This window comes from Podarcis liolepis (genome assembly GCF_965112155.1).
Source record: "Podarcis liolepis genome assembly, chromosome: 3".
In the NCBI taxonomy this organism is placed as follows: Eukaryota; Metazoa; Chordata; class Lepidosauria; order Squamata; family Lacertidae; genus Podarcis; species Podarcis liolepis.
The window spans coordinates 77,789,346-77,861,434 of NC_139557.1; the positions used below are offsets into that span (position 1 = coordinate 77,789,346).

The 72,089-nt window shown below is 43.8% G+C and overlaps 1 protein-coding gene and 2 long non-coding RNA genes across 3 annotated transcripts; 1 reads left to right on the forward strand and 2 right to left on the reverse strand.

Annotated features, from left to right (window-relative positions):
• Nucleotides 1-1,202: 1,202 nt before the first annotated feature.
• On the reverse strand, nt 1,203-3,917 carry LOC310703600. The gene is made up of 2 exons (XR_014524273.1): nt 3,441-3,917; nt 1,203-1,517 (listed from the first exon to the last, which is right to left on the reverse strand). It is a non-coding gene; the product is annotated as an uncharacterized lncRNA (long non-coding RNA).
• Nucleotides 3,918-8,770: 4,853 nt separating this feature from the next.
• IRF2BP2 (interferon regulatory factor 2 binding protein 2) lies at nt 8,771-17,133 on the reverse strand. The gene is made up of 2 exons (XM_083495986.1): nt 14,466-17,133; nt 8,771-13,631 (listed from the first exon to the last, which is right to left on the reverse strand). Exons 1-2 carry the CDS (start codon nt 15,499-15,501, stop codon nt 12,925-12,927), a joined length of 1,743 nt encoding a protein of 580 aa, XP_083352112.1. The 5' UTR covers nt 15,502-17,133; the 3' UTR covers nt 8,771-12,924.
• A 524-nt stretch (nt 17,134-17,657) lies between these two features.
• LOC310704171 lies at nt 17,658-38,900 on the forward strand. The gene is made up of 3 exons (XR_014524622.1): nt 17,658-18,048; nt 38,173-38,255; nt 38,721-38,900. It is a non-coding gene; the product is annotated as an uncharacterized lncRNA (long non-coding RNA).
• Nucleotides 38,901-72,089: the final 33,189 nt, after the last annotated feature.

Genomic DNA, 72,089 nt, shown 5'->3' on the forward strand with positions numbered 1-72,089 from the left:
AAGAAAAATATTTTCCCATGCGCAAACTATTGGTTTGTGCATGTCACATCACTTCAAGGTCATTAGACTGGTGGGATTTTGATTATTATGTTTAATTTGATTTTTGATATTATAAACTTCTCCTCCCTTTTCCACCCCCAGAAACTGTGCACTCATCTTTTCCAACATCAAGCATGGCTTCTTAACACAGCAACACTTTCTGCTAGCAGATGTATCCCAGCCCCCTTCCTTGCATGGCTAGCAGTGCACTAGTAAGACGCTAAGGGAAAAAGTCTTCCATTTTCTGCTTGGCCCTGCCAATGACTTGCTCTTTGACCTCAGTCAATTTACAAAACCTTTCTGTGTTTCTGTTTCCGCATCTGGAAAAAGGCCCTAATGACATATGCCTGCTTTATGTGGGTGGTATGAGGATTAATTAAATGCTTGTGAATCACAAGAAGATTCTGTGCTTAAAAAATGGCACACATGTGCACAGTATTATTTTACTGAAAGCATGCATAGTCATTAAGTACAAAATAGTATCTTGTGCTTACACAGCTTTCGCATACCTTTTTGGCTCCATTGGTTACAAACTTTCCATGGCAACTCTGGGTCTGATGCAGATGGAATGTTGTCCTGTAATGGTGCTCACAACAGTTAGCAAGAGACACTTTGTAATGACTGTTTTGTATCAGCAAATGATACTCCATGATTATTTGGAGACAAGGTTTCAAGATGAGGCTTTGGTTATGATCACTAGCAGCATTGTCAGATTAGACAGAAACTGTAGGAAATCCCCAGATTTGGGAGGGGAGGGCATCAGGATGACTTGTTTACAGAGACTTAAGGATCAGTTGGGTTCTGGAATGTTCTGAGGAAGATTGCCCAACAGCGACGGGGAACCTGTGGATCTCCCATGTGTTGCTGGACCACAACTCCCATCAGCCCAAGTCAAAATGGTAGATGGCAGAGATGATGGGAATTATAATCCAACAACATCTGGAGGGCCACAAGTTCCCCATCCCTTCAGGACAAGAGGCAATTATGGCAAGGATCTTGTGGATGAGCAGGATGGATAGCTGACAAAATAAGATCATTTATTTATTAAAGTATTTATATCCTGCCTTTCTGTAGTATGGCCATGGTGTTTTAAAGTAACATAATGTAAAGCAATATTGTCAATTTTCAAAACATTCTAATAGAAAAAGAAGAAACGACAGAAATTGAAGGAGCTGCACTTTATTACTCCCTCTCCTGGCTCAAAGTCTCTTGGTATACAGAACTCATGGTGATAATTTTCATGGTTGATGAAACTGCTCAGCTCTGATCCATCTCAGAGGAGTATCAGAAGCATCCACAATCTCCAGTGCTTGGATGATTTCAGCCTGCTTACCTTGAAGGGAATTACCGGTACTTGTGAGCTAAATTGCTTGTGAGCTAAGTACTTGTGGACTAGTGAAAGTCTAGGGCCCAGAACCCCTTTCAGTTAGGCTTCTTTCCTGGGTATGGTAATGAGACAGCTTTAGTAGGCATTGGTTCTGTAAAAGAAAGAAAGAAAGAAAGAAAGAAAGAAAGAAAGAAAGAAAGAAAGAAAGAAAGAAAGAAAGAAAGCAAGCCAAGGTAACCATGTTATCCCATAAGAAACATTCCAATATCCACATTGGGGCAATACCTTTATTAGGTCAGCCAAAATATTACAAAAGTGTGTGAGCTTTTGAGTTCTCCGGAACTCTTCATCAGTCTAGACAGTAACCCAAACCATCTAAACTGACAGGTTATAAAAAGTTGGCCGATGCTGATGCCACAGATGGAGTCAGAAGTTAAACTTAAAGTGGAATGTGGGAGGAGACAGCAGACATTCAAAAGAGTCCTATTAGGTGTATTTCTTGAGATCCATAAAAGGAATAATTCTCTGATGGCACTTCTAGACCTCCTAAGTTGCATCCAACATGGTGGACTTCTTGTTTGCAATGGCTAGAACAGGGGTCAGCAAACTTTTTCAGCAGGAGGCCAGTCCACTGTCCCTCAGACCTTGGGGGGGGGGCTGGACTATATTTTGAAGAAAAAATATGAACAAATTCCTATGCCCCACATATAACCCAGAGATGCATTTTAAATAAAAGCACATATTCTACTTAGGTAAAAACATGCTGATTCCCGGACCGTCGAAGGTGACTGGGCTGGATCCAGCCCCCGGGCCTTTGCTTGCCTACCCATGGGCTAGAATTTACTGGAGGGTTATTAGAATAACTTTATTTAGAGAGACTCAAAGAGGGATTCTTATTAATAATTACCTGCCTAAGGTCCTAGGACTGGTTACAATATTTAAACACAACAATTGAAAACTGTTCAAAACAACATATAATTCCCCCCCCCCCAAGAAAAATAAGGTGGGTCCTAAAAATAGACACCGCAAGCCAGGGTAAAGAGGTGTGTTTTCAGCATATGCTGGAGGCTGCATAATGAAAGATGCCTGACAGGATGATGAGAGGAAGATCAGCCCCTCAAGGTCTGTTATTTAGGGGTCAGTATTGGCAACAGCACTAATATCTCTACGAAGCTGCTGGACGAGATCCTCCAGAGCTTTGCAGTTGCATGCCATCCATATGCCTATGACACACAGCTCTCTGTTTTGGTAACTAAGCAGCTGGGAGCTGCTGCCTCAGTGCTGATTCAAGTGTCTGGAGGCTGTAGCTGAGTTAAAACATGTTGAAGTTGAGCTCAGATAAGAAAAGGGTGATGGCAGTAGGAAGACTGGGTGCCCTGGCACAGCATATCTTCCTTTGATCAATAAGGTAATTGTTGGAAACGGGAAATTGCCCCATAGGCTTCATTTGATGAAATTAAAGAGCGACATTTATTAAACAGTTTCTTATCATATGCTTGCAAAATGTCTAGAACTCCCTGCTAAAACAGACCCTCATTTGAATTCCATTTTTTAAAAAAGCTGCAGTCGAACCTTTCATATAATCTTGTATGTAAACATTCTATTTGATGGGTAAGCTGGAAGTTTATTAAGCTGAACATTTGTTAATTGCTTTGCAGAGCCAGTGGTGAAAAGTAGGTAACCAACAGTGCCAACAAGAAATATTAGCATTGTATAAGTTTTAATTCTACTTCTTTTAAGCAGAGAGGATATTTTAACACCCGCTTTCAAAAAGTTAATAGCTACAGTAGGAACTGCCACTGAACCTTTAAAAGGAAATTCTACAGTTAGGTTGGCAACACCAGTCTATGACACCCAGGATTATTCTCTGCTCTAGAGACCAGGACGCGCAAAAGCATGTGAGAATATCAGTTTACAGTCCTGCTCCTAAATGAATAACTATAAATAAATATAGGGCAGGTGTTCCCAAACTCTGGTCCGGGAGCTTCATTCAAGTGCTTTGCCTGTAAAAATAGAATCCAAAAGCAGGCAGCGTCTAGCACAGCACTTTACGATTGCTACAAGGGGCACAAACATTACTAAGTGATCCTGGGAGTTTGGGAACCAGGCAGTTTCCCGGACTCTCCGAAGAGTGCAGTCACTTGCATGCTTCTTCCCAGGCCAGGCTTGCTGGTGTAGCAATCTCCAAACCAGTCCTTCCCGGGTAACCCTGGCTGACGCCTGCGGCTCTCTTACTGCGATGAGTCAGGCAGGCAAAAGCGCGCGGGGGGGGAGAGACACCCCAAAGCCCCAAATCCCCCCCTTGGCCCTTTGCAGGCCTAGCCTGTGGCGGCGCGCCACGTCACGCCTTTGCCCTTTCCCCCGGGTTGCGCAAGGCCGCGCCACTCTCGCTTTTGCAAAGCGGCTGCTTGCCAGGAGCTGCTTGGGCCGCTTGGCTATATTTGGTTCACCACCAGGTGACCCGTCCAGATCAAGAGCGGAGCCGGTCGGCACGATTCCTTTCTTGGTCCTTCTCCGGCAGGCCCGAGGGGCCGAGCGAGGGAGCTGCTCTCCCGCCCGGGCCTCGGAGGAGGAGGGGCCGCCGCCACGCCTGCGCCGCTCGCTCGCTCGCTCGCTCGCTCTAATTATAGCGGGCGCAGCTGGTGCAGTTTCCCGGCCCGGGAGGGGCTGGCACCACGCTCGTCTCACCCAACTGAGAGTGGGAAGGGATCACGGGGGTCATCTGATCCAACCCTCTGTTGTTGTGACATAAGTACAAAAAGTTGCTTGGAGTGGGTGTGTACCTGGGCCTCTTCTGAAGGTTATGTGCTTTGGCTCTCCCCCCCCCCCATGTATTCCCAGAACTACCTTTTAAAAATGAAATGGAGAAAAAACATTTTATTTTGAAACAAAAAGGTCAGTATGTGATGTAAAGAAGAAAGTTGCACAACTCAAAAAACGAATAGGCTTAGGCATACACTTACAAGTACAGCGGTACCTCGGGGTAAGTACTTAATTCGTTCCGGAGGTCCGTTCTCAACCTGAAACTATTCTTAACCTGAAGCACCACTTTAGCTAATGGGGCCTCCCGCTGCTGCCGCGCCGCCGGAGCACGATTTCTGTTCTCATCCTGAAGCAAAGTTCTTAACCCAAGGTAATATTTATGGGTTAGCTGAGTCTGTAACCTGAAGCATCTGTAACCCGAGGTACCCCTGTAACTACAACAGGGCTTACAAAATCAGAAGGCCTTATGTGTGGATCTATACGGCATATGGCACATAATTGCAGCAAATCCCAGGCATGTTACTCAGAAGTAAGTCCTACTGTATTCACTGGACTGGCTTCCTAGTAGTTGGCATCTCTCTGTCTCGGGGAAACAATGGATGAGTGTGCCTTTGGGGGTGAGGTCAAGCTGTTGGAAGTCAAGCTTCCTCATCATTGTGTTCAGAATTGCAGTCTCACTTGGGCATTGCTGCAGGCACCTCACACAGAAGCATATCGATCAGCTCACGTAAGCTGACTGGTAGCTTTCCAGTGATTTGAGCTACTATTTTTTTTTTTCTGGTTACTGTTTATCAGGCAGAAATCTAATAAAATTCGGCTTTCCCTGACATGGATATTCACTGCCTTTTTACCTGTAATGCAACACTTGCATTCTGAAGTTATTAGTTAGCTGAGTTATTATTATTATTATCTAGCAAATTTGTAAAGCACTTGGCAGAAAGTATCAAAATGGTGAATTAAAACCACAAGTTCTGATCTCTGTGCATGCTGAAACAGTTGCAAGTGATCAGAGGCACAGCTGGATAGCTCTGTCGGTAGAGCATAAGACTCTCAGGGTTGTGGGTTTCAGCTCCACATTGGGCATTGCAGGGGGTTGGACTAGATGACCCTTGATCTCTTCCAACTCAGCAATTCTATGATTCTATGATGACTCAGCAGACGTCACTGTGGCACATAAAGTATAAAACATGCTAGATGAGTCCTACACAATCTGAGTTCGCAGCCTGTTTTCAGAATTTTGATCAGATACAGTCATCTGGACTATTTGGCCTGGTTTGTCCCAATAGAATCTGTATGTTTTTTTCACCTCGCAATTGGACAGGTTGTTCTTCGTAGAGGCAGATTTAACTACCCCATTGTGGAGTACTGTGGTTGCAGGGCAGAGAGGGAAACCAGCAGCTGTGTGGAATAACGCTTGGGATGGCAGATTTGTAAGGAGAAGGTGAACTTGGTTGTGTAAACATTACTGTTTGAACTTAGGACTTTGTCTGGCACAGTGAGCACCTTGAACAAACCTTAATCACAGAGAACACATGGCTAGATTACAGCTCAGGTGCTTGCTAAGGAAATTAATCATTTACTAACCTACACAATCTCTTTATTTTCAAAGTAAGGGTTTAAAAACCTTTAAAAATCACAAGACTGCAGTTCGGTAAAGCACCTCTGATGCTGGGAGTTGGTTCTAGGAACGCTAATGCAATGTTAGCATGTTTTCCAGTGACTGGAGCTCTGGCTTTTGGAACTGCCAAGATTTTAACATCTATTTTTCATTAACTAAGAGCTTCACACATTAAAAGGGATAGGTTTTTAAGATGTGTAAAAGTGTGAGGAATGGCAGCCAATCATGGCTCCCCAATTGTGCCCCTGTATGGCACACCCATTTTTCAAACACGAAGTCTTCCCCACACAAGTAATAGGCAGAGTAGCCCTTGCACCTCAGTCTACAACCCATTTAAACTGAAGTACTTGTATTTACACTAGATCATACCCCAGTCCTACTCATGTCAGATGTAAGTAAATCCCATTCATTTTCAGCGTGGCTTGTAAGATTGTGGCATCAAGCCCATTGTCTTCACTTAGAACAGAAATCCAAGTATTTTTGTTTTAGATCAGCCTGTTGACTCATACATGTGTAATTTTTCAGCCTCAGATCTTAATCCATGTAATGGGACTAATAGTAATCATAGATCCTTTTAAAAATTTCCAGTACATAGCCATAACTGTTTGGGGAGGTGTGTTTGTTTATTTGTTTTGGGAAATGTGGCAGAAACCTCAGATGGGTAAGAGACCGTAGCTTAGTGGTAAAAGTGCAATTTACCCCTATAAAATGGGGATGGAGAACCTGAGGTCTCTCCCCAGGCCACACTCTTACTGGCCCTACTCTGCATCCTCCTTATATGCTTTTGCCCAGCCGGAATACATCTTTGGTATCTGATAATTCTTCTTTGCTTGTCATGATGAAGGATACAGTGTGGAAAGTGTGTAGAATCTAGCCTGCTGTACAAAGGTGAAATTGGTTGCCCCATCAGCTTTGGCCTATGGCTCTCCTTGCCACAGGGATGCTGCCCTTGAGATTAAAAGGATTCCCCATCCCTGCTATAAAAAGTTCCAGATTCAATGTCTTGCGGCTCCAGTTAAATGGTCAAGTAGCAGACAATGGCTTCCCCATCTCCTGCCTGAGACCCTGGAGAGCTGCAGCCAGCAGAGAGTAAATAATGCTGAGTTAGATGTACTAATGATCTGACTCACTCTAAGGCGGATTCATCTGAGTTGCTTATTTTTTAAACAAAAAACATAGCTGGTTGTTGTTGAATTACTAGGCAGAGTCCCTACACCCTGTTATTCCCACTACCTCCCAACCTGCGAAATTCATAACTGCTGATTGTCAACAGCACTGTGGGATCAGGAAAACTTCCCTCTTGTTTCTTGTCTTTATTTCAGATGCATCTCCTTAAAGGAGGATGGCTTCCCCCACCACTGTGCTTAAGGAAGAGACAAGACAAATCTTCAGTTTTATGCCACACTCTTAACTTTCCATGGCACAAGCAGATTGCAGTCCTTGAAGTATTTTTAATTGAAAGCATTTGAACTTCAGGCTGCATAAATGTGTCTAGGACTGGGTGGTTGGGGAAGCCCAGATTCTCTTTGTGTTGACAATCTTACCCTAAATGTACACAAGTAAATTCCAGTTTTCAAAAGGATGTATTTCTATGTCTAATTTGCAGCCCAGGCATTCTAAGATAAATTGGATTTGCAGTCAGAAGGTGCGTAACTGAAATTGTTAAGCCAAGAATATGCTTAGCATACACTTTGCTTTACACTCCAATTAGCATATCACCACATGGGTGGGAGAGGTAGGAATATGCCTTTCTGAAGTGATCTGCACCACTATCAAATCTGCCATATGAGCTTGTAAATTCAATTGGACAGAGGACTTTTTTTCTGACAAATTGTTTTCAGGATTGGGGTGCCATGCTGCAGGTCCCAAACCAGTTCCAGTTTCTGTAGTAATAGCTGCACTGAATCCAGCAAGACTTGCTTCTACAGAAATGTGCATAAGATAGAACTTTAAGTGGGTGAAGGACTGGATTTTAAATTGTGTGAAAGCCTTAGAAAAGTATTTATAAATATGTGACACTGATTATTTATGGTCCCCCCCCAAGTGCAGTAAAACTGTATAAGCATTGTGGTAATTTAAAACGAGGAGAAATATATATATATTAAAACATATTACTCGTTCAACTTGTTGCATGATATTAAAGTGTCACTTATAGGTTAGGAATTTGTTCAAGATAAAAAATATCATGATAAAAACAAATGCTTTCTCAGGATCTCTGATGACAACAGCTTAACCAAAGGCAGTCAATGAGTTAATAGTCCAAGTGTCCCAGCTCCAGTCTGGAATGATGAAACGGATAAATATGTATTCCATTCATCTGCTAGAATAGCCTGACCTTGGTCTATGACTGAGGAAAGGCGTGTCCTCTCAATCTGCAGTTCTTGAACAAAGGCAAGCAAATGAGGGTGACTCAGGATTTCGTGTGGCCTAGATGCAGCGAACGTTTTCTGAATGATTACACATCTACACTCAAGAATTAGGAAGAGAAACCTATTACCCTTTAGCAAGTAAAACTATTTTATAAGCTGTCTGCAGGATTTTTTCCTCTATCTCTAAATAACCTTGTCCATTAGCAAGAGGAGTTTGAAAAACATCTGACTTGCCTGGTCAGTAACCTGTAACAGTAGATTTGATAAAAATCAAGGGCACTTTTATATGTAACGGTAAGAAGAGTTTCTTTTACAGCCACCTTTATTTTGTAATCTCAGATACAGGTAGGTCTACTAAGAGTGGGTAATAATGGGCCATTCAGTTCTCCCCATTGCTTTCATGCACCTCCTAGCTGTTTATTAGAACTCTCATCTGCTAATGTCTTTTTAAAAAACAAAACAAAACAAAAAAACCCTAGAGTTGCAGTCTTTGGCAGGAGCAAGCTTTAAATAAACTACTTTTCAAATCTTTCCATGCAGGCAGTCCTAAATAGTCGCACCACAGAAGCAATCCCATTGAAATTAATGGGCCAACCTTTCCACATAAATGCAATTAGTTAAAGTTTTAAAAAAAATCATCGGCTTATACCTGTATCACTTTTTACCATTTAATTATTTATAGCATTGCATATACACCATCAGCCAAAGAATACCATGTAACTGGAACTTTTCAGTTCAGCCTGAAGTGCAGGAGCCCTTGAATTTTTAAAACAAATTTAGTCCCACTGAAGTCATTGGCTTAAAAACACATTTTGACTGGGCTATTTGTGTAAACTATCTTTAGCTGAACTCATTTCCCCACTTTAACAGTGCAACTTTTAGTGTTAAGCAACTTGCAACCCCTTATACCTCTGTAGAGTATTGTATTTGGTGCTCATGCAGAACTCCTATTTAAATAATTAAATTATATATTAAAATATCCAGTTCTTATAAAACTAAGAATAATATATCATAATCATACCTTAGCCTTTCCAAATATAGTGCAAAACCAGTAACGTTTTAAATAAGTTTTTCTACTTGGTACTTGTTTTGATTGGGAGCATCTAGGCTGCATCTGTGCATAGTAGTTCATGTTTCTCCACACCACATTATTGCAAGGAGAAAGTCAAGTACCCCAATGCTATATATATTTAGCCAGCATTTCAGTGCTAAACTTATTTATTTGGACTGAATTCAAGGATTCTTCCACTTGCATATACTTAGGATAGTTGTTTGCCACCAGCCTTGTTTGTTATTTATATTAGGGTTTAACACCTCCAGCTAAAAGAACCTTTTGCAGAGCTGCAAGGTAGACAGTGAAATCACCTGCCCTCAATGACTCTCTCATGTCAGCAGAACACTGTGTCTGTTCTTCTTGGTAGTAAGGTGAGAAGGCTTTGGCCCTAGTACAGAGAAAATTTCCCAGGATCCTGTTACCATAAAAAGCCATTGGGAGAACCCTTCCAAATAAACCTCTTCCTAAATGTGATTTCGCAAGATACATAGCTCAAGGCTTCATAGACCACCATACAATTGCTGAGCTTCTTTCTACTTTTATGTCAGAAGGATGGTCAGCCCTCCTGAGAAAAAAAATAGTACACTTACAGTTACGCTGCTGTTCTGCTCTTAGCCTAGGTTCTGTTTTTATTTCTAGCAAAAGGCAGCAATCTCTTAAAAATCCAGTTGATTTGGCTACTATGCACCTCAGTAGCTGCAGTATTTTTTAAAAAATGAAAAGGGTAACAAAAACTCGCAGAAAGTGTTTAAAGCTCCTAGTTTCATTTTATTCAATGCAAAAGATAAAAAATAATAGGAAAAAATAGTAATGTGTTAGTTTAGTAACTATAAACAATGAAAGCATAGTGCAGGTGATATTTCAATAAAAGTAACTTAAAAGTGTAAATGAAGGTGAGATTTTGACAATCACACTCTCCATTAAAACAACATTTTGCTTTATTGCTATACAAATTATCACCATTAAAAACTTCAAAAAAGTAAGGGTGCAAAGCCTGACTCCATTGAAATTAATGACTCGGTTCACATTAGCTGCAATGGAATCAAGGTTTGCATTATTATCAGAGATTAATGGTAGTACTGTTGCAGCTAAAGCACTTAAAAAAAAACGTTGTAGCCAAGAAAACATATAGTAAATATAATGTGTTCCACTGTGGTGATGTCATAAACTTGTCAGGAAACAAACTGAAATTACAACAGGCCCAATTGATCCAAAAATCATGTACTAGTTTATGACGTTTCTGTATTATGAATTTATAATGCATGTTAGAACCGGTCACCTTAACAGGTTTGGAAGGAGTTGACTGAACAGGTGGAGAGCTTTGAAATGTGTTCCAGCTGTCATCATGTGGTATGACGAGGCCTAAACTTTCCCACTATTTAAACTACTTTAAAGAACATACAGTGATATTACTGGGCTACAATATATGAAGACACTTATTCAGGATATAAGTGTAGTAAAAGAGCTTTTGTTGGAGATCTAGATCATATGCCTTTCAATACCTTGACATGCCTGAATAGTCTTAGCAAGAAAAAAGTTACTATCATCCCCACTTCAAGTTAAGAAGCTCAAATCTGAACTACATGCCAAGACATCACAATGAACTTTCCAGGAAAATTTTGGTATGGATATTCTCTTACCTAGAATGCAGTTTCTCCATACAAATTGGTATAATACATGAGGTATCATGTCAAAGAGATTCTTAAGAACTTGTTACCATCTATCAATTCAAAATCCAATTTTTAATAAAGTGCCTAAATACATATTTCCACAGACTATAGTGGTTCCAAAGAATCCTTTACAGTTTTATATATGTGCGTTTTTTTCCTCTCGAACTGTCTAAACATGTGTTTACATAAGACACCAGTCTGCACTATATGTATTTCTATCATTTTAAAGAGCATTGAATTGGTTTATCATGCAAATCTTGTTATTTAATTTACACTGACCTGTAATATGGAACACAATGCTAGTGGGTGTACTTAAAACACTTCAAAAAAGAAAGGTTACTGTGCATGTGCAGTTTGGATTTCCAAATGTCATGACCATTAAAAAAAAGAAGCCTACCAAAATCTATTCTGCATTCAAAAGCAGTCTGAACATTAACACATAAGAACAGTCTGACCCAACAGCATCAAAAACTGTTAAACCTAGTTGAACAGATTCTCTCAACATCAAAATGTATAGTGTTATTTGCCACAGAGATGGGGACCGTATAACCATCTTTCTGCTTCAAACAAGTCTATGTGACATATTATAAACACTTAGCACAAGGGCTTGCACAGCAGTGTTGCTAACACAACTGTAAACAGCACAGAATCACTACAGTAAGGCTTAACTATTTCTAGTAACTGATGATTTATTGATTAAAAATGTTGCTGTCTGATGCAAAAAAAAAAGTGTGATCAAAATAATAATTTTACAAAAGAATTCTTGAAAGTAGTCTAAAAGGCAAGAAACTGGAGTTGATTTAAATCCCAAGCTGTTCCATTTAGATGAGAATTAGTTCTCTCCAACACAAGTATTATGAAATTTCAGGTAGAATTTTCCACTAATCTCTATGCTGCCGTAATAGGCAAGCCAGGTAAAAGCCTCATATGCTGCTGTTATTACCATACTGTTATCTGCCACAACCTGGCAACATGTCAGCAATAGTAACAATCACAACATTATCATACTTGATAAGCAAGATCAAAGCCCACCTGCACTATATTAAGTAAATAAAAAATAAAGAAATCTGCTTCAGAGTTTTCCACATGAACATGGAGGAAGTGGTGATGTCAAATGGTGCTGAAAAGGTATGGATTTGTTTTTTTTAAAAAAATGGCAGTGCTATTCTGTCTGCACCAATGCACAGTTAGACAATAAACTAACTTATCACAAAAATTCTGCAGGAACATTACGTAATTGAATAAATGCAGTTTTGCAATCTTACAACCAACCTCTTGAACTGTGGTCAACTCTGCCTTTAAGAAAAAAACAAACTCCCCAATTCCTAATGCAACAGCGCCTCACTTAGCATAATGCTCTGAAGGCAACTTCCTTATGGAAACAAAACTACTTGAAGAATCTGGCCATTTTTGCAGCAGCAGCAGCAGCAGCAGCAGCAGCAAGGGAATGATGTTTCCAAATGAAACCCCTTGTGCTTTCTCACCTGTCTTTGGACTGGACTGAGTGGCATTCCCACTTTAATCCTATGAACACCTTTAATGCCATGTTATCTCTAAAACCTGCATGCCTCCAGCATGTATTAGTGAGGGCAAAAAATAAGGAACCACCAACAGTAAGGCGTTCTTTACAATGTCAGATGTATTTGGCATTTTAAAAAAGAACAAAAAAAAAAGGAGAGGAAGAAGAAGAAAAAACAAGTGCATACAAACACAGCTAGAAGCATTTCTGGTTTGCCAAGTGCTCTCTAAAAAAAGCAGCGCAAGTCACAGCCTACACTGAAAACAGTAACTCACCAAGGAAGCACAACAAATAATTGCTATAACAAAAAAAAAAAAGAAGGGGAAAAAAGTACATTAAGTACATACCTTTCGTCTTCAAAAAAATATAGAAACACAATGTATTCAAAAAAAGAAATCAAAATTATACAGCCATGTTTTATGAAGTCTACATTTCCCTTGTCTTGGAGATATATATATATATATATATATATAATATATATATAGATATTTATAGGTATTTATAGATATATACAATTCAAGCAGTTTTATGTTAAGGTTGACGTTGCATTGAGAAACTGGGAAAGTCAAGAGTCCCTCTCTTTTTTCACTTTCACATCTCCTGCAAGAATGGTTGCAATCTCGCCCTGCATAAAGGCCCAAGGGACATTGGAGCCCACCAGAGGGCACTTCTCCCCACTGGGACAATAGACCTCCCCACTAGCTCCTTGCTGTTTGATGCTCTGTCTGGAGCAAGGGAAGCAAAATTTGTGGGATGGGACGGAGGGGCACTGCACAAAGTGGGTGTCTTCCAGGCGCTCGTGACACAGGGTGCAGCACAGGGGGACGCTAGCTGCCAGCGAAGAGTCTGGGAGGCTGGCGGGGTGCACAGGCTCCATCCCTCCGGCATTTGCCCCTTGGCTCTGCACCTCACGGGTTGGCCTTCTTTGGTTCATAGGGGATGGCGAGGGCGGGCTACTGCTATTCCTCCTGGTGGTGGAGTGGACCTGGTTGGCATCTTTGGAGGCATGGTTCCCCCCAGCATTGTCTGCAACTAAGATGAGTGCCGCCATCGGGGACTGGCCGTTCTGGACTGCCTCGGGTGGCGTGGTCCGGTTGGAATGAGGCGAAGCGGTTGGCGGCGGCGGGGACATGAAGGACGCAGCTGCCATGGAGATCTTCATCCCTTCTGACGAGGTTGGTAGCCATGACTGCGCCTCACCATTGATTTTGGGAGGTCCGGCTTCACCTTCAGGCTCTGGAGAAGGCTTTCTCTTCCTCGCAGCCCGGGCCCCTATGGAGCAAATCAGGAGAGGAGATATAGTGTCGCAGAAGCACAGCCACAGAAAACGTGTGCAAAGCGGCAGGGTCAGGATGCCACAAAGCCCGGTCAAGCCAAGCACTTGGGATTCGGGCCAAGTTGCTCGCTGAATTCTAACGGATCAAACCAGCTTAAACCCCCAGTAAATTCAGCTTATCTGGGGCTGTGGATCGGCATGTGAACACGGCGCGCCAGCGCTTACACTACAGTACATGCTGCATGCATTCAAATGTGCCCACACTGTACCACCCTCCCACGCTGGCTGCCGGCCAGAAGAGCCGCTCGCAAGCTTGGTAATCTTCCACTCGCTCCGAGCCCATTCAGGCTCAAGGCAAATCTATGCCCCAGCCGAGCTGCAGCCGTGAGGGGCGCGCGGGATCTGCCGAGCCCAGATAACTCCTGCATCCTCCTTATTTGCACGCCCAAAGCGAGCGCCTCGGAGCATATGCGGAACATATGGCGCCTGGCTCAGGAAAATGTCTGCTGTTGCTCGCAGAAGCCCTGCGCGCCTCAGCTCCCTTCGCGAAAGAATGCGGCCAGGGCAAGGGAGGGGAAACCCTCTGTCAGTGTCTGTCAGCAAAGAGCCCTGACTCATCCATGTTACACCAAGCACGCCGCTGGGGTTTCAGCACCAGGAAGTTGGGCCGAAATGGCGACCCTGGCTCGTCTTTTCCATGAGGGAACGGGGAGGGGGGGGGAGAGTGCTTCCCTTCCTTCTCCCTCAGAAACCCACCGCCAGCCCCCCCTCCCCCTGCTCAGGCCAAGAGCGCGCCCCCGCCCGCCCAGTTCCCCCTCAGCGCAGCTCACCTGACTTCGCCACCGCGCCGTTGCTGTCGTAGCCCAGCAGCCTCCCGCCCGCCATGCCGGGCTCCTTCTTGAACTTGCTCTCGTAGGGCACCGCGTGGCCGCCGTGCTGCAAGGCCAGCAAGGTGTCTCGCACGGTCTTGGGCTTGCCCATCCACTCCTGCTCGGCGCTCGCTGCTGCCGCCGCCGCGCGGCTTTTGCTCTCCGCGCCGAGCTGCTCCAAGTTGTCCGCCGAGCCCCGCGCCTGCTGCTGCTGCTGCTGGCCCTTGTCCTTGCCCTCCAAGTCGCTGGCACCGCTGCCGCCGCCGCCGCCGCCGCTACTGGACGACGACGAGGACACCGAGCCGGGCCGCTTGTGCCCCCCCACTTCCCCGGGCTGCTGCTGGCTCTGCTGCGCTTGCGAGACCGACACCTGCAGCGGGGTGGGCGCTCCGGAGATGGCAGCCAACGAGGCTGCTGCGGCCGCCGCAGCGCGGCTGTTAATGTTGATGGCGGCGGGCAGGGAAGCTCCGTTCATGAGGGGCACCAGGGTGGGCGCCACGGCGTGCGTCCGCCGCGGGTTGGGGCTCTGGCGGTTGAGCTCCGGCGGCTCCTCGGGCTTGGAGAAGCCGTTGGGCACCAGGATGCCGTTGACCTGCCGGCTGCCCGCTCCGTACTCGGGTCCCAGGCGCGGCGGCCGCTCGGAAGGCGCGGCGGCCGCCAGAGAGTAGCGCTCGTGGGGCTGCGGCGGAGCGCGGGCGGCCGCCTCGGCTGCAGCCACGGCGGCCGAGTGCATCTCCTTGGCGCTGAGCGGCGGCGGCTGCTGCTTGGCGTGCGGCGGCGGCGCAGCCCGGCCTTCCTGGAAGCTGTGCGCCCGCTTGAGCTGCCGAGCCGTGTCGATGACGAACTCCACCCGGTCGGCGCCTTCGTAGTTGACGCAGCCCCTGCAGACGGGCTCGGTGAAATCCCAGATCATGGCCCAGGGCATGCGGGGCAGGTCGCACAAGTAGCACGACTGCCTGCGCGAGGCAGCCGCCACCGCCACCGCCGCCGACGACATGGCCGAGTCCAGGGGCAGCGAGCGCCCCGCGTCTCCTCCCCTGCCTCCTCTTCCCACCGCTGCTCTGCGAGCCACCGGGGAGGCTCTGCGCTCTGCAGCCGCTGCAGCCTCTGCCACCGACGGCCGCCTCCTGCCGCCGACAAGTGCCGCTCCAAGACGGGGCGAGGGCGAAAAGCTTCTTCCCGGGCCCCGCTCTCCTAGTCCCGCAGGCTGCAGTCGCTCACCGGGACGCGGCGAGACGCATCGCCCAAACCAGGCGCTCTCCGACCCCCCCAGTACAGCGCGCAGCTCGCTCTGCCCGCGCCGCGCTCTCGCTACTACAGCGCTGCCCGCCGGCTGCCGGCCGCCCAGACACTCGCATTGGGGCGGGGACTCCAGAAGCCGCCGCCGCCGCCGCCGCCGCCGCTGGTGCGCTCTGCTCCAGTGACTCGATTCTTCGACAGTGCCCAGGAGCGCCTGCGTGCTCGGCTCTCCCCCTTCCTCCTCCTGCTGCTCATTGAACTTCTGCCAAGACAACAAGAGCTGCAAGAATAACCAGCTCTCTTCTAGTCAGCACACGGGAGGAAGGGAGGGAGGGGGGAGGAGGAGGGAGCGGCAAGGCTTTCGCATGTGAATGGATGCAAAATGGGGAGCTGGGGGCCTTCCTCTTCTCCTGCCTTCTTCTAGGCAAGGCTTCCATGATAGTAATGTTGGCTGGACTCCCCCCTCCCCCAATGCACATTTTGCTTCGCATTATTATGGCACTACTTGTTGTTTCAAACAGGGGTTTTTTGCATAGTGCAATGGCCGCGTTTGGGAATCTAGGTTACCATTTGATCCTTTGGTCTAATTCGAGCTTCGACGTTGACTCTCATCGTGTGACCTTCGGCAAATCGCTCGGGGTCTGATTCTCTAGATTGGAAAGCTCTCCCTTTAGCTCAAACCCCTGATCTTCTCTTGCCACCTCCCGCCCCCTGTAAAAAGGCTTAATTATAGTACACGAGCTACAGGAAGGGATATTGTGAGAGGATTATGAGTGAATCTTTCGGAGAGCAGCCACTCCCTTCAGTTGCATCAGGATTTATTTATTTTTTAAAAGCCTTGTGCAGATTTACTGGGAAGTAAATCCGAGGGGATTTTTTCCCCAACACCACTCAGATCGCAAACAATATTTACACTGCAATCCTAGAAATGTCTACTCAGAAGTAAGCGCCACTGCATTCACCATCTCTGGCAATTGTGAATAAGATGGTAGCCTTACCTGGGAGTAAGTCCTACTAAATTCCAAGAAGGGTAGGCTCCAGCATACCTACAGAGTACCACTAAGAACGCATAGAATCAGACAACCTGAGGCTACGATCCCAAGTATACTAACTTGACAGTGAGAACCATTGAAATAATTTGATTCACTTGCCATATAAATGTTATTTCAATTAAGACGTATGAATGCTTTTCCAAAGTCGCTTCTTTACGGTAAAGACTGCAACCTGACCTAGTCGTCCATGTACAATTTGCCAGCGCAACCCTATGTGTTTACTCGGAAGTAAAGCCCCACTGATTTCAACGAGTCTTGTTCCCAAGTAAGTGCAGAGGATCGGTGCATGTGTTCTATTTGGAATTAGCAGCAAGTGGAATATTTATATTTCGTAACAAAACGAGGCATAGGAACAAATCCCTTGCGCCAGAGAAACCCCACGGGAGGGGGGGAGGCACGAGAAACCTGCGAGGGGGCGACAGTTTCTAGTATTGCAACGCAGGCAATATTCTCAAAGCTCATAAATCTATTATGCTTCATCACTGCTTTGGCTACGCTTGCTGGTAGCAAAGTTCATTATGAATTCATCTGTTAAAAAAATAAAAAAGCAATTTCTTTCCGAAATGGGGACATCCCGTTTTCTTTCCTGGTATTTTTAACCATGAAACAGGAGCAGTGTGTGCTGTGCAGATGGTAGAGGTAGAGCGCGTGCACCCGCACATCTCCGTGTAACATTTTCCAAACAATTGCTTCCTTCCCTCCCCGCGCAACCTTCAGATATTCTTCCTTCTTCCACGGACAGCTCATCCGGTATTTGCATACGAATAATAACCAAAAATTAAAAACCCCAAACGAAACCCCGTTTCCCCTGCAGGAAAGGCGTGATCCTACTGTGTGTGTATATGTGTATATGTGTGTATATGTTAGTGCCACTGTGTGCGCGCACAATCCGTGCCGAGTAAACAAAGTGGAAGCGTTTCCCTAAAACTCTTGCGTCTAGGTCACCATTCCCACAGTATTGCTGTTGCTGAGTTATGTAGGTTACAAAGGGGAAGGGAGGGAGAAGGGAGCTCTGACGTTCGCATTTTGTTCAAGGGCTTCTGCTACACTCGGCGTGCGCAGCCGCAGTCGGGAGACGTGACTCTATGCCATTGGCACTCGATGCCTTGTTAACGAAATGCACATTCCAGGGACGGAGAAAGACTTACAGGCAGCACCGCCGCTGCGCCGTCACAGCGCTAAGCGCCGCCCTCTCTGCTGCTATTTCTGGGCGATGAGCGCTCCCTTCCTCCCAGGCTTAACTTTTACTTAAGGTAGTATGAAAACCTCCTTGTAGGCTACTGTGGAGGACGGGTGCAAAATGGCGAAATGTGCTGCGCCTTTCTCCCCTAGGTCTTGCACGCCTTTGCTGCTGCCGCCGCTTTTTAATCGAGGCGTAGCGCTCGTCTTCCATTCAGACTTTGCTGAATGTGAGAACGATTTGGCATTGCAAATCCAAGTGCTACAACCTGGCCAGCTTGCACATTTTTGTTGCTGTTGCTGCCACCGCCGCCATAAGACCGATTTCTCCCTGCTGCTGCAGTAGCAGCAGCAACAGCAACAGCAGCAGTTCTTCGTACCCTAAGCCTGCTTTACAGTTACAGACCCTCCTGGCGCGTGAGCCGATTAGCAACTGCAGTTCAGCCCGCGCTGGCCTTCAGGCTGAATTTGCAGTATTTCGCTATTAACTCTTCCGCCATCCTCAAACTCAGTTACATGAGCTGTCAACTTTCCGACCTCCTTTCTTTTTCTTTTTTTGCAAACGCCCCGGGCAGATTATTTTTTTAAAAAACCAAACTCATTTGAACTGGAATGAGCTGGTTGTGAGTTGGAAGAGCAGAGTGTAGATTATTATCTTTACAACTGGATTGGCAAAGCGAGGGGGAGAGGAATCTTGCTGACGCTTCTGCTGTGTTGCTATTGAAAATGCAGTTACTGTTTGAACAGCTTTTCCTAATGAAGCGGAAGGGTTTGTTTGGCTTCCCCCGACACCCCCACCCGGAGCAAACCACCCTCGGTTTTATTGACCTCGTTAGATCACATTAATAAACTTGTTCCGAAATATCGTGGAAGGCATTTAATCCCGAGTCAACACGTTCCGTGTTGTTTTTCACAATCATTTATATATGGCAGGACTCCCGTGGGGATTTCCAGAGTCGATGCTGTCGATGCGTTTTCAAGGGCTGCCAGCCAATCCCATCAGCACACAAACCAGTGCAGTGGGGTTGCTGAAGGCTACCCGAGCCTTGTGCAAAAGAGATGGTGCAAAGCGCCCCCCCTTCCCACAAGCAATTCCATTCCCCGTTAAACTGGAGGAGACTGCAACCGGTGATACGTTAAGAGAAATTCGATCCCCCGTCCCGCCCGTGCAATGAGGGGTTAATGGTTTCCTGCCCTCTGATGCCTCCCCAGCGAGGCTAGATGAAACGTAAACATTGCCCTTCCTTCTTCGCCTAGTTATGCTTCCCCGCACAGCTCTGAGCCAGTCATCTACGCCCACTCCCGCTCCTTCCCCTCCGTGGCCCCGTCAAACAATGCGATCGTTGTCCAACCTCATAAAACAGCCTTGCAGGATCATTTTGTGTGTGTGTGTGTGTATGTGTGTGTGCACGAAATGAAATCGGCACATCTATATAATATTTACATTTGTGCGGGCGCTGTTTAACCAGGGAAGCCGGGATCTCCCTGAGAAATGTATTTCTTTTCACAATGGACGGCCATCAGTAACGTCTGGAATTTCTCTGAAAAGAAATGGCAACTGCGGCACCGCCTCCCTTCCCACCTCAGCTTCATTTTTTTTGTTCGGACAGGCAAGAGTTAACGCGGCTTGTTTTCAGTTCCAAAGCCGCCATGCCTTTTATGTTCTGTTCTGCCGAATTCTTTGTCAGCTGCGTTCTCTGCCTTCCTCCTCCTCCCCCCTCCCGAAGAAGCTGTATACTTTTAGTAAACAGATCTTTGTTTTTGTCTTCCACCCTCTGCCCTCGTTCTTTCTCCTGAGTGAAATTGGATCCTTTCCAAGCCGGCTGCAGCAACTGCTGCCTACACATAAAGAGGAGGGGAGAGGGAGGCAGAGGGGAGAGGGAGACGGGTTTCTAGGGTGAGGCAATGCGTCTGCAATTCACAGAGACAAGGCTGGAATTGTAATTGCTTCCATCATGTGATGGGCTTATGAAAGAGGAAGTTCGGATGTTTTAGTCACGTACCTCTGTGCCCTCTTGCTCAGCCTCCAGGTTCTGTAAAAGGAAAATTGCATGTGTAGTTTGCCTATACTGGCGAGGAGCCAAGAACTAGCGTGTTTGAGCACGGAGAGAAAATTGTGACGGTTCTGAATGCTAGCGAAAACAGGGAGGGAGAGGCACCTTTTTCAGATGTGTACGGGGAGGCACGCATCGGGTTCCTTTAATATAGTGTATTGACAAACATCAGACACAACGCTTGTAGGCTTTGACGGAAAAGGTAGAAAAATATATAGTCCACATCAGCAAAAATGCTTCCACACTTCTTGTCCTCCTCTTCACCTCAAAGCCTGACTATTGTTGTTCTTTTTAAGGCGTCGAATGCATTCCTAGAATCAAACAAAGGTCCTTTTTTGTTTGGGGAGTTTGCTCTGTAAAACTGAGCTGAATCAAAGTCCTTTGAGCTTAACCCGTGCAGGGCTTCCATTGTTACATGGGAGTTCTATACAGTACAGTCATACCTCGGGCTACAGACTCTTCAGGTTGTGTGTTTTTGGGTTGCGCACTGCGCTGAACCCGGAAGTACTGGAACGGGTTACTTCCAGGTTTTGGCGCTCATGCATGCGCAGAAGCACTAAATCTCTCTTTGCGCATGCGCAGAAGCACCAAATCGCGATCCGCTTGTGCGCAGACGCGGCGCTGCAGATTGCGAACACTGCAGGTTGCGAACGTGCCTCCCGCACAGATCTGTTCGCAACCCGAGCATCCACTGTCTTTAGGAATTGTTATTGCTAGAGGACACCTAATGGTAGTTGGCTGTAATACCATCCGCCTGTTAAAAATGAAAAAAGAAAGACCTTGCACAACTGCTTGAAAAAGACAAACATACTAAACAACTCAGATTTTGCTTTTGGCTGAAATATAAAATGGCAGGATGATTTCTGTAGGGGACTATGGAATCGCTTAATGATGTTCTACAGAAATGAAACAACCCTTTTAATAAAATAACAAGATAGCCCCTGAAATAATGGATATAATTTGCTCAAGCAGTTGGATCAGTTAGCAAAGCAGTTGATCAAGATTTGGCTGTAATACAGAGGATTCTGTAGCTTCAAGCTGGAATGGGAAAAATAATCTCTCCCTCTCCCTCTTCATTTTGCAGAGGGGCAATCTATACCTGACTTCTTCCTTTATTGTAACTGGATCCAACATGTTGGGGTTTGGGACGGGCTTTTAAAATTAGGCCCAGTGGAACAGCTGCTTCTTGCTGAAAGGCATTCACCATCCCCACTACCTGCTCAGCCAGTTCCCCTTGATGGCTTTTATATACCATGAAGGGCAAGGGCATACACATCATGGGATCTGTCTCACTTCTCCAACAGTTCTGTGCACGTCCTCAAGATCCACAAACTGAAAAGTATCCATAACAACTGGATAAGGTAAGAGCAAGCTGCAAAACCTAGCTCTGCAATAACCGTGGTTTGTGTTCTTATGGCATCCAAGTCAGAATGGCTATGATCATTTTGGCTGAAAGGCTTCTTGCACATTGGTCACAGCATGTGGTTACCAGATGTCCCCGTTTCCCGGGGACAGTCCCCGGATTTACAAATCTGTCCCCGGACTAAATCTGTCCCCGGACAAAATCTGTCCCCGGAATGTCCCCGGGTTTCATTTAATGTTCCTGGATTTGTATTTTGAGTGTTGTAGATTTATTAGTAGGGAATGAATGTTGCGTGATTGGTTCAACGGCATAAGACACATCATATGGGGACTTCCAGCAAGGCAAAATGTTGGGCGCCATGGCAGTGAGCAGCTCCGGAAGCCAGCCAGAGCCAACCGCGCTACCAGGCTGGCTCCGGGCTGCTGAAACTGCCGCTGCCACTGCCGAGAGGGAACCGGGGACGCCCGGTGCGTCAACTGGAGGAACTGCTGGCACCCCCCATGACCCAAATCGAGCCAGGAGCAAGAGCACCTGGCCAATTGCCCAGCGGTGCTCCGGGGCCAGTAAAAACCCGGGAGCCGACTCAGGGAGAAGGAGGAGAGGAGAAGGAGAAGGAAGAGAGAGAAAGAGGAAGGAGAAAAAAGGGGGAAGCCCTGACCTTGCTGTGCCGCTGCTGCTGAGGAGGAGAGGTAGGAGAGCACTGGGTGGGCAAGGACACGTGGCCAAGGCCAGGCCCAACCCGAGCGGCTAGAGCTCCAGACCAGAGCCCAGAGGAAGGCTGCGCGACAGAGGAGACCACAGAAGAGAAGATATTACTTCTTTCTTTTTTAAAAAATAACTTTTTTTCTTTTTCTTTTTAAAAAGTTTGATGTTGCTTCCAGATAGGTGGCTCCTAGCACTAATAATATGTGGTCTTCAGTGACCTCTTCAGTGAGGTCATCGTCTTCAACCGAAGCATCAAGAAGTATACATTGATCTTTTTATTAACACCAAAACACTTTTGCCACTTCGCGCGCGCTCTCTCTCTCTCTCTCTCTCTCTCTCACACACACACACACACACACACGGACAGATAGATAGATTGGTAGGTAGTATGGAAGCATATACATGTGTGTGTGAAATGATATTTTAAAAAAGCATTTTCTAAATTAGCACTTTACTGTTATACTGCTATAACACTCATTTAAGTGGTGTTCCACTAATATTAGAGAGAGAGAGAGAGCAAGAAAAGTGTTTTACTGCTAATTAAAAGACCGATTAAAAATAAACAGGGTGATAACATGGTGCCTAGCACAAAGGGATGGTGCAAGGGTGCTCAGCTGTGATAGGTTCACTTGCCTGATAGGTCATTGTCCACATCACACTGGCCCTATAAAAGGATGAAAGTGTAGTGTTAAGGGCATCTTCTTGGGATAGACCAATGGAAGCCGCGAATTCCTCAGGAATTTCTGACAGAGCACTCACATCATGAATATTAAAAGTTTCCCAATGAATTTTTATTGTGTCCCAATGGTTTTTATCCTGTCCCTGTAAATCTCTTTGGGGACCCTTTTTTGTGAAGCAGTACATAAACTGAATGAATCCAATCTAATCCCAGCAGCCTGGGAGGCTCCATCATCACTGCTGAGGGACCCCATCCCCCAGCTAGTTTAGGAAGGGGGAATGGTGGGGACAAGGATTTACAGGTCCCTTCAGTAAATCAACAGAATCTCTTTCAAATACTTGAATTCAATCAATATTGTGTTTAGTATTTTTACACACACACACCAACTTCTTGAGGAAAGATAGCCTTTTACAAGTCTATCAAATGGCTTTAGGATCTGGTATGCTGCTTTGGCTAGGGAACAAAAGGATTGTGGGGGGAAATTGCTAATTCAGATGTAATGATTACACCATCTGTTTTGCTTAGACTACTTGATTAAGTCAACCAATTGAAGTCACTGGATTGCAAAGGATCCTCTTGGGAACAGTCCAGCTGGACGTTCTCCTGCAAAAATCCTCATTTAAATGAATGGGAGCGGCATACACTTGCATAGTTCCCATTTCTTTTGAAATGAGACCTGTGCAAAAGATCTTCACAGTGGTTTTCCCATAGTCATCTGCTCAATTCATAGGATAACATATATCCAATAGATGCCAATCCAATTTTTCTTTGGCAATCATAAAGGAAAGAGATTCTACACCATTCATGAGAAGCAGGTTCCACAACCACATCTAACCTGATTCCTTTATTCTGAATGGCGTTTGTGACTTTGGGATACAAGGGGGCTGCATGTTCATGTTTTAGATTTCTTCTTCTGAAAATAAGTTAACTTTACCCCCAGCTGCCTCTTTTTTCTAATTAAGTTTCTGGGAATAACCTCCACAACCCTTTTACAAATAAACAGGAAGCTATGGAATCTGTGACCCTCATGTGACATAGTTCTGGCTCTATTCATGACTTTAAACGCGTTAGTTCAATAGGCCAAAAAAGAAAAGCCTCACAGAAAATGGGAACAAGCCAAGAATTTATCAGGAAACACATTACAAAATAAGGGGAAAACAGGGAGCTAAGAATATCACTTGGCAGATGCATTCATTTTGCAAAGCTCTTCAATTAAGTTTTCATTAAACAAATAAGTTTTTATTTTCTCAGAGCGTAACGAAAATAACAGCAGTATTGCATTTAATTTTTAAAAAAGTTTAGAACAGTCATGTTTAAAGCTTCTGTAATCATGAGAGATTTTCTACTTTGGAGGACCCAAACTTAGAAGTCTGTTGTTCTGGATCTTAGAAAGTTTGGAGAAAGGGTCACATTTCTATCAAATAGTTTTGAATATTCCAAGCCAAAGACAAAACTTTCTCAGGGCCTTTGCCAGAAGTGTTGAGCTTTTTCCAGTATAAGAGTTCCTGCATTACTAATTTGTTTCCCCAACTGCAGCAAAAATAAGGATAGGCCAGTTTCAGATGAACGGTGTCGAAACTACTGGTGTCCCTGTGGATCAGATGCAGAGGTAGTAAGCAGTGTAGTGCTTTACAAGCTTAAAGGAGACATAGACATCTTGAAATCAAGTAAACGTAAGCAAACTGTTGAGAACTTGGCTTTCTACGATCGCACTGTGGATGCACTACAGGCAGATTTTATTTAATCATTTTCTTTATGATCCCCACCTCCTCCTTTCCCTTCTGTACATTTTGCCATACCCTAAATCCATTGCTAGCAACCCACCCTTAAGGCTTCTCAGTGTCTTATGCTTGCTTATCAAGTGCCATGGCACAGGGACCTGGATACCAGGTTTGGAGAATATCACCATGACATTTGCAGCTTACAGAAATCTCAGTATACAAAAATCACAAATGAATGAACTGGACCGAAGTCAGTCCAAAAAACAACAACAACAAAAGAACAAGGTGTCATAAGAGTGAAAAGTCAAATGCATAAGAATTAAGATTGAGGGTAATTAGTTCAGAATAACTCAGTTGAAAAGAATCTGGGCTTTCCTTCTGAACACAAATTAAATTTGAATGATCTGCAAAAAATTACAGCAAGACCGCAATTTATGCACAGTTAACTTGTGCACATTCAGCTTTACATGCATGGCAATAATAATAATAATAATAATAATAATAATAATAATAATAATAATTTAAAAGGGGTGGAAAGAGGGCAGAGTTCTAGGAAAAAAACACTTTGGCCATCCCACCCACCACTGAACCCAATGTGTTTTAACTATAAATGATTTTGGGTTTAAGCTCAATCCCTGGAATTATCTAGCTACTTCTTGCAGATTGATAGTGGCTTCCCATTGGAAGTCCAAATCACGTCCTTCTCAGGAGGAGTGGCTAGCAAAAGTATGGGACATTGCATTGTCAGGACACCTGACATATAAACGGAGAGTCCTTAATGGTTCATCAAAAATGGATCCTTTTAACTCAATATGCCATAAGTTTTTTCTCCTATGCTAATTCAACTGAACAGTCCACTAAACCCCCAGCTTTACAGACAAGTATGTGGAGAGGTTTTATTGTGAACTGAATTGTCCCACCTTTTTCTCCTTGTGCAACAACTAAAAGTGATGTTGTACTTTCAGTAGTTTATTGGGGGGGGGTTACCCCTCCTCTGTATCTGTGTTTTTGAATTTTTATGCCAAAAAACTTTTAATAATTTTTTCCCCAAAAAGAACGAAACCCCTGCTCAATGGCGGGCTCACTGTATGACGCTGTTTGATTGAGTGTTATATCCAAAGCATGGAAGTTACCTCACTCAACTTGATGCAGTAAAAAGAAAAGCTTTTCCAGTTTCCAGCTGATGCCAGATTTAGAGAAGGGATTTTAACAAGAAAGTTAATGGACAAGTCAAGCAGTTTGGCAGATATATTTCCCCCTAATTTTACTGGGTTCTTATGGTGTAGTGTCCGTCCAGGACTTTGGAGACCATAGTTCAAATCTCCACTTAGCCATGTAGCTCACTGGATGATTTTGAGCCTGTCCCTGCCTCTCAGCTTAACCTACCTCACAGGTACAGATAGGTAGCCGTGTTGGTCTGCCATAGTCAAAATAAAAAAAAATCCTTCCAGTAGCACCTTAAAGACCAACTAAGTTAGTTCTTGGTATGAGCTTTCGTGTGCATGCACACTTCTTCAGATACACTGAAACAGAAGTTGCCAGATCCTTCTATATAGTGAGAAGGTGGGGAGGGGTATTACTCAGAAGGGTGGTGGGAATGGGACAATCTGCTATCTGCCAATCTCCCATTCCCACCACCCTTCTGAGTAATACCAAGAACTCATACCAAGCTCATACCAAGAACTAACTTAGTTGGTCTTTAAGGTGCTATTGGAAGGAATTTTTTTATTTTGACTACCTCACAGGGTTGTTGTGGGGGTTAAATAAGGAGAACCATGTACACCACCTTCATCTCCTTGGATAAAAATGTGGGATACAATAAATAGGTGCAAAACCAGGAGAAGGTTGTTCTTTGTAGCGTTTTACAGGTCAGTCTCTCCTTAATGATCTGATGTTCTCTGGCTGATCCAACAGGAACCTTTATTGGTGTGTTTCTGCCAGCAACTGAAGACTTCTTTTTAATTCACCTGAGCATTTACAGACTATTGATCACCTGCCCACTCATTTCTCTCCGTTATATGATGTTGTATATTTTATGTAGTTTTAATCATATTTGATTGTTTAAATTATGTTGTACACCACTTGGCTATACTGAGTGAAAATCAATATAGACATCTTTGTATGAAAATAATTTGTTGGCATCCGTCTGTCTTGAGAGACAACAGAGTGCACCTCCAGGAATGAAATCAAACTGCTGTGTTAGCAGCACCAAAGTGACCTCCCTGGGGCACAAGCCTGGGCAGTGAGTGTATATGGCAGTCCTGAGCTGCCCAGATGACAAGACCCCACTCTCAGCCTCACTGGTGTGGTTGAACAGAAAGCAGAACAATATGTTTGGCATCAGCTTGGCCACAGGAGTTGCTGGAAGGAGGCGTACAAGGCGCCATCAAACCATTTTTGGGACTCGACTCTAGATTTGTGTAGGGTTTACTCTTTAGCCTTTAAAAATAGGTTTCAAACAGGAGGTTTCCCATCATCCAGAAACTCAGTTGGTTTCTAACCTACCCATAAGGTTTCAACAGTTTGGGTTCAGGTAAAAAGGTAAAGGGACCCCTGACTATTAGGTCCAGTCGTGGCCAACTGGGGTTGTGGCGCTCATCTTGCTTTATTGGCCGAGGGAGCCGGGGTACAGCTTCCGGGTCATGTGGCCAGCATGACTAAGCTGCTTCTGGCGAACCAGAGCAGTTCACAGAAATGCCGTTTACCTTCCTGCTGGAGCGGTACCTATTTATCTACTTGCACTTTGACATGCTTTCGAACTGCTAGTTTGGCAGGAGCAGGGACTGAGCAATGGGAGCTCACCCCGTCATGGGGATTCGAACCGCCGACCTTCTGATTGGCAAGTCCTAGGCTCTGTGGTTTAACCCACAGCACCACCCGTGTACACAAGTGCTATTTCATAGGGACCACTATTCACCTTCACATGATCTGGATGCAGGAATGGAGAATATTGCTACAGCTTTCGCAAAATTAAAAGAATAGGATTAGAATTTAAAATTCCATTAAGAGAATCAAATGAAAGATGAAAGACAAATCAAACACATTTGTAAACAAACCTATAATTTCACTGGCCCTTTGCAACAATTATAAGTGCAAAGTAGGGTGTTTAATTGTGAATAAATAAAGTTATGTGTATGATAATAATAGAGATGGTTGGATTACATTACATATGTACTTTCATAGAGACAAACAGGGTAAGAAATTCACTCTTGCTGAATTGGAACAAATTCAATTTAGAAATGAATCAACGCCCAGACTGCCAAGGAAGGCTGGAGGCATTATATTACTGGACAGCTAGCTTTTCTAGGAATATATTTGGTGAATAATGAAACATTACGCAGAACCGTGTGGAGCATAACTCTGACAGCCACATTTGTTAGAGAAAATCTGCTTAGGAAGAGGGCAAAATGAAGCAGAGGAGTGGTGTGGGGAGCAGGTGATTAACCCTTTCCACACCACCCACTTTCCCGCTATAATTCTCTCCTCAAGTCACACACCCTCTTTCCTGCAGATTTCTAGGCATGTTTTCCCCTCTGCATGTGAGGTTAACTTGGGCTCTTAGTGAAGTGGAATTAATGGTTTTGGCCAACCATGGTCCTCTTGCATAACTAGGGTAATATTCTGGCCTCTCATATACTTCAAACCTTGGATCTATGCTGTGAATGCTTTGTAGTTTTATAGAATTTATATAGATAGATGATAGATAGATAGATAGATAGATAGATATAGATAGATAGATAGATAGGCAAACAGATGGATAGATAGATAGATGATAGATGATAGATGATAGATGATAGATGATAGATGATAGATGATAGATGATAGATGATAGATGATAGATGATAGATGATAGATGATAGATAGATAGATAGATAGATAGATAGATAGATGATAGATAGATATAGATAGATGATAGATGATAGATAGATAGATAGATAGATAGATAGATAGATAGATGATAGATAGATAGATGATAGATAGATAGAGATAGATAGATAGATAGATAGATAGATAGATAGATAGATAGATAGATGTTGTTGTTGTTGTTGTTGTTGTTTAGTCGTTTAGTCGTGTCCGACTCTTCATGACCCCATGGACCAGAGCACGCCAGGCACTTCTGTCTTCCACTGCCTCCCACAGTTTAGTCAAACTCATGCTGGTAGCTTCGAGAACACTATCCAAACATAATAAAAAAATTCCTTCCAGTAGCACCTTAAAGACCAACTAAGTTAGTTCTTGGTATGAGCTTTCGTGTGCATACACACTTCTTCAGATACATGGTCTTTAAGGTGCTACTGGAAGGAATTTTTTTATTTTGACTATGGCAGACCAACACGGCTACCTATCTGTAACTATCCAACCATCTCATCCTATGTCATCCCCTTCTCCTTGTGCCCTCCATCTTTCCCAACATCAGGGTCTTTTCCAGGGAGTCTTCTCTTCTCATGAGGTGGCCAAAGTATTGGAGCCTCAGCTTCACAATCTGTCCTTCCAGTGAGCACTCAGGGCTGATTTCCTTAAGAATGGATAGGTTTGATCTTCTTGCAGTCCATGGGAAGAAAGATAGATAGATGATAGATAGATAGATAGATAGATAGATAGATAGATAGATTGTCATCTATCTATCTGATGATAGAGATAGATGATTTATATACTGCCCTTCATCAAAAGATAAAAACACAAATAAATAGTTCAAACAAAACAAAAAATAATAGCCCCCTCTCCCACAAACACATTTAAAAGACTATAGACTATTAATCAGCCCAAGACTTGGTTGAAGAGGAACACCCAAACAATTCCTTTGCAGCCACCACACCTTGAACTTTCCTGCACCTTGACATCAAGAGTGGCAAAGGTGGGCATGTCTCACCAAAAGTGTCTGGGTGGGCCAACCTCTGAGGCTCAGAGCACTCAATTACACCTGCAGGCTGAGGATTCCCCAAAACTCCTTTATATCCAGTGAGGAACTCTTTTTAGTCACATCCTGTTCTAGTCAACATTCCTGGAGGAGGAGCTCCTGTTACTGGTGGGCAGAGCCAGAGGCAAAAGTGGGTGGACCAACAGAGGTGACTCTTCCGTTTAATCAGTAGGCTACATTCCATCCACCCAAAAGCCAGAGGTTTTACACAAGCAAGCAGTACCATCTCATGTTGAGGACACACTCCAGACTGGTGCTGGTGAGGGATGTGGCCTGGAGAAGGGGTGGAGCTTGAGGGAAGAGTGCCAAGGGCTGTATAAAGCTATTTAGATGGCCCTATCTGCCCCCTGGGCCTGAGATTGCCAGCCCCTGCTTTAGGCTGTTTGTGCATGTTGTAGGGCTTTTTGATGTGTTTCAATTGATATTCTTCCTTGATGCAGAACCCCAATTTCTAGAGAATGAACGAGAATATTTTCTTTGCTTATACTTAAAAAGCTGTCTCGCAGAAGTTATAAAATTATGGCTAACGCATCTCTTGAAATATTAAAGCTACTTATGGATTTTCCCTCTTGTTCTTCCATAATATGCATATCCTTAAAAATTCTCTTTGATTTGAATTTTGGTTCAAGGCTAAACTTCTGCGTAAGTTGATCTTTCTGATCTTCTTGAAACTCCAAGAAAAAGAGCCGAGATTCATGTGAGATTTATGCAAGCCCACACTACACACAAGGCCTCTTCGTACAGGGATGCATAATTTCAAAGGGCAAATCCAGACAAAGTTTGAGAAGCAGGAACCCTGCTGCAGCATACTCAACACCCACATGTGCAATGGGGACTGTGTTGGTCACTGCAAGACCAAATAGCCAATTGGGGAGATGTCTATCTGGATCAACAAAGGCAGCGTAGTCTTGTATAGGTGCTGGCGAAAAGCTTCACTCTATGTAGTGTTCCTTCTCAGAGGTAAATGGCCTTCTTCAGCAGTACAGCTTTAGATGATGAAGTTCTCAGTTGGTATCTGGTGGTGCTGATGTGCTATAAATGGCCAAATAAGCTAATCAATACATAGAATCGTAGAGTTGGAAGTGATTTGGAGGGTCATCTGGCCCAACCCCCTGCAATGCATGAATCTCAACACATGGTCCCCCATCCAGTTTGAAACCATACTGGACCCTGCTTAGCTTTGCAAATGTGCTAGCAGTTTCATTGCTGCACCACTAGCTTGATCAAGGCAACTAATTGAGTGGAGGTGCTCCTGGTAAAAAAAAGGTGATGGGCCCTGGAATAATAGCTCCTGTTAGGATACTCTTTGCAGAATGTTTGCAGTTTGGGGGCACGCTTGGATTCGGCCGTTGAATGCACAGGTGATAGGAGTACCTTAAGCTGTTTTGCCAACTGTGTCTGACCAAGACACCATCCTTATAAATTCAGTATAGAGAAGGAAGGTAGAAAGCCCATTTATATATTCTCTCTGTGGTTCTTCATGGGTTAAAAGTGGAATAGAAAGAAAAGGTGGTGTTTAAACAGGGTGGGGCTATCTCCTTGGGGAGAGGCAGGTCGGTTTTCTGCTTTGAACATGGCTGCCAGGCTTTCCTTCCCACACATTACTACACTCTTGTAGATTCCACATCTAAATAAACCCAGAGGGACTTTTTATGAGTCATAATTACAGCATAAACACACAGACTCACACTGTGATAACAAATGCCAAGGTAGTAGAGAAGATAACAGGTAAACACGGATACTTCTTTTTCACCTTACTCTGCTCTTTGAAGCTAATGGCAAATTTCCACCTGCCTTGATCTCTTTGTTTAGTTAAGAGCAGAAGAAATATATTGCAATACAAAATACAGTCAGGGTTTTACAGGAAAACATTGACTGGAGGTTATTTGCAATTTATTGCCTCTTGATTTATGGGTGGGTTTTGGATGAGAAGCAAGTAAGGCATCAAATCTTGACACAGTGGCTAGGGTGTACAGTCATGTTAACAATGCACCCATGTTCGTTTTAACATTGAAACAATTCATTTTAACATTAAAATAAAAATGAATATGGACGCATTTCTTCTTTTGTTCTTTGCCTTTATTTTACACGGGGACTCAGAAATTTGTCAGTGGGAGTGGTATGTTCCCTGCAGATTTAATGCCACCTGGGTGAAAAACACCAGTTTGCAGCAACAGCAGCAGGAGGCAGGACGAGTTTCCACTGAAATCAGTAAGAAAATCAAAGAGGAAGGCAATTGAGAAACAAAGATAAAACAGAAGAAGGCAGTTAAAATAAAGGGAAACAGAAAGGGTGTGACTTTCAAAACATTTGTTTTCATTGCATGGCCAAAGGTCCATTTTCAGGAGCAATGTAGATGCTGGATTTACCATGGAGTTTGAACTGGCAGAGCGTGAAATGATCCAGTCTACTTGAAATACTTTTAAGTATAATTGGATTTCAGCATATGTTTAAATCTGTCCCCCTGATAGCAATGGGGTGGGATTCAATCATGTTTAGCTGTGCATGGATCATGCCCACTCTTTGCACAGGGATTTTTATTTATTCTGTTTTATTGCCAGTTCCTCTCCCCCACCCCCTTCCCTTACTGCTCTCGGAAGTGATACTAAGACACAAAAGAAAGCTACATTTTGCCATTTAATTTAATTTAATAGAAGCTAGTGTTTGCACAGAAAGGTCTGGAAGATCTGCAACGTCTCAGTTAAAAAAGAAAGTTCTGTTGGTTTTAAGACAATAATAAAAAAAACACCAACAGAAAATGTTCTTATGATCTTCTATCCCTTTCCATTTCTACCTGGCAGTAAACTCTGAAATACTGTTGTGCTGTAACCTTTTTTTATTACTCTTATTACAGTTTTGTTTACAAAGCTAAACGGACAACCCACATGATTAAAGGAACCGTATTGCTGTCACACAGCCCCATCCACAAATTGCCTTAGCCCTGGAAAAATAACAAGGCTTGCTCCAGTAGTGTAATTTGAAACTCTGGTTTCTAGACAGCAGATGTGGCTGTTAAATACCTGGGCAAAGTCTGAGGTCATAGTGTCTAAGAAATTAACAGGATATATTATCTCTTATCAAAGGACTGGGGAACCTCACATGCGGGGGGACAAATGCCAGGGACTTTTCTTAGGCTGTGCCCCGGCCTATGTCCTTGCTGAGCACTTTTGTTTGGCTGGAACGTGTCAGCGCCGAAGGGAATGGTGAAGAGAATATAGGAGCATTAGAAGCTGCCTTACTTATACCAAGGCCACATTCACACCATACATTTAAAGCACCATGATATCACTTGAAGCAACTCATAGAACTCTGGGAGCCATGGTTTGTTATGGCTGCTGAGACTTCTTAGAAGAAAATTTCCCCCTTCCAGAGCTACAGTTCCCATAGTTCCCTATGTTAAATCAATCTCAGAACTATAGGTCTGGGGAATAAGTGTCTCCTAACATCTCTCAGCACTTAAACCATATGGGAATTGTAGCTCTGGGAGGGGTCTCCTAACAAGTTTCAGCACCCATAACAAACAATGGCTCCCAGAAGTCTTTGTAGAAACCATGACTGTTTATAGTAGTATGATACCACTTTTAATGTATGTGACTGTGGCCCAGGTCAGATGATTGATGCATCTAGCTCAGTATTGTTTACACCAGTAGTTCCCAATTTTTCTCTCTCTCCAGGATGCCTTGAAGATTGCTGAGGGTCTTGGTAGACCATTTAATGCAGCTGTAATGTGCTGTGCGAGATGCTGTGTTCTTTTTAACTGTATTTTTATTGCTCCTTTTATTTCTTATACATTATTTCCTTGCGTTACAATTTGAATTCCATAGGATGCAACTGATAATACAATCAAATGCAATGCAAGAAATAAAAGAAGCAATAAAAATACAATTAAAAATCAATATGTATGTTTAATACTGGTACATCACAGACCACTGGAATGGAACTTGTGAACCACAGTTTGGGAACTCCTGGTCTACACTGACTGACAGCTACAACTCAGGGCTTCAGGCATGAGTCTTTCCCAACCTTGCCTCAAGATGCTAAGAACTGAACCTGAACATGCAGAACTGGTTATGGTACTTCTGGCAGTGGTTAGAATAAAAATTGCTAAATGTTGGAGGTCAGCTAGTGGGCCTTCTTGGGAGGGGTAGATAAGTACTATTTGGACCATCGCCCATCTCTGAGCATTTGGTGTATCACCAGGCACTGCAAAACATGACAGATTTGATAAGATCCAGTTACAGGAATAACTTCATAGATCCTCACCTGCCTGCAGCACACCACAGGATAATGGTTACCTGCCTGTGAATTTGCCTGCGGATTGTGTTGCTTAGTGATAGTTGCATTGCAACAGGAAAATAGATTTCGCGCTTGTGTGTACACTGCTGTTAAATCACACTGCAATTGTGTCGGGTTGGAATTGATTTATTGTTTAGAAATGTTTAACAAATACATCTTTGGGGAGGGGAGAATTGAACCGGGAACCTTTTGCATTCAAAACAGTTTCTCTGCCTCTGAGCTGCAGCGGTTCTCCCACAGAAAATGAACAAACTCGTTTAATCATAGTCTGGGGATCACTTATCTATATTACCTTTATGTTGCCTCTTCAGTAAATGCTGGCTCATGTTTATAGCAGAGATACACAAAACACAGAAGCCATGAGGGGGAAGTGTAATGGAAAGGTTTAATCAGCAGGAGACTGAATGACCTACCAAAGAAGAAATTGGTCAGATATTATCGTAGAACTCCTATTGGCTCTCACTGCCAGCAGCTCACTTGTCTTCTTCTTCTTCTTCTTCTTCTTCTTCTTCTTCTTCTTCTTCTTCTTCTTCTTCTTCTTCTTCTTCTTCTTTTGTCAGGCATTGATTTACTCTGCTATTTTTTCCTCCTTAAGAAAAAATTAACAGTGCCCTTTACATCTATAGATAATTTCCATTTACTGTAGGTGGTTCTTTTTGATGCCAAAGACCTCTTTGTACACTTGCAACAACAATCAATGCCATCGCCTCCCTTGAATAATTAAGGTCTACAGTCACGCTTCATCTATTGACCCTGTGCAGTAGACACAAACATAATTTTGAGATAGAGGTTTTGGATAAGGCACAAGATTTCCCCAAAATATCAATGTATTTGATACCTGTCAAGAAAGCATGGCCTTATTTTACTTTTTTTTGAGAAAAAAGCTCTGGCTTTATCCTTAATGACCATTATTAGCGCTGGCCAAGAAAGCAGCCCTAAATGCAACAATACAGTAAAGCATAACAAAGAAACCTTCAAAGGATAGTATGAATCAGCCTGTTTCAGAGTAAGGATTCCCGTGAAGCAATACGAATTAAAAAACAAAACAAAAATCTGCATCCATTAGAGAGGCGAGATGAAACAAACATTGTTGTCAGTCAGACAAATGGCTTGTGACCAAAGTCCTGAACATATTCATTTGAAAGTAGATCTCATTGATTTCAAAGAGGGTTACTTCCAAATAACCATCAGTTTGTGCTTAGGGCTCCAAGCACGATGCCATACTTGCTTACATACCATTTTTAATTCCATAAAGTGGAATGGTTTGTTGTGATTTGAGATTGTAAGTCTATAGGAAGGGCTTGGTGATTTTTAGTTGTGTCTGTATTGCACTGTCTGCAGTAGTCTTCTCTAAGTGGTGTAAATTATGATGGTTATGGGTTGTATCCCAAGTTATGTGAGCAGAAGGCCATTCTGGCAATAGGGCTTTCCTGCCCCCTCCTCCCTGCTATTAGCTGCCTCTGTCTCTGATTTTCACCCACTCCTGCTGCATCCTTCTGCACCTCATCCCAGACTTCTATGTGCCCCTCCATCCCCATAAAATGCTTTGGAAACCCCTCTGCGAAAGCAGATGTTTTCTTGTGTGACTTTTGATAGACAACTCTACCATTTGAATGTACGCTCACCAACAGCAGGCAATTTCTGTTCTCACATTCCCCCTCTTTCCGCCTCTTTTTGAGAGCAGCAGCAGGCAATTTCTGTTCTCACATTCCCCCTCTTTCCGCCCCCCCTCCCAAAGGATGCTCAGTACTTTCAGCCAGTGCATGTCAATTACATACTAGAGCAAAATACTAGAGGAAGAAAACAAGAAAAAAAATATTCTAAAGGAAACAGTGGATGTATGATTTTTGTGGTTTATGCTGTGGCCACAGACATGTGATCTGACGGTGAGTTTGGGGTAGCCCAATGCAAAAATCCTGAGGATCCATGTGGATCTGTGCTTTGTAACCACGTTTTTGCACCACTGCGGCCCCAGGCAACAGTGGGTGCGTGATTTTTTTGGTGCAAGCTGTAGCCATGGACATTCTATGTGATCAGATGGTGAATTTGGGGTGACCCAGTGCAAAAATTCTGAGGATTCGTGTGGATCCGTGCTTTGTAACCATGTTTTAAGTGGGGAGGGAAGGAAAAGCACTCAAGAGACAGGGAACACACGTGGGGTGGGTGGAGAAGGATGCTGTTAATAATGCAGAAGAGGAGAAGGCTCTTATAAGAGGGGTGGGGAGGAGAGAGAGACAGAGAGCCTGCTTGAAAAACCTTTGCTGTTATTTAGCGAGTGGGGAGGAGAGAGGGACAGAGAGCCTGCTTGCTTTAAAGGAGCCAACTGGACAGGAGCCGCTTACACTCGTGTAAGCGGCTCCTCTCCTCTCCCGCTTTGCTCCTTTAAAGAAGCAGGCTCTCTGTCCCTCTCTCTTCCTCACTCAGCGGCTCTTCTCCCGCTTTGCTGTTTCAAAGCGAGCCACGGAGGAGGGAAGGAAGGGGAACCATGGATCCTCTGCTCACGACTGCAGCAGATCCCCCCCCCGCCGCCACCCGTAGGCATTCGCTCCATAACACGCACAGACATTTCCCCTTACTTTCTAGGAGGAAAAAAGTGAGTGTTATGGTGCGAAAAATACGGTACCTTCTGGCTTCCTGAGAATACTTTATAAGTTCTTCCAAGGTACGCTGCTCTCAGACCTGGCTGCAGCCAGCAAGTTAGACTTCTCTGTCACAATCTGCCTAACCTTTCTTCAGCTCTGGGCCTATTCAGATGGCTATTTTATTTTGGAAGTATGCAGCAACATGTTGTTGATGCATTAGTAGTGCACTTGAATTCATACTGGAGACACCACCCCACTTTATCAGTTGTTCTGTGATGCTCTCTGATGTTTCTGCATTATTGCATCCACATGTGAACTCCCCACCCCATCACCCCTTTTTTCTGAGTGCAAGTTAGTTGTGCTAAGATGCCATGCTACTGGACTTTCCTTTTGGCGCTTTTTAAGTTTTCCCTGTACAGGTTATATGATGCCTGTGCTAAATCATCACTCATCTCCAGACACAAAAACCAAAGGAATGCCAGTATCCACCATCAATAGGAAGTATATGGAAGCGGCTACATCACAAAAAGCAGTTACAATCTGGCACATTGCTAAGGTGCTCTTGCACTATAATGCATTAAAAATGGTGGGGGGACAGAACATCATTTTCCGTATAAAAAGTTATGAGATTTTAACAAGAAACAACAGGACAGGCACCTATTGCAACAGAAGCAGTATAACTACCCCAAAACTTTTCCAGCTGCTAGTTGTATTGAAAGTGCAGTTGCATATAACTGCTCCAATATCATCATGAGCACGATATACTGTAATGATGAATGCACAATAAAAAGGATGTCTCAAGGGCCCACTGACTCATAGCCTTCCTTGCCCCCTTTTTGGTGAGCTGTGTTCCTGGAGTTTGATCCGCTCACCTGGCTGCAACCTGAATGAAGCTGTTATGGGACCATATCAACCTGCTTCCTAGATTCCCAGGCCCCTGCTGGGGGAATTTTGCTATGTCCTGACATACATCATGCTATTCTGCCATTTCAAGGCCATTAGTACACACAAGAAGAAGGCATTAGCACAGATTACGCCAATAATTTTTCACCTGCTTCTTATCTGCCTAGCTCAGTAGGAGAGCACGTCTCAGGTTCAATTCTCCAGACAGGAGCAGCTGCCAGACAACGTAGGCAGCATTTAGCAAGATGGAGCAGTGGTCTGGCTTGGTGCAAGGCAGCTTCCAGTGCTCATTCTTTCCCCTATTTGTCTCAGTTTTGATGATAATCTGATCACAAATCCCCTTTTTAAGACAGAGGCAATGTAAGCATTGAAGAATTCAAGAATGGGCTCTGTGGATTGAGAGTTTGAGGAGATTGTCTATCGAGAGCAATTAGCTTATTATTACTGCAGAGTCTTAACATTTCCATTTGCATGTCCAGTTCTAATAAAAGCAGAGAAGATTGCAACACACTTTTTCATTGACCATTGACTACCAGATGCCCTGGCGGAAACTGCTGGAAGCATATAGTGGTTTAAGAAAGCTGCTGCAGTGCATGGCTTAAGGATTCATGGTTGCTGTGAATGATTGTGTGGGCCTGACATAGGAGATGTTGCCAGACAGACAGTACCACCAAATAAGGAATAGTGTGATGCACAGAGCAGGCAGGCACCCACATGGCAGCTGCACTTAAATGGCACCAATGCACAGTACATATTTGTGTATGCCATATACAGATGGCTTGCATGTTGAATGCAGGACGTGAATTAGTGTCTTGTGAAGGCTGTCTCTTTAACAGCATATAAGCAACATGCACCCAATCTGTGGGTCTTTGCTAGTTCAAAGAGCTGCACAAAGAATCTCAGGACAAGGAGGAAGGGCTTGCCCTTCTCAGAAAGAAATCCACTGACACAGATTCCCTTTGCTGTATTTTCTCTAGTGCACTGCATTCTGTGGCTACACTCCGGATCGCTATTATTGTATTCTGAATCTTATCAAAGTCACTGGAGACACAACACACGAGTAAGTAGCTCTTTGGAAACCGCTCGACTTCCCCCAATGCTGTAAAACTGTTTTCGAAATAACATTGTTACTCTCCTGCATACAAATTCATTGCTGTATCTTTGTTTCAGTCCAAGTGTTCTGTGCTTGGTATGGTTAGCTGTGCAATGACAAGGGAGCTGCCCTCCCTCTGCAGATCTGTTGCTTGGTAAAGGGAGCCGCCAAAGATACTGCAATGTCATGTCTTTTTATCTCCACGCCTGGATTGCCAAAGAGCCTCCAGGAGGAGTGAAGGACAAGATCGTTGTGAGGAGAAGAGGAAATAGCTCAGATCTTCTTCTTTTCACAAGAGAGGCATGCAACGACTTGTGGCAGAGCGTTTCAGAACATCTGAGCTTTAATCTTCGTTTTCAGTTACTCTCACTGCAGTTAACAGAAGCTTTCAAAGCAATTCCATATAAAACTTATTCTTGATTCACTTTACAGTATATCCTAAAGGCACATCTGCAGTACACACTGAAAGCAGTTTAAAACTGTGCCGTATTGGTGGTGCATCTTAGACCCAAGCCCAGCACGTGCAGTATCCAAAAGGTAAACACAAATTGCCCTGCTTTTCTCTATTCCTCTGTTATGGGAGAAAGGGAGAAAATGAGATATATCACTAACAACCCATTGACATTACTATCATCCTGGCATGTTCTGACTGGGCTGAGAGCCCACCAAGATGGGCAGGAACCAGCTTGGAGCAGAAGGTGACCAGCAACAGGTAGCAGGGTGCAGTGGTGTTGCAACAGGGGTGCAGGAGGGGGCGGTGCGCCCCTGGTGCCATGTCTGGGGAGGTGACAAGAAGGCACCCCACGGGGGCTCGCCCTGCCACAGCGGCATGAGCAGCCATCGCGCCACTGCAGCAGCATGTGGAGGATCCTCTCTTCGCGGCTGCAGCTGCAAGCAGAGGATCCCAGCACCATCCGTATGGCGCTGGAGCAGTGGTGCTGGCAAACCACTATGTACAGCGCATGTGTGGCTTTGCTACGTACAGTGCATGCGTCGTACAATGCGATGCCGCACATGTGCCCCACGTAGCAATGCCCCGCCCTGCCCCAGGTGTCACAATGCTTTCATTTGCCCCTGGCAGGGTGTGGTCCTTAGGAGCAGAGAGCAGATCTCAGCACAGCCAATTTGCGGGCAACTGGCCAGATTCTGACACCAGAGGACATAGGAGAAAGAGTTCCCAGGGACAGCAGGGGGTGGTTTAACAAGGTCCATAGCCATGTAGGGCCTGGCGATGACTCCCAATGTCTCAATTAGGGAACTTTTAAAGAGGCTGCCAGTTCCAGATTCAGAGTCTGGTAACTCCACATCTTTCTTTCCTCAGGGAGATGTATTGTGGCTTCAGGCACTGCAACATCGCCACAGTACTCCTGGGCAAATTGCTCCAGCGATAGTTTATTATCAGAAGGGTTATTACTGGAAGAATCTGGAGCCAGCAAACAAAACCTCATTGAAGGCAAAGGCTGCTTCTTTCCTCATATGCCTCCCTATAGTTCACACTGTCTGTGTGTGTGTGTGTGTGTGTGTGTGTGTGTGTTAACTATCAGCTGTGGTTGCATGGGTATGCAACTGCATTTTAAGGATCAGTTGAAGATTTATGTGAGTGAATCAGGGGCTCAAACATTTGTTTAGTTTGACTTCTCTTTGGGTTCAGCTGTGAGCGAAGCTGGCTCTTATTTCAGCAGGCTTTTTAATTGAATTCCGATTTTAACTCATTTTTAGTCTTATTGTACAGGATCTCCTGTACACCACTTAGAGACAACTGTGATTACTGCAATGCATTATACATACGGCTGCCTCTCAAGATGGTTTGGAAACTTCAAGTGGTGCAGAATTTGGTGGTCAGGTTGCTCACGGGGACAAGACAGTTTGAGCATATTACAACAATCCTAGTCCGACTGCACTGTCTGCCAATTAGTTTCTGGGCCCAATTCAAAGTGCTGATTTTGACCTATAAAGCCTTAAGTGGCTCAGGACTGCAATACCTGAAGGACCGGCTCTCCCCATATGAACCAACCTGGACCTTTTGTTCACCATCTGAGGCCCTTATTTGTGCAGCTTCCTCACAAGAGGCCCAGAGGGTGTTAACATGAGAAAATATTACTTTTCAACCAGGCTTTTGGCTGTTGAACATTCTATGGCATTTTAAATGTGTTTGTGGGAGGGGGGTTATTTGTTTGTTTTTGTTTTGTTTTGTGGTTTGTATTCTCATTTTGTGTGTTCTGTTGTGAACCACCATGGGATGAAGCACGGTATACACTTCTTCTTCTTCTTCTTCTTCTTCTCCTTCTCCTTCTCCTTCTCCTTCTCCTTCTCCTTCTCCTTCTCCTTCTCCACCTAGACCCACAATTGGGTTGATCTGATAAAGAGGGAAGGGAATGATCTGTGCTTGTCTGTGATATGTGTACAGTTTTATTATAGGCTGTTGTACACTACCTGCTCTGCTAGATTTTGCAATGGAAGGTATCTTGTTGGAGTGTCAAGCAGAGCTCTCTTGCATGTGGAATAGTTTTCCAACAGCAAAGGAGCCCTACCACACTCCTAGTAGGCCACATGTCCAGTAACAAAGGTAATTTTGCATTTTGGAAATGTACCTTAAGCCTACCTAAACTGATGCATTTTAAACCCATGAAGGAGTGAGGCTTATTGCTGTAGTTAGGCCTTCCATGCATGTTGTGACATTTCCAGTAACTGCAAATGCATAAACTTTCAAGAGGTTTTGTTATCATGGGCTAAACTGGAGGGGAAGAGAACCTAGTTAACATGGGCCAGGTTAGCCATTACTTTGCCTTAAAGAACTATGGTGTAGAATAGGGGCCCCAGCAAAAGTGTGGCTTCATTGTAGGAGAATTATTATATAGATAAGGAAACAGTTTATTTACAGATGGGAGCAAGTGGAACAAGAACAGCCACTTCCTTGTATGGGGATAGGGTGGAGAAGTGGACAAAATTACATGGTGACTTGGTCAAATTAATACCATAATATGATTCACCAGAAGCCAACAAATTTGTGGAATCTGGACATATGTACTCTCTCTTAATTTGTCCTTAATTTCCATGAAAAAATGGTGTGTTTGGTGTGTGTGTGTGTGTGTGTGTGTGTGTGGAGCTGACCTTCAGTTCTGTCCAATTATAATATGGTATACTGAATCAAAGAGCTATCTATAATCAGGAATTGCCCTGCTCTTATTATGAACCAGAGTCTGCAAAGGAAGAACCTCGCAAATCTTCTGTGTAATCAACTGTTCTGTGTCATCAACATAAGCGTATGGCTGTGGTCCAAATGTAAATACTCTTGAGTGACAGAATTTATCAAACAGAATGTGAGGGCACTGCATCTTTATTCTGCATTAGGAACATAGGAAGCTGCCTTAAATTGAGTTGGACCATTTGGCCCATCCAACTCAGCTACACTGATTGGCAATGGCTCTCCAGGGTTTCAGGTAGGGCTTCAGTCCCAGCCCTGCCTGGAGACACTGATGACTGAAGCTGGGACCTTCTGCATTCAAAGGAGATGCTCTGCCACTGAGCAACAGACCCTATTTGAGCTGTAACTCCTAGTGTTGGAAGATATAGAGCCACTAGTGGCTTGGTCCATCTCTCCTAATCCTAAGCACAACTCTGGAATTAAGGGCTCTATGAACTTGGGTGTTCTTTGGGCATTTAAACACTCTACTTATAAAAAGCAGAGGTAGCCATGAGAACTAAACCATACAGCACACACAGAAGTGAAATTCCTCACCCATGTAACTCCAGTTTCCCCCCTCTTCCATTGTGCTATGTGTTAGAACCGTAGAGATGCCACAAAGATGAGCAGGCAATTCAATTTTTTCGGTTTGTAGACTATGCCCCCATTGCAAAATTTTGTGGGTGCTTGTGTAATTTTGTAAAACCAACGCAGTTGCAGAACAGCTTTCACCGGAGAAGCATACAGCTCACCGCATTACTGTTACAACCTCTTGCATTTCCACTTCTGTTTTCTCCTCCATGATAGGATCTTCCTTGAAGGACATCAGACGATAGCCTTTTTTTCAGGGAAACTGATGGACACACACCGGCCACTTTCATTGGTTATCAGTTCTGTTGGTGGTAAGCAGAAATTACAGAACTGTAGAGTTGGAAGGGACAACAAGGATCATCTAGTCGAACCCTCTGCAATGCAGGAATCTTTTTGCCCAACTTGGGACTCAAACCCACAACCCTGAGATTAAGCATCCCCTGCTCTACCAACTGTGCTATCCCACTTGAGCTATGCAGAAGGGCTGTGGCTCAGTGGAAGAGCATCTGCTTTGCATGCAGAAGGTCCCATGTTCAATCCCCAGCACCACCAGATAGGACTGAGAGGAACTCTTGCCTGACACCCTGGAGAGCTGCTGCCAGCCAGAGCTAGGTGCACTAATGGTCTAACTTGGAATGTGCCTACGTAGTGACAAGAATTCCTTTCACTGATATTCAGAAGCTGTTAATAGGAAGCAAAAGGGGATCGGGTGATAACATTATAAATATTCATAAGATAATAATAATAATATTATAATAATAATTTATTATTTATACCCTGCCCATCTGGCTGGGTTTCCCCAGCTACTCTGGACAGCTTCCAACAAAAGATTAAAAATACATTAAAACATCAGCCATTAAAAACTGCCCTAAACAGGGCTGCCTTCAGATGTCTTCTAAACATCAGATAGTTGTTTATTTCTTTGACATCTGATGGGAGGGCATTCCACAGGGTGGGCGCCACTACCAAGAAGGCCCTTTCATCTTTCAGTGATTCACCCCTTCTGGTTAGGTCGATTTGCCCTTGTCCCATTATATTCGTGTCACCTTGATGGCCATGTCAGCAGGCTTGAAATCTCCAAGAGTCTCCATTGTTCACAAACACTCCTTATCCTAAGAGCATAAGAAGAGGCTGCTGGATCAGGCCCATGACCCATCTAGTCCAGCATCCTGTTCTCACAATGACCATAATGGGAGCGGGTGAGTTATTGAGTTGTTGTTGTTATTTTGATTATGGATTTTGTGGTTTTATATTTTTATTTTGTTTTGTAAACTGCCCTGAGACCTGCGGGTAGAGGGCGGTATATAAATTAAATTAAAAATAAATAAATGAACCCGATGCCTATAGGAAGCCTGCAAATGGCACATAAGGGCAACAGCACTCTGCCCCCTCTGATTCCCAGCGACTAGTATTCAGAGGCATGCTGACTCTGATAGCAGAGGTAGAACATGGCCACTATGGCTACTAGCCACTGATAGACTTGAATTCTTCCCGCAAAATACTGATAGTCTGAGGGCATCTGTAAGTAGGCAACAGGGTGACGATTCTGTTGCATCAGCTTCTCAGAATTATGATGCTGGAGGAGACTCTTGAGAGTCCCATGGACTGCAAGAAGATCAAACCTATCCATTCTTAAGGAAATCAGCCCTAAGTGCTCGCTGGAAGGACAGATCCGGAAGCTGAGGCTCCAATACTTTGGCCACCTCATGAGAAGAGAAGACTCCCTGGAAAAGACCCTGATGTTGGGAAAGATGGAGGGCACAAGGAGAAGGGGACGACAGAAGATGAGATGGTTGGATGGTGTTCTCAAAGCTGCCAGCATGAGTTTGACCAAACTGTGGGAGGCAGTGGAAGACAGGAGTGCCTGGCATGTTCTGGTCCATGGGGTCATGAACAGTTAGACATGACTAAATGACCCCAAAGACTGCTCCAAGCCCAGATAATTCAAGCAGCAGCAGCAGCAGCAGCAGCAGCAGCAGCAGCAGCAAAAACACGACCCTCTTAGCTTTCTCTCAGCTTTCTGAACGCCAGACTACAGATAGTCACATCCACACAATACATTTAAAGCACATTCCCTGCCACAAAGAATTCTCAGAACTGTCGTTCATTAACAATGCTGGGAATTGTAGTTCTGTAAACTTTGCACCTATGCTGTGGATAAGCTGTCTTTGTCCTTTTGCCAGCTTGGATGGGTGTTATATTCCAAAGGCTGGAAGAGAGCTTTCCAGCCCATTAATCATCAAGTCTTTTGTTAGACCTCCACCACCCATTACTTTGTCAGGCAAAACTAGAGTGATAAAAACCTTCATGTCAATCATGACAGCCAAACATCTCACTATGAGATGCAGGCATTTACAATAGCTTAGGTGAACTTCTCCCCATCCAACCCGTTCAGGAAGCAGAGCACAGAATTGTCCAAATACACTTGAAATGGCAGATAAGATCACTGGAATCTGTGAACCTGGGACTAAAACCTTATACAAATAGCTGTACTGGAAAGAGCCGGTCATTTGAAATGACCTTAAGAGTCTTATCTTAAAAACAAAAAACAAAACACCTTGAGTGGTACCCAGACAGGGACAGGAAATTATTCCCGTCTGAGGCAAGAGGCTTCAATTAGCCAGCCCCATTAAGAACAGGAAACACTCACCCACTTTGTCCAGAATATCTCGGGAAGCATAGAAGAGAAGGTGAAAAAGGCAACTATCACAAACAGGCAGCCACCCAAATTTCACAGCAAGAAGGATCTATTTTTACATTGCCACTGTCCATAGAAATGAAAACAAAATGCTTATAATAACATAATGTCATTATTTTCACAATGCCACCAATTTCATAATGGACTAGTGTCTAAATCCAAAGATGGAGACCCAAACTACATGTTGCATGCCAACACCATAACAGAAGTGACACCTTTTTGAACCAGAAAAAGTCCCTTCCAGTGGTTGTGATTTGGAACAGAGAAGCAGGGAAAGCAGGGCCACCCCAGATTTGAAAGAGTCCTGGGCTGGTGGACTCCCTCCTTTGTTGATGGGTCTTGGAGGAAGAAGAAGAAGAAGAGTTTGGATTTGATATCCCGCCTTTCACTCCCCTTCAGGAGTCTCAAAGCGGCTAACATTCTCCTTCCCCTTCCTCCCCCACAACAAACACTCTGTGAGGTGAGTGAGGCTGAGAGACTTCAAAGAAGTGTGACTGGCCCAAGGTCACCCAGCAGCTGCATGTGGAGGAGCGGAGACGCGAACCCGGTTCACCAGATTACAAGACTATCGCTCTTAACCACTACACCACACTGGCTCTCAGTAGAAAAGATACTTGACAGTGGCAGTAAGCAGCAGCAGCAGCAGCAGCAACAACTCTCCAAGTGGCTGCCATTTACATTTCCCACAATTCCCCAGAGCAATGGGGCATTGGGGGCTTTGTGGGGGCTACCCAGTGGTCCATGACAGGCATCGGCAACGCTCAATGGGCCCTGACAAGACACTGTGGCCACGAAAGCTGCCCAAGGATGCCAGGTGTTGATCCTGGTCCTGTTCTTAACCCGTTGCCCACCTGCCATTCCCCCTCCTCCTGGTTGCAAATAGCAACCACCTAAAAGTAGTTTTCCCAGTTCAAAAACATGCTTCCATTTTGTGCATTTGTCCAAACTTGATCTCGTGTCTTAGAATGAGACAAACCACAAGCCTGTAAATCCTGGCTTAGCTGTGAATAGTGTGGCGGTGGCAGGACCAAGGAAGAAGCAGATGTGATGTTCACTCCAGGAACCTACATATTCACTCATTCACACTAAACCATGGTTTGACTTAGTGTTGCATACAAACTGGGCCTTTCTTACAACCACCCTGCAAAATATGCAAGTATGCAAATCCTTGAATTTCATGTAGGGCTGAAACTGAATGACCGCGGCTTGTCTTGTTTCTCTTTAAGCAGCAAGTGCATACTTTCTCGGGTGTGACTAATGCAATGCTTAAACTGGTAAAGTCTATGATTCTTGTACAGAGTCAGAAATTTTAGACAACCACCTATTTATACATCTGTAGAGGAAAAGTATAAGGAGATGAAAATGCACAAATGTACATTTTTATCCTGACTCTACCAAAATAACAGCCCGTTATTCTAAGGAGATGCATCACGGAAATTGTTAATAATATCTTTGGAAGGGAGAAATGAAGAAAACGATAGCCCATTTTATATGCAGTGGCTCATTAGGAGAGTGTTATAGCTGCAATGGATTTAGGAGGAAAGCTGTCACTAAGAAACAGCAAATCTTATTCAATCTGGAATGTGCAGGGCTGGGTTAACCACTATGGACTCATCTTCACTATTCATGTAAAGCTAAATCATGCCGTTGGCGTCTCCCAAACTATCCTGGGAACTGTAGTTTGTGAAGAGTGCTGAGAGTTATTGGGAGACTCCTCTTTTCCTTACAGAGCTACAATTCCCCGAGATGTTGTAACAGTCAGTCCCTGTTCTGAGGGAACTTTGGGAATTGTAGCTTACTGAGGCGAATGGGGTCCCGTAACAACTCTCAGTGCCTTTAACAATCTAAAGTTTCTGGGAGGGAGACCATGAGGGCCAGGATCAGTGCCCATCCACAGACCAGAGGGCTGACATAATAATATAATATAATATAATATAATATAATATAATATAATATAATATAATATAATATAATATAATATAATATAATATAATATAATATAATATAATATAATATAATATAATATAATATAATATAATATAATATAATATAATATAATATAATATAATATAATATAATATAATATAATATAATATATACCCTGCCCATCTGGCTGGATTTCCTAGGCCACTCTGGGTGGCTCCCAACAGAATATTAAAAACACAATAAAATATCAAACATTAAAAACTTCCCTAAACAGGGTTGCCTTCAGGCTGTTACACAGGGTGGGTGCCACTACCAAGAAGGTCTTTAAGAGACTTTAGATATCCAGAAAGCGATGTGGGGTGCATAGGAGAGGTGGACTGACTGCAGAGGCTCAAAAAGACCTTGGTTCACTTCCAGGCCTTGTCAGAGCAATGCTGACTAGCACAGGAGCATTAATACTTGACTTGGACTAGAGAGAGAGTGACTCTTTTTTACCAAATCTATTTGGCCCAAACGGGGAGGGGGGAGCCAGCAGACATCTTACTAGCCTTCCAAAGTAACGTGACGTGTGATAACTGAACCATACATCCTAAATATATTACAAAAAAAGATGGCATTTCCCATCCTTCCTTGTGCAGAGGATAGCAAATTTAAAAACAACAAAGAATTGCAAGTGTGCATCAAGGTGCTTTTGAAAATGAAACATTAGCTATATATCAACCTGTATAGAGTATGTGATAAATCAATCCTATATTGTACATCTGAGGAAGAATAAACTAAATTATGAATCTCATTTGTGGGTTTGAAATACTCTGCACAGAAATACTTCAGGGCAGAGGGATGGAACTGAAACCAAACTCCAGAAATAATAATAAAAAATATCTATCTTTTTGTAGCTTTCATGCCATTTTTCCTTTTCTACATAGAAGCCAATGTGAGAGCAGATAATGTTTACCTAACTGTTTCTTGTTCTAAGGTTCTTGTCATGAGAATCAGTTGACAGCAGCTGAATTGCAACTGGCAAGTTTGGCATGTGGCCAAATGGCTGTTCTACCAAGTGCTTGGCTCCCAACTCAAGCAACTTTTCAAAACTGCAATGCCAGTGTACCTGTTTCCACCAGTTTTGCAGCATTGTGGCAAGCTGGCATGGGAGGGAAGCCCCCAACATGACCATGTCAGGCACTGCTGAACTTGTCATCGAGCCACCGAACCCAAAATAAAACTCTGAAAGGGCCCTGAACAATATGAGCATGCTTGTGATGGCCTGGGACTTGGGCTCAGACTCGGAACCAGAGGAGTCTCAGTCCACACCGGATCCTTTGCCTCAGGCAGCATCTGAACCATGTCTAGGGCCTGATTCTGAAGAGCCCCAATCTGCACAGGTTCCCCTGCAACAAGCACCAGCTGGGCTGAGTCAGGGGCCTGAGCCTGCCCTGGCTCCAGATGCGGGGATTACCTCATTGCCTTCAGCTAGGCAATCACTTACAGCTGTTCCACTACCAGTTGGGTCAGGAGAGGCTGAGGCAGCCTCTGGGTCTATTAACCCACCGACATCTCCCGAGCTGCAGAGACTAAGGTCTGAGAGAAGGAGAGACCTGAGTACTCGCAGGAGGAGTGCTCGCCTTCGGGTGAGAAAGGGAGGTGAGTCACCGGGGGATAAGGACCGGCCGTTACCCCAACAGAGATAAAAGGCTGTCGGACCCCACCCCAGGTTGTGGGAGCAACATTGCTGTTTGCTAGAACCTGCCTGAGACCCTGTGTCTGACCTAGCCTGGTTTCCTGCCTTTGTGACCTGCCTTGGCCCTGTTGGACTGACTCCTCGCAGAATCCTTGGATTCGGGACCGGACCTGGACCGCGTTGCTCGGGTTAAGCCCCAGGCCCAGCACAATGCTCAACAAGAGAGGAGGCAATACACTCCTCATGGGAAATATAGTTTCAAACTTTAGCCACACCAAATGCACCCCTGTGCAATAATGTCAGCTATATGATACAAACCAGTGGTTCCCAATTAGCTAAGTGTTGTGGATCCTCTGTTTTTCAAAAGCCAAGCCATAGACCCCTTACTTTTGAAAATTTTGATATCTCTATGCAGTTTTTGTTATGTGAATGGTGCCATAGATCCCCTGGCCAACCAGATGCCTATGGGAAGCCTGCAAGAAAAACCTAAGTGCAACAGCACTCTTCTCACTTGTGACCCCCAACAAATGGTATTCAGTGGCTTCCTGCCTCTAACATTCGAGTCTTGAGCTAGCCCTGACAGTGGTACCTGGGTTTAAGAACTGTCCGGTTTAAGAACGATTCGGTTAACAAACTCCGCAAAACCGAAAATAGTGTCCCGGTTTGCAAACTTTACCTCGGTCTAAGAACGGAAGCCAACAGTGGAATGGCACCAGCGGCAGGAGGCTTCATTAGGGAAAATGCACCTCGGTTTAAGAATGGATTTGGTTTAAGAATGGATTTCCAGAACAGACTAAGTTCGTAAACCAAGGTACCACTTAATGCGGCTGAGTGGCTATACCATAATTTGCCACCAGACTTTAAGGCTCCTCAAGTGAGATTTTTTTGTTCTTGCCTTTTTTATACTCTAGACCAGTGTTTCCCAAATTTGGGTCCCCAGCTGTTTTTGGACTACAAGTCCCATCATTCCTAGATAGCAAGACAAGTGGTCAGGGATGATAGGAATTGTGGTCCAAAAACAGCTGGAGACCCAAGTTTGGGAAACACTGCTCTAGACCATCCTGTTTGACTTTATGTATAGAACAAAAGGTCATCTTCATGACCGGTTGGGATTGTTCATCGACTGCTTTTCTTGTAATATAAAAAGTATTCATGGTTTATAGTTAGGTAATGCTGCTTTATTGTTTTCCTTGAGGAGTTCAGTTTGTGTTTAAGATGAGAGGAGGGGAGAAACAAGCGTTAATCAGGAGGAGGAGGGAACTCCATTCTTAAGCAGGCATGTGTGCCTTTGACATCCCCAGCTCACTTACTCCTCCTCTTTAAAACTCCATTATTTAGCGGAAGGACACACATGCTGAGTCACCGGCAAAGGTTAATAAGCGCAAGTGTTGCAACAGCAGACACCCATTAGAGGAACAAAGGAACTGTTGACAGTTAATAGTGCATAGCTAATTCTGATTAAAAAGCTAGACTGGGTGCCTTTAAAGGTCCTATAGTGAAAGGGGTTCAGAAAAGGGCATTGGCAGAATGAACTCCAGGAAGGATTCTGACTGAGCTTAGGCATAACATTTCTCCTGATTTTTGTGTTGCAGTCGAATCCATGAGACATCTCTACGGAGTGCAGCATGCATTCCACCGCATCGCAGGCGAAGTCCCACCTTTCTTCTGCTTGAAGTACCTTGATGCTCTGCTAGCAACTCCAGAGGGATTCTATAAACAACAGAGTGAGGGTTGGTGCAAACAATCATAATTATTAAGAGAAACGCCGCAGTAGAATGCATGGAGAAGGACTATCATGAACTGGGCAAGGAACTGCCAACCCCAGCTCAGATTGGGGCTACTGGTAAAAGTGGCCATGGAAAGGGCTGCTGGCTCTCTTCATATATAACCCAATTCCCACGAGCCTTTCTCCAAGTTATCGGAGAACTTGAACTTGCATGGACAAGTCTGACTATAAGAGCTGGATTACAGGTGACACATTAAATGATATCTGGGTCTCAGCTTTCAACGTCAAGGGGTGGAGGTGGGGTGAAAGCTATCAAGCTTGACAATGTTGTGGCTGGGGATGGAGCTAGTAACACGTGTCCAAATGCAACGTATGGAACAATTGGCAAAATTCCATCACTGGGCATGTGGGACAGGGGTACCATCTTGTCATTCACCTCAGGCAGCAAAATGTCTAGGACTGACCTGCCAAGAGGAAGCTGTATCTTCATGGCACTTTTAGGGGAAGGGGAATCAGGGCATTCATTCAACTGACCTATCCTCCCCCCAATTCAAGTCAAACGATGCCCAGAATTTAGCTTCAGCCCCTTATTCCTGTCAACAGGAGGCTACAAAGGAACAATTGAAAAGTGCTACTGGCAACAGTGGCGCCAGTGATGGATTTTTCAATGGCATATTTTGTTACTACTTTAAAATATATTATTTCATACTTTCTGTTTAGCACTATAGCACCAAAGCACTAGGTCCGCCTCTGAAAGAGCACACTATATGGGACTCTTGTGCTTTGTAGAAGCATTTCCACTTGAATTTATGCAAGTAACCTTAACCCACCCAAGAAACTTTAATGGAGCCAGAGCAATAGATTGCACAAAATGTTTTGTAATGGCTTAACAAGGCTGAATACATTTTGGAAAACTGGATGTCAAGATGACAAAGTTTCAGATTGGCCTCCTACTTAAAACGGCAGCTTTCTTTGCACAGGGATTTTATTTGGTTTGATTGTGCAGAGGAGCACTCAGCCATGGGAGCACTTTCCTATAGTCTGAAGACTTACAGTCCATAGGCAGATTTGTGAGAACTAATATTCTGGGTGAATAAAAAAGCAAGGATACTGCCATTACTTACTGAGAGGTCACAACCACGCCATATACATCTAAAACACATCTGAGGCACATGGCTTCCTCCAAAAGAATCCTGGGAACTATACCTGAGACCTGTGGGTATAGGGTGGTATACAAATTGTTGTTGTTGTTGACCCCGCCCCCCACAGAACAATGATTTCCTGCTCCTTTAACAAACCGCAGTTCCCAAGATTCTTTGAGGATGCCATGGCTTTAGATATATGGTGCTGATGTGACCTTGGCTTCTGAAAGACTAGCAAGAGAAGAAGAAAGTATGGCTCAAAAGAGGGGGGTGGCTTTGTTCATGGATGCCCCTCCCCAAATAAAAAGCATTAAATTGGGGAGAGACATGATGGCACTTGTTTGAAAGTGGTTGTCACAGTCTGGTTTCCTATACACACAAGCACTGGATCTGCCATCTCAAGAGGCTAGGTGAGAAGATGAGTGAGAACAAAGGATAAACGGCCTTTAAATGGAAGAGAAGTAATTTCTGATTGAAGCCAGCCAGATGATAAGATGCTATTAACAGAAGTAAGTTCTGACGGAAAGGCACGATAGTTGGGAACTCGCAACTTATGTAAGGTTCTTATGTAAGGCGGTCTATGATTCATTTACACAAAAAGTGTCAAAATTCAATGCCTCTGATGGAGAAAATAGAAGCAATAAAAAGTCATCTGGAAGGAAAGCGTGATTCATGCTTAGGACCAGCTCAGCCAGAGCAGAAATGCAGCGATGGCCCCCTATGAATGAATCTCTTTTTTAATGAAGCCAACTTTGCCATGAAGGGTGTCGTTACTTCCAAAGGAATATGCTTCACAGAAAAATCTTACAACTGGGATTTATGGTAATAGTCCTGACTCATCCAGGTAGTCACACTGAAGCCAACACAATATTACTGGAAGTTCAATGTGGTTTTGTAAGCTAGGGCTGCAGGTGAAGAAGAACCTGCAGTGCTGAACATTTCTTTTTCTTTTTTGGCAGTGAGTCAGTATGAAGCCCGGGTTTCTCCTTATTAAGTGTAGCAATAATGCTGTCAGCTTTGCCTGTTCCTGTAATAACAACCCGCTGCCCCAAAATAAGCCAAACTGGAAGACAGGCTTGAGATAATGAAAAATGTATACTTAAAGTAGTGCAATCTACATGGTTTCTAATTCAGCTCATCTGAATATCACCGGCAACATGCTGCAGCCCACAAAAGTCTTGATTTGCCAGTCCACATGGCTGACAAAGATCATCTAGATCAATTTCAATCTGGCTTCACTGAGAGTGGTGGCTTCATACCTGTCCTGGGCAACATTGCACATCCTCTGAAGGTCCAGGTCCTCAGTTTGGCTGGCATTATTAAATCTGACATGCTAGGGGAGTGCTATTAAATCTTCTGTGGCACTCAGCACCTCTCATTAGCTTAGGCCGGTATGCCAACTATGGCCCTTCCTGGCTAGAGACAGTCTAGCCTGGCAATTTATCCTCCAGCATCATCATGTTTGGACTACTTACAATGGGTGGGACATGAGGGTGGGGCTGCCTTTGGAAACTGCAATTGGCTTAAAGTGTGATACTGGGACTGGGACAGAGTGCAGCAGATACCACATACGCCACCTTGAGCTCCTTGGAGGAAAGCTGGGATATCAATGCAATGAATGAATCACATTTCTGCTTGTACTGCAGGCTACGCATCATTGGAGCAAACTCCTAGGGGCTATGGGGGCTTCAGCCCCCACAATAAAATATTTGAAGGGGCCGGTGCCCCCACAAAGTTGATGGGCATTCTCATTTAAATGGTGTGTGTGCCCTGCATCATGTGATCAATTATGCAGGGCAGGGCTTCCTTGGGCCCCCACAATATTTCAATCAAGTTGGCACCCCTGCTAAGCGTATGAGGTAGGATATCCCTGGTTCAAATCCCAAACTGTAAACTTACTGACTGGTTTTTGTGAAGGCACTCTAAGGCTCAGCCCCCCCTCCCAGAAAGAGCTCACCAGGCAGGGCAGAGTTGCTACACAACTTCCAGGGAAGTGGGTTGATGTTGGTTACTGGGAGGGAGAAGAGAAGGAGAAAGGCAGCAGGAAGTCTCTGAGGAGGAACACCAAATTGGCTCTACCAGTGTATTTCCACCACCTCAGCCCCTCAGTCCCTGTCTCTCTCCTTCTCTCTCTCCCAGTAAGCAGTAGCTCACTTGCTGGGAAGCTAGTGTCATGCCTCCACTCCACCTGGCAAACTGCATCTGGCCCACATTATTTTATGACTGACTTAGTTTAAAGTACTTATATGTCATCTTTCAGGGCAAAACCCTCCCAAAGTGGCTTTTACAACTGCCAATATAGCTTCCCAAATGTAGCAGGAGCACTGGGCAATCTACTTGCAGTTTTTCCAGTCTCCCCAATGATATTCCTGTTATCCTCCACACTGCTGTGCCAGTGTTGTATTTTCTTTCCTGGGTAAAGTCCCCACCCCCTACATTTTCTCAAGCTATGTCTGTGGGACAGAATGTGGGTTTCCATAGTGTGGAGACCTCCAGAAGCTTTGGATTACAACTCCCATAATCCCCAGTCATTGGCCATGCTGGCTGGGGCTGATGGGAGTTGCAACCCACAACATGTGGAGGGCACCTGGTTGCAGAAGGTAGGCGTGGAGAGTTCTGCTTCACAAAGGGGAACTTGTCTATTCAACAGACACTTTACAGTCATAGAGCAGGGTGACCTTGCACTTTTACAGGGCCACACAGAGCACAGTTTGTTTGCTAAACAGTGGTCTTTGGGAATAATAAATTATGGCATCTGTACAAAAGTAGGATCTCAAGTACTTTCAGAACTGAAAATTAGAGATACAGTAAAAAGGTAACCTCTAGGATGAGGAAGATGACTCTTCAGTACTCCATTCAAATTGGAGGAAACTGGCATAATTGGTCTTGGGGTTTCAGCCATGTCATCAAGGTTAGCTGAGTGATGTTTGATAATTGTTGGCTTCAAGATGCCGACAGAACCTGTATCTCTAGCACAGTCTGTTGTCACTGTCATTTCTAATAACATGAATTTATACTGAATGCTGTATATTCACAACACAGTGGTACCTCAGGTTACAGACGCTTCAGGTTACAGACTCCGCTAATCCAGAAATAGTACCTCAGGTTAAGAACTTTGCTTCAGGATGAGAACAGAAACTGTGTGGCGGTGGCAGCGGGAGGCTCTATTAGCTAAAGTGGTACCTCAGGTTAAGAACAGTTTCAGGTTAAGAACGGACCTCCAGAATGAATTAAGTTCTTAACCTGAAGTACCACTGTGCTCTTTGGTGTTTGTGATGTTTTGCTGGGCAGTTCCTTGAAAGCTTGTTTTGGCTACAACTTGCTGATCTGTCCATCTCCACTGTATTCATTCTAAGGATTGGTAAGACTGATGTAAGGCTGTGTGATGGTCACTCCTCCCCAACCTCTGTATTCAGTGCTAAAATACTAGTAAATGGTTTAAAAGTACAGTGTCATGGGTTTAAATTTATTCTTCTGTTCAGCTTCCTTGTTGTTACAGAACCACAATCACAATATTTGCTTTGGGAAGTGTTTCAAGACCCATGGTTGGCACATCTATTCACTGCCACAGTGTTTCTGCCTAACTTAAAGATGAAACCAGGCCATTCATTCAAGTGTGGTGGCACAGAAGGAGCTCTGGAAGAACCACACAGTTGAGGCACTCTCCAAGAAGGTGCCCACAAAGTACGGCTGTGAATGGACACCATTCCATGCTCAGTTTCCAGCCCAATAGTCCCCCAGAATCTGCTGTTCTTTTGGACAACAAAAGATTATTTACACACACTCCACACAAAGGCAAGCATGCAGGAGCTAGCAAGATACTCATCATGTCCAGGTGTTTAAACATGAAATGGCCCACTCATGTTTAAAGAGGGAGTGGGGGTCCAATTTTAATAGCAAGAGGGACAGACAGCTGGGGGAGACTGAATGCTTTTGACCCCTGCCTGCATCTACTGTCACTGTAGACCAGGATGGATGAATTAGTCTATTTCGGGTCTATGTTAATTTGGAGTACAGGAGAAAACACTCTGGGAGAGAAGGAACAGACGTCAGGACCTGCATTCTAAGGCCACAAACATGGAGTTGTTGATTTGTTCATTTTATAAGTGAATATATCATTATAAACTATCATGGCTCACATCATCAATTAAGAACATCACATAACCAAAGCAATTACAATTTCAAAAGAGGAGGAGGAAGAGGAGGAGGAGGAGGAGGAGAGCTTAAGACAAGAGGAGGAGAGCTTAAGACAAAACAGAAAAAGGGTTACCAGATTGCCAAAAAGCTATTAAGAAGTTATGTTCCAAGGAAATTTGCTTCAAAGTAAGTCATGCATCTAAGATAATGAGTGTTAATAAGATGTTTGGAAATGTTTGCATGGGGTAAATGTACCTTTAAGGCAATTCTGGTGTTCTGTTCAGGGGAGCAGCAGAGCGAACAGTTGGCTCTTGAGCACTGAGTAATAAATTAAAATGTCCTATAAATCAAGTGTTTTACAAAAGCATGAATGGCTGATTTCATGATGTGATTAAAATCATCAAGGGAAAAGCATTCCAGTCAACAATACTTCAAAGTTGTGCACCTGTACCTTTGAAAGTAACTTTCATGATACACTTTCCGCAACTCTAAAGGCCCCCTGATCCAATTTAAAGCCATCTCTTCCTGTAGTTTCAACCAATACTACTGCCTGGGTGGTAGACTTTGACTTGGGGACTGAAGTGGCCCATTGACTCTTGGCCAAACTAGAATCCCTCATGCTTTGGGTTTTGTTTACAAATTAGGAACCGCATGTGGATGCATTGAAAACCAGGGAAGTGGCACTAGAGCAGGCGAGTTTTTCCTTCCATGCTGTTTCCCCTGATCTAAATTGTCCCCTCTTTAAAAAGCTGCTATTAACTTTGTGAGGAAAGGTATGCTTGTGTGATGATATCTATGAGTGCTTCCATGAGGGATTTTGTTGGGGAATTGGTGCTCCTTGTGCACCCATGATTTTCACAGGGCCCATCCGATGCCATTGGCATCAAAATATCACCCTGTACATTTTTTTTACATTTAATGCAGATTTGGTCTTAACCCGGAAAAACTGGTAAATAAAAATAATCAATTATATAGATCAGGCATAGGCAAACTCGGGCCTCCAGATGTTTTGGGACTACAGCTCCCATAATCCCTGACCACTGGTCCTGTTAGCTAGGGATGATGGGAGTTGTAGTCCCAAAACATCTGGAGGACTGAGTTTGCTTCTGCCTGATATAGATTCAGTCGCAGCTGCTATGGAAGCTCAATTTTGGAGGGTTGGGCAGTTTGTCATATGTGTGCTAATGTTTTGGTGGGTGAGCTCTAGGGATGGGGAAGCAATTTGATTTGGTGAATCCATCAAACTGGCATTTTCCAAAATGACATGAGAACCAAAATACAGCTATCTTAAAAATTCACACTTATCTTACTTTTGCAATGTGGCTCTCCAACCAAGGACGTGGGTGGCACTGAGCCTCATGGGCTTGCCGATCAGAAGGTCGGCGGTTTGAATCCTTGTGACGGGGTGGGTGAGCTCCCGTTGCTCAGTCCCAGCTCCTGTCAACCTAGCAGTTCAAAAGCACGCCAAAAAGTGCAAGTAGATAAATAGGTACCGCTCCGGTGGGAAGGTAAATGGTGTTTCCATGTGCTGCTCTGGTTTCACCTGAAGTGGCTTAGTCATGCTGGCCACATGACCCGGAAAAACTCTCTGTGGACAAACGCCAGCTCCCTCGATCTGTAAAGCGAGATGAGTGCTGCAACCCCAGAGTTGTCTGAGACTGGACTTAACTGTCAGGGGTCCTTTACCTCACACTAACATGCTGGCAAATTATCAAGAGTTTAACTGGGTTAAAAAAAACAATCCTGCATAAATGTGAATAACTTAATTTAAAATTGGGAAAATTAGAAATTGAGAGAAGTGAAATTGACAGATCCTTCCAGCTTCAGAGGCCACTAATGCCAAGTCCCTACTTTTGTTTCTACGAGTTAGCCATTTTGATTCTGCTGACCCAAACCTACAAGTGTGCCTCTTTCTACTCATTGTTGTCTGCTGAAGAGACATCTGATTTTCAATAACCTGTTTCAGAGGAACTGTTTTCTCATATTTCCACATTGTACATATGGGGGACTAATTCATTGACTGTAATTAAGTAACAACAACAACAGTGGCATTGAGCAAGCATTTTCTTTTACATGGGTCTCAGACATACCAGAAAAATACAGCTAAAGATAATTTTTAAAATAGCACAAAAAACCTGAAGAGAGATGTTCATTTTACACTGTTTTAAAACCTAAGGCAAAGCCCTTTTCACACAGCTGGAAAAGCTCGTTGCAAATGTTTATTCTGAAATGTAAAAAACCGAAAACCCAATAAAAATTATATAGAATAAACATGACCATATAAACCTTACAAGTCTGCAATATGGGATGGGGGAGTGTCTTTCCCGTTTGTAAAATGTATTTACTCTTTTCAGGAAGACTAACTTTCTACATGTATACAGCTGATCATCCTTTTGTGTCCTGAAAATCCATATTTCAACTGGACCAATGATGATTTTTTTGGATGGTGACCACTTGAATCTTAGCTTCTTTCTCAATTGTCTCCTTTACCTTACGGTTCATTTTGATTTGTGACCCTGTGCAATACCTATTTATGTCCTGATCTCTGTATTATTAAAATGTATTTTTTTTAAATAAAAACAATAATTATATCACTTCTATAGTGACAAAACAAGCCAACCATATGTTAATATAACCACACAGTGGACAATCTATCAAAATTTTATACTTAGGGAAAATAAACAAGATGGAAAGTGATTAATTGTAAGCGATGAAGGGAAATTTGCATAGACAAGCATCACCTACATGCAAGAGAAAATAATATCACCATGGAGTCAATGAAGTCTGAGAACACCTGCTGTGTTTGAGTGAGGATTGTTAGCATCCCCATTCAAATTTGTATTCATTTTCTGGAACCATTTGTTAAACATTTGGGGGTAGGGGTTCTTTTCCTATTGCACTGGCTCACATGTAAGCTTAGCATTGCAAGAAGAGGCCTAAGTGAGCCTCAGGCTCATGTGCTCTCCCCTCCACCGTTGATGCAGCTGCGTGGAGGAGTTTGGAAACTTTTGCTACGTTTTACATTACCACAGTTTCGTACGCCATCCTACCCAGATAAACCGGTTAATCTTGACTATGGTTGGTGCGACCATGTTGGAGTATGCAGACTCATAATCTAAACCATGGTTTAGCACTGCTTTGCAAACCAGGCCCAAGTATTTACTGAATTGTTAATAGATACTACCTACGTAACTCGGAAGACACAGACAACAAACATTTTTACTTTTTATTTTTAAAAGGTTGGGATTGGGGTTGCTTTTGTAGGAATGGAAAACAAACAGGTATAAAGGCTGGGGTGGGTACTGAAGGATAAGCAAAGGACAAGTTGAAAAAATGCCACTCAACTCTTTCTAACATTCAGAATACAGTGGCATCTTGGTTCTCAAACGGCTTAGTTGTCAAACAAATTGGCTCCTGAAAGCCGCAAACCCGGAAGCAAGAGTGCTGGTTTGTGAACGTTTTTCAGAAGCCAAACGTCTGACGCAGCTTCCGCTTGAGTGCAGGAAGCTCCTACAGCCAATTAGAAGCCATGCCTTGGTTTTTGAACGGTTTCAGGAGTCGAATGGACTCCTAGAATGGTTTAAGTTCAAGAACCAAGGTATCATTATACTTGCAAAAAACCAAAAAGAAAAAGGCAGTGGGAATTCCTCTTAAGACTTCACCATCCCTAACCTCAAGCATGGTGACTGGAGAGCAATGGGGGAGATTCTAGCCCTGGACTAGAAGCTAGAGCTATCAATGAGCAAAGCCCAGCTCCCGTGTTCCCTTGCCTTCTCTCTCCACACTAGGGTTCTCCTTATATGTCATTGTAATTAATTGTAACACTTTGGAAACAGGTTGTCTGGCTTTCTTAGAAAGTGTTTTGAACTCTGGATCTGTTTGAGTCAGCAGTGTCCTTCCAGAGCTGCCTTGACCTGCTCCAGCCCAGCCCTGATTTGGTTCAGGATTCGGCCAAATAGGTCGCACAGCCCAATTACCACAATAGGGGGAAGGGAGAGTGTGCTACTGATTCTATGTGGCTTGCCCTGTACTTGCCTGTTTTTGTTACACAGGAATTAAAAAAAGGAGTGTAGCAAGGCTCCTCATGTCCCCATTGTGCCTCACCTTTATCAGCAAAGTGCAGTTTCACTATTAAAAATATGTAGGCTGCAATATACCTGAAAGTAAGTCACATTGAATTCAAGGGGATTTACTTGTGACTAGACAGATATAGGATTGCACTGTAAAAACTGATGGGAAAATCATAAAACATAGAGCAGTAAATGAGAATATTAAATATTGATAAGCTAGTCATGGCAATAGTGAGTGAGGTGAATAGAGATTTCTGGAGTAAGGCTATTACAAAGTGATATACTGAGGCGGAGAAAGCAAAAGAGAATGTTTCCTGTTGTTCTTAGGAAGTCTGCTCACCCTCACTGGTGGGGGCAGGGTTGCAGCCAAGTCCTGGGCCCACAAGTAATCTGACAAATGGCAGGCTGGATCACCCAGCTGTTGGCTATTGGCCAATGGTGGCAGCCCTTGGATGGGCGTTCCCCTGGCAGCCGGCCCAACCAGCCAATGGGGACATTTGGGCCCACTCCCAGGGGTCATTAAATTGCAGCCTGCCCAGCAGACTTTCCTGCCTTTTTCATCGGAACTTTTGGGATACTTTTTGGGTCACCTGTGTGTCCGTTCGTCATTTCCCCCGCAGACTTACCTATACCCTCAGTGTCCCCTCAGTTGGGCCGTTCCAGCCATCCAACAGCTACCGCCACCTTTTCTTGATGCTGTGCCTGCCTTTGCCCTTGCCTATTGAAGGTTTCAGCTGAATCACTCGGGGACAGTGAACCACCTGAGCGTCAGAAGATACTGTTTCCTGTTGTTCTTAGGAAATAATGCAGGGATGGCGTAATGGAAGCACAGGAGAGATCTCAGGGCATGGATGGGTGAGACAGTTACCTGGGTGCGGCTACTGGTCCTTGTGACTAGTCCCTCTGATTGGATGCAGGCTGCACTTGCAGAAGTGTGCGCATATGTGCCTCTTCCTTGCCCCTTTCCCCCAGGAACCCATAGCGAAAGCTCAAATCAGTGACTTATTATGTGCTCTGCTTATCTTTTCCTACTGAGCCTATAGCTCTATATGGAATCCTATGGAACTAAGCTATATGACCCAGACTTATGATTTTGTCATAAGGTTTCACAACGCACCATTTTGACGCAAAAAAATCCTAATATATTTATGCATCTTCAGTTCAGGATGAAGAAATGTTTCTTAAGCTGAAGTCGAACACAGCATCTTAACTGCAGCAGATTGTTCCCATAGGGTAAACCAGGCTGTGCAACGTGTCTTACTAAGTTGAGTAGCTAAAATTGCAAATATGTATCCATGCTGAGGGCTCAAGCAGCTGATTAATAAATCAAAACATTTAATTTACTAAAAAGATGATATTGTTAATTTGTCAATTAGATAGCTAGATCGATAGACAGACAGACAGACAGACAGACAGACAGACAGACAGACAGATAGCACCATCCCAAGATAGGCATCCCTCCCCACTATTCTTTCTCACATGGGAAGGGATGCCAGTGTGGTGTAGTGGTTAAGAGCGGTAGTCTCGTAATCTGGGGAACCAGGTTCGCGTCTCTGCTCCTCCACATGCAGCTGCTGGGTGACCTTGGGCCAGTCACACTTCTGTGAAGTCTCTCAGCCCCACTCACCTCACAGAGTGTTTGTTGTGGGGGAGGAAGGGAAAGGAGAATGTTAGCCGCTTTGAGACTCCTTAAAAGGGAGTGAAAGGCGGGATATCAAATCCAAACTCTTCTTCTTATTCTAAAATGATGTGTGCATTATTTCAAAACAAAGCGTGTATACTTCTCGCTCTAGAAATATTGTTTAACCCATATGCAAATTTAATCAGTAGACTATAACTCATATAATTAGTCTATCTGACCAACCATTTTCTAACAATAAGCTATAAAATCTACTCCCTCCTCCCTCTTGAATTTCTCATTGTAATGGCAGAATGCAATTCAAAAAATTCAGGGTGCTTCCAGATGACCTGTTTATTGAGCATTCACCCTGATTTATTTGCAAGGAGATTAAATGATGTTCCTATTTAATGAACATTCAGTTTGATTTATTCACAGGAAGGTCTGATGACGTTGCATTCAAGCGTTATCCCACACTTCCTGGCACACTTCCCCGTCACTTTTCCTAAAAAGTCTGGTAATTTGAGGGAGAGAATTTGTTGCACCAGACCACCAAATCCATTTTAAATGCCCAACCTGAATTTGCACACATGTAACTGAATCCCACCTGAAAATGGTGACAGCCTTTAACTCCACCCTTTACCTCATAGTTGGAGATATGCTGTAGATGGACACAGAGGAATTGTGCTTGATGAGAACAAGAAATATCACAAGATGGCATACCCCAAGGAAATAAATTGGCTTTGTACAGATGAGTGAGTTCCATTTGCCTCAAAGGGCTGGTTTACAGAACTGATCAATTAACTCATTATCTTGAGCAATGGTGAGAACTGTTTAGACTGACATTGTAGAAGTCTGTTTTCTTGGATGTAGAAGACAAGGACTTTTGTCCCTACTCTTTGCATATGCCTACGCACACAGCAAGGTTTTTTTATGGGACTGGTTGTTCTTGGTAGCAAGTCAGGTATGCCTCCTCTTTATGGAAAATGGAGTAGAAAACTCTCGGTGTCCCAGTATCTTATGAGACATCCAGAACATAAAACATCCCCACCACTTCTACCACAGCTAGAATTTTCTTAATAGCCTGGAAGGTAACAGAAGCTGTGCAATGTTTGGGGAAATTTCCTAGATGAGATTGGCTTCTGAACATGAAGTGTCTCAGATCAAACAGGCCATCTGTGACCTTGCCAGTGAAATGTTTTGATGTAAATGATAAAGTTGTGAGAGTCACAAGGACACAGGTCACCACAGGAATGTGGCATGCGACTGTCCAAAGTGGATTTTGTTCAGTCCTTTGATGAGATACATAAATCAGAAAACATGTCTACTCCGTGGGTATATACTGTATATAGATGTACAGACCCATTTTTATTTTAGAGTATAAGGGTGGAAAACTACATTGAGTTTTCAGCTCCCTCTTTACCTTGTAACAGAGATGTAGTGAGTGGGAGACATTAGCAGGGGAGAATGTGAGAATTTCTCACAACCCCTCCATTTCCCCAATTTTCCCTTCAACTAGTTTTAACACTGGAAATATTGCCAGGCCTGTTGATGGTGGTGGAAGATCCAGGGCAATAATGACTGTGCTTCAGAAATTGAGAGCATCCCTCCTCCCATCTGCCAATTTCCCCTCCCTTCTCCATATATTTGCTTTTATTCGGTTTTATGCAGTTCCATTCTAAAAGAATAAGCAGAGTACAGGTGAGTGTTTGGGTTGTGGCTGTTTAAATAAATAAATAAATAAATAAATTTAATATGATTTCAAGCACAGTTTTGCTTCTTTTCAAAATATAGAGCTGCATGCATTTATTGTAGACATGTAGATTTAGTTTCAGGACTACTTCTACTAATATGCTTTAAATGTACAGCGGTACCTCGGGTTACAGACGCTTCAGGTTACAGGTCACACTAACCCAGAAATAGTACTTCAGGTTAAGAACTTTACCTCAGGATGAGAACAGAAATCGTGCTCCGGTAGCGTGGCGGCAGCGGGAGGCCCCATTAGCTAAAGTGGTACCTCAGGTTAAGAACAGTTTAAGGTTAAGAACAGACCTCCAGAACGAATTACGTTCTTAACCCGAGGTACCACTATATAGTGTGGATGTGGCCAGATTAACTGCAATGGGGGAACAGGAAAGGCTATGGCCAGAAGAAATAATCCTTTTCTTATTCTTTATATAGCATCATTGATGTACATCATAACACTTTACAGAACATGAATAAGAAGGCAGACCCTGCCTGAAGGAGCTTATGCCATGCCTTAAAAAATGACCCTCATGGCAGATGAGAACAGATTACAATACTGTACCACAATGAGAATGTGTCACTAGGGGTCCTTGCTAGAGTGAAAACTCTTGCTTCCAAGTAACTACAGCTTAAGTACTGAGAAGTGGTGGCAAAAGGAAGAAAAGAGGAGTGCTTGCTTAGCAAGTCCAACAATTTGTCTAGGTGGCTGCACTGTATTCCTGGAAAAAACACATTATCTGGATCAGTCATGATTCTTACTAACACCCGTCCGAAACTAAACAACAATAAAAGCAATCTTGTGTAAAAGCTAAATTGATAGAAGACAGTGTCAGCAAGCTAAAACCTGAGAACTAATAACTAAAAGCATGCTGAAACAAAATGCCCTGACCCGTGCAAGACCTGTTTGCTGACTATGAGAAAGGTCAGTGGACAAAGACACACACCACCATGGAAAGAAGTGTTCAACATTTCTATGGATTCTAGAGTGATGGTGTGATGGTGATGGACAAGGCCCCGCTTGTAGGATACAAGGTGCAGATGTTCCAAAGACAACATAACTCAAAGCAGGCTCTCCTCAGCTGCTCTTAAGTGATGTTCATATGGGAGTAGGTTTCCCCTGAAATACCCAGGGACTCAGGTTAGGGTATCATAGGTTGAAACCAGCATGTTGAGTTGAGCCCGGAAATATATTGATAGCCAATGTTGCTGCTTCAGCTGTGTTCAGTATGATTACGGCAGCTTATATTCAGCACTTGGCAGCATTCCTTACTAGCTGTAACTTCCAAACCATCCAAGTGTATGACAGCCGTCTAACAGGGATGCTTGTACTGTAAGCTATCGTAAAATAGATACTTTGATTTTATACTGGGAACTGAGGCATCTGCTAATGCCTAGAATAATAAAAGGAAAGCCTGTCTGGAGTGGTGGTAAGCTGAGTACTAGCATATTTTTAAAGAGTGCCAACATTTTAACCAAGAACCTTTCTAAAGGGGCAAGGCAAGGGTGCTAACAGAGTGGCAAGCAGGGGGAAGGGGAGACTTGTTTTGATCCCTTGTTCCCAAAATAACAGTTCCAGTGGTCACTTCACTAAGGCAGAGGACATGACTAACTGGTTGGGCTGATAGTCACAAGAAATGTACAGGAACAGGTAGATCCTTTGTTTTACTGTATCGCCCTCAAGCCATAAAGAAGGCCGCCGAAGAATTGATGCTTTTGAATTATGGTGCTGGAGGAGACTCTTGGGAGTCCCATGGACTGCAAGAAGATCAAACCTCTCCATTCTTAAGGAAATCAGCCCTGAGTGGTCACTGGATGGACAGATCGTGAAGCTGAGGCTCCAATACTTTGGCCACCTCATGAGAAGAGAAGACTCTCTGGAAAAGACCCTGATGTTGGGAAAGATGGAGGGCACAAGGAGAAGGGGACGACAGAGGGCAAGATGGTTGGATAGTGTTCTCAAAGCTATTAACATGAGTTTGACCAAACTGCAGGAGGCAGTGTAAGACAGAAGTGCCTGGCGTGCTCTGGTCCATGGGGTCACGACTAAATGACTAAACAACAACAACATCGCCCTCAAGGCAAATACCCCGAGAAAAGCTGTTTCAAACCTGCAAACAGAGTGTTGCTCCACTGGTCCCTGTCTCTACTAGAAATGTGGGACTAGGGGTGCTGAAGCAACTTGCTTTGCCTGCTGATGCACTGGCCAAGGTGTACATAAATTAAAGTGAGGCTCGGGGTAGGAGGGTCACTGTGAAGTTCATGCCCTCCCTAGCAACCATCCACACTTCCTCCTTAGACAACCCTGAGTATAGACTAATATATACAAATAATAACACTGCCCTAAGCAACTGCAGCTCTGGGGAGTGATTATGACCAAAGAAGGTAAAAAGCATGGTTTTGTTGTCCGTTGTAATACCAGAAGGAAGAAGCTATCAGTTAGGCAATCAAGCAAATGAAAATCTTGGGCTAGCTCACAGAGCCCACAAGATTACAGACAAGATTTTAAAACTTCTCCTAGGGATTTGTGTGTATGAGCACACTCTATTTATAGATGGTCAGAAATTCATCTGTAGGGATAAAGGATTCATTCCTGTTCAGTCATGAACCCGGCTGGGTGGCCTTGGACAAGCCCCTCTCTCAGTCTGTCCTCTTTTTGGGGACCAAAAAAAGGCAACAACTCTGTATAAGAGGTTCCCCACCCCATGGTAGACATTGTGTACTTATGTACTTCGACTTTCAAAAAGCTTTTGAGAAAGTTCACCACCAAAGGAAACACAGCAGTCAAGGGATAAGAGGACAAGCTCCCTTATGGATCTGTAACTGGCTAAAGAACAGGAACAGGGATAAAAACAGGAGTTGGAATAAATGGAAAGCTCCCACGATGAAGGGCTATAAGAAATGGGGGGCTCCCAGAGGTCTGCATTTTAAAAAATCTTGTTAAAATGGAGGTTGGGGTGAACAGTGAGATGGCCAAGATTTCCAATCACACCAAATTATTCTGGACAATAAAAGGAAACAGGGTGAATGAGCAAACAAGCGGCAAATATGGTTCAGTGGAACAAAACGTGATGCAATGAAAGCAAAAAATCCATATTTCACATATACATTGATGGGGTTTGAAGTGTCAGTAACCAACAAGGAAATGGATCTTGATGTTATGGTGAATAGCTTAATGAAAACGTTGACTCAGTATGCAGTAGCTGTGATAAAGGTAAATCCCATCTTCAGGATCATTAGAAAAGGGATTGGAAATAAAACTGCCAATGCTGTAATGCCTTTATATCAATCTATGGTGTGACCATACTTGGACTACTGTGTACAATTCTGATTGCTGCACCTCAGAAAGTATACAGTAGAGCTGGAAAAGGTGCAGAAAAGGGCAATGAGAATGACCAGGGCAGTGACGTCGCAATGGGGGTTGGGGAGTGCGCCCCGGGTTCCATGTCTGCGGGGGTGATAAGAAGTGAAGGGTCCTTCTTTCGTGGCTGCAGCTGTGAGCAGAGGATCCTGGAGCAGGCGGCAAACTGCTAAGTACAGCACATGTGCAGCATCACCCTACATAGCAACGCCTTCCTTCGCCCCTCACCAAGGGGCTGCAGTAACTTCTCTGTGAGGAAACTTCTTGATATTTTTAGTTTAGAAAAAAAGGCGGGAGGCATGATAGAGGTGTACAAAATCATGTATGGTGTGAAGAAACTGTATAGAGGTTTTTCTCCCTCTCTCAAAATAATGAAACCTCTGGTCACCCACTGAAGCTGAGTGGCAGAAGGTTCAGGACATACAAAATGAAGTACAGTGGTACCTCAGTTTACATACTCTTCAGGTTACATACGCTTCAGGTTACAGACCCCGCTAACCCAGAAATAGTACCTCGGGTTAAGAACTTTGCTTCAGGATGAGAACAGAAATTGTGCAGTGGTGGCGCGGAGACAGCAGGAGGCCCCATTAGCTAAAGTGGTGCTTCAGGTTAAGAACAGTTTCAGGTTAAGAACGGACCTCTGGAACGAATTAAGTACGTAACCAGAGGTACCACTGTACTTCTTCACACAGTGCAGAGTTAAACTATGGCATTAACTTTCACAAAATGCGATGACTAGCAGTCATGATGGTTATACAGTATCCTATGTTTAGAATCAGAAGTAGCATGCCTTTGAAAACCAGTCACTTGGTAACAAAAGGCGGCTATTGAAGCCAGAGCTTTGAGTAACTAAGTAACTTAGGGCCAAAGCAGCTGAGGTGATCTGTCACCAGATCTTTCATCTCTTTTACATTTTGGCAGCAAGTAAATGATATGGTAAAAATACCAGGTGAAACTACCTGGATGGTGCTGTGGGAGAGGAGTTAATCCATTTTCCTTAAGAAAATCATATCACTCCCCCCCTCAAGATTGCTATTTGCACCGTTAGGGGCCTGTATATATAAACTCTCCTTAATGAAGCTAGTATCAACTGGGGGGGGTGTGTGTAATTTTAATCAGGGAAACCATGCAGTATAAAAGAGTTATATCCTCTTATGAGAGCTCTGTAGTCCCACTCTGTTATCTGCCAAGTGAGTTGGACGTTCCAGCCACAAAACTCTGTCATCTCATCTAGATAGCAGCTTATTTTCTTGTATCTATGTTAACTGCTCACTGGCCTTTGCAAACAGGTTGTCTCATTTATCTCTGCCACAAGCAGAACCTGCAATTAAAAAATAAATACCTATCACAACACTATGCAACTTCTCATGTCTAGTTTCCTGGTTACACAGTCTCATACTAACACCACATTGTCAATGATGTCAAAGGGGTTTTTTAAACCTAAGACTATCAATAGGCTACACACAGTCTCGTGAATGCCTAGATGAAGAGCATTAACCATGGCCACAAGGGAATATACTGAAAACGCTTACATGGGGAAAGCCAACATATGATGGCATTGAAAAGATTCCCCACCCCACAAAAGGCATTGTCATGCAGTTCTGTCTATAGTATATAGGAGGGTAACAAAATGTTTAATCGCCAATTAAGATACAGGACAAGACTGGCAAATATATCAATTGCTCAGAAAATAAAGTGCAAAGGATGAGCTGAACTGCCTGGTCATTATTGTGACTTAGCAATTTTATTTCAGAGATACGGATGACCTTCCCTGTAGATATTGATGGAGTCTTTTAGCTTTTTAGGGTGGAAATGTGTTTTCCTATTTCTTACTCTGGCTTTAAATTATTTTTGCCACACTGTAGTGCAATTACACCTTTTAATGTCCTTTCATTGATTCCACATTTATCTTATCTGATTTTCTACAAGCAGACTGATTATGAAGTTAAAGGGAGAGATGGATGGAAGGGGCAACTTCAGCTGTGAAATATTGTAGCGCACTCAAATGTAATTACATTTTAGAGCTACACTTGAGTTGTATTTATGTGAAATGAGATCAGCAGATTCAGTGAGTTTTAATTAATTGTGTCCAGTATGATCGTTAAAAAAACTAAAGATGGGGAAGTAATATAACTGAAGAACTAGACAATATGAAGCCTGAGCAAAGTTTAAGAAATATATTAAATTTGAAGAAGATGTGGCTGTCACACCATTAGTTTTCCAAGCAAAATGGAATTTATGGAAAATTCAGGTATAGATCCTGATTGCAATCTTTGAACTTTCTGCGCTCTGTATATTGGAATTTTATTACTGAATAGTAATTTGGAACTCATCAGTCAAACACAACTTTATATGTTTCAAAATACTGGGTATTTGCATGTGGTATCCTTGGGATCCAGGACCTTGGCAAGGCCCCCTGCCCTGAAACCTCATCCCTTAAAAAAAATAATACAGCTAACCTTGGCTTAGATCAGCACAGCATGGGAATGAAAAAGTGAAGAGCAGCAAAACAGGTTACTGTTTCATGGGAAGTATATCCCTCCAGCAGCAATTCTTCAGATTTCAGATAGAATACTTTTCCAGCCCTACCCAGAGACGCCCAAAATTGAACCTGGGACCTTCTGCATACAAAGCATATGCTCTACCATTAAGCTGCAGACTTTTCCTCTAAGAAAGAAGAGGAAAAGCTTTGACTCTCCAGATTTTGCTGAACTACAACTCCCATGAGCCCTTGCAAGCACTGTTAATGCTCAGGGATGGTGTGGGTTGTAGTTCAGCAACATCTGGAGGACCGATGGTCCCCCACATCTGCTCTAAGACATTACGGGTAGTGGTTGGGGCGACCCAGTAAGATGGGTGGGATACAAATAATAAAGTTGTTGTTGAAGAAGAACTAGACTGTACTCAGAACTGACTCACTGAAGTTAATAAACCTAAGTTATGTCCATTAAAATTTAGATGAGTCTACCTTTAGATGAGTCTACCTGAGTAAAACTTATTTGGATATCATTCCATTGCATATTTACCAAAATGCTATTTGAGGTTGAGAAAATATGGCTCTAATGACCGTTTCAGATTACAATTGTGCAAATAATAATAATAGAATCATAGAATCATAGAGTTGGAAGAGACCACAAGGGCCATCGGGTCCAACCCCCTGCCAAGCAGGAAACACCATCAGAGCACTCCTGACATATGGTTGTCAAGCCTCTGCTTAAAGACCTCCAAAGTAGGAGACTCCACCACACTCCTTGGCAGCAAATTCCACTGTCGAACAGCTCTTACTGTCAGGAAGTTCTTCCTAATGTTTAGGTGGAATCTTCTTTCTTGTAGTTTGGATCCATTGCTCCGTGTCCGCTTCTCTGGAGCAGCAGAAAACAACCTTTCTCCCTCCTCTATGTGACATCCTTTTATATATTTGAACATATTAATAATAGACATATTAACTAGAACGGTAATAGCAGTTCCGTTAAGTGATAGAAACAGGGAGATTGTCTCACTCCTTGTCAGTGATGTCACAGTCATGGTGAAACTCCAGCAATTATTTCACATTGTGACGGCATAACTTAACTGGAGTCACTGCATCGTCCCAGAAACCACATACAATGATGCAGTTGTCAGGCTAAGGTATTACAATATCTCCACCGCAGAGGTGCCACCTTCAAGAAAGATGTGTGGTCTGGATGTTATGTAACAGACTGTTTTTGTTGCTTTTGCTATCTTATTGTCTGATCTTCTAGAAAGCCCTCCCCCCACCCCCACTGCCATATGGCTTTCCAGCAATTCCAAACTGTGTTCTGTCTTGCTCTCTTTCAAGCCTGGCTTGAACAATGGGGTTTGGAGCTCTGTATGAGGCGTCTGGACAGGACTTGTGGTTTTGTGTCTCTCTTGCTCTTTAATGTCAGCTCTTCCACAGACAGCCCCTACGGATTCATCAGCTGATGCAGCATTTTCTTTCCTGACTTAAATGACATGACATTGGTAAACATGTTAAATAAGATGGAAATTTATCATTCATATCTATCATAGAAAGCCATCAATTATTCAAAATGAGGGAATATCTTAAAAAGAGCCTCTGAAGTGTCTGTATTTATGGATCCTACATTGCCTCCTTCCTGGTTTATTGACATGTGCATTATCAAACAGTTTATTAACTGTGTTTGTACTAGTATGAAAACATAAATCAAGAGGATGGAATGAGCAGTCAGCTGCAGCAGATACAACCAGCCTTCTGAGAAATGCTGGTGAAACTTTTGGAAGGTTATTAGCACAGGACCATGCCTTTATAGGTGGGATGCGGGTGGCGCTGTGGTGTAAACCACTGAACCTTGGGCTTGCTGATTGGAAGGTTGGCGGTTCGAATCCCCACGACAGGGTGAGCTCCCTTTGCTTGGTCACTGCTCCTGCCAACCTAGCAGTTCGAAAGCATGTCAAAGTGCAAGTAGATAAATAGGTACTGCTCCGGTAGGAAGGTAAACAGTGTTTCCGCGCACTGCTCTGGTTTCGCCAGAAGTGGCTTAGACATGCTGGCCACATGACCTGGAAAAACTGTCTGCGGACAAACGCCGGCTCCCTCGGCCTATAGAGTGAGATGAGTGCTGCAACCCCAGAGTAGTTCGTGACTGGACTTAAGTGTCAGGGGTCCTTTACCTTTTATGTCTTTATAGAGCATTGGTGAGATCTGAGGTAGTGTCTAAAGGACAACTAAAAATAACTTGCAACAATGCAGTAAGTTACGTGGTAAATCTTCTACTGCTTGTGTTTCACATTCATTGTAAGAATAATGAATGCTTTAATGGGGGAAAATGTTACTTTTTCCAAGCGTGAGGATTATTTACCCCTGAGCTCCCTCTACCCTTCACTATTAAAACTTTTGCCTGCTTAATCTCCCTGCCTTCTCAATGGCTGGAAGGAAACAGGGTCCCTTTGGGAAACAAACTAGTCATCTCATTCCAGTTAACTTCCTTTGTTTCTAACCAATAAGCTCCTAAAAAAAACTATAGGAAAGAAGAATAAAGTTTCCTTTCCAGATACAGTACTTAGTCAGACATGCAAACAGCCCCTTTAAAGTTGTGTAATCTGCTCTTCTCCTACCTGGTACCTTCCAGATGTTTCTGATGGGGCTGCTGGGGGTTGTAGGCAAAAACACTTGGAGGGACCAAGTTAGTGATGGCTGGTGTGTAATGTAAAAGAAAAAGAAAAAAAGAGTCTGCCTTCATGTCTGAACGTGGAATAAATGATCTACCTCTGATCCAAGTCTATATAATTGGCATTCGGTATACACCTCTACACCCATCATCCACCCCTCCAATAATACTATGCCAAGAAAACTTGGTTTTTGCAGCCTGCTTGTACAGTATTGTGCAAATCAGACATTTGCCTATTTTGTGTGCATTTATTCTGGTTGGAATTTTCATAACTCTCTCCCATGAAGAGGACAAATACATCTCCAAAACATTGCCCTCTGAACCGTGTAAAGTGTCAGAATTTGACAAGGAAAGTGCGTAAAGGACTGCTATTCACTTTCCTCCAAGAGCTCTTTTTCTGCTCCAAATCCCACCTCCCGCTGCTTTTGTCCACTTTGGGCTCCTCCTGAGGCATGACTGGAAGAATAAAATGAATCTGGAACCCCATAGCAGGAAGAGCGGCTTGGATGGGGGGCTCTGGAGGAGAAAAGCAGCCTGCTGGAAAAAGATAGCTGCCCCTTTCTCTGCTGCCAATCCTCAAAATTGCAGCCTCCCCATGCTGCTTTTCTTAACAAACCAAATAGCCCTCTGCTGGAGCATTGCTTAGCGTGTAAGCATGAAACATGTAGTTTTTACCCCATAGAAATGATCAAAAGTCAAGTATAAAAGCAAACAGTATAAGGAATATGGTAGTAAGATTTACTACTAATCTAAATCTAAAAGGCTGCTCAGCCCATATCC

Coding starts and splice junctions, on each gene's coding strand:
- IRF2BP2 (XM_083495986.1), bottom strand. CDS start 15,501: ATGTCGTCGGCGGCGGTGGCGGTGGCGGCTGCCTCGCGCAGGCAGTCG. Junction 13,632..14,465: donor CGGCGCGGTGGCGAAGTCAG/GTGAGCTGCGCT, acceptor TTTGCTCCATAG/GGGCCCGGGCTGCGAGGAAG.